Here is a 72,089-nt window from a genome sequence, read left to right as displayed (position 1 = left end):
CCAGTGAAGTGGACGCACCTAGTTGGAAGCACTATTATTGTAGTATCTTGATTAAGCCGTTTTGTCACTCCCCATGAGGATTTCGCATGACTTATTCTAGAAGTTGTTCCTTATGGATTTCGTGCTCCCGAAGTCTGACCTTTCTTGATGGCCATGTTGATGTTTTTTTGAACATGACGGTGGAAGCTAGAACATCAAGGAGAACATTGGAAGCGGAGTGCTAAATGTCTCTCGGTCAATCATCCAGGTCTTGTTCCTTGGCAGTGCTAAGGACACACCTGAGAAAGTGTTATCTTCCTTTGCATATGCTTCCTCCATCATTATTCATCATGGTAGTATGATGTGTTGCCAAGATCCTCGGCACGGATGTTGGTAAAACCTTGATGAGTTTGGAAATGCTCAAGTTCTTGAGAGCATACTCAGACACTAGGTTATATCCTCGGTATCAGTTGGAATGTGCCTCCCGTTTGCCGAGTTGTTCCATAACCATAGTTTTCTTTCCGATCAGAGTATGCCATTCCTTCGAACTCCTTCAAACCAGCATTTGTGATTGCCTTAGGCTGGCATAAAAAGTTTCAATGATCTTGGTATCAAAAGTAATTCTTTTTGCCACTTAAGGGAATAGTTCTACGAGTCACCTTCACTAAGGTGCCCCGTTATGGTATCATGGGAAACTTAACTCCTCACTACTTTGAAACCCCCCTCACCATCTAATTAAGCGCGGAATTGTTGTCAACCAAATCGAGCCATCACCATCTGTTTCCTTTCCCCCCCTGATGTGTGTCTTGTGTCTCAGCTCAAGAGACGTTTTTTTCGTCTCCCTCCATGAGTTGATCTTGAGTGCTCGATCTTCGAGAAGATCGATTCCTATAGAGTTTCTTTCTGTCATCATCATGTTGGACAAAGATCTCAAAGGCAAACACGTCAAGATCAACATGAAGCAACAAATCAACATCTTCGAGAAGGGCAATTGGATCATGAAGATTGTGCTAGCTTTGTGTCCCCTCTGTCTTCTTACCTCACGTCTTGAATCTCGGGACGAGATTCTTGTTTAATGCGGGTGAGTTGTCATAGCCCTAGAATTGTTTGCAGATAGTTGCATCAATGAGCATCATGCATCCTGTTAATTTCAAGAAACTTGAAATGAGGAAAGTGAAAGCCTCAGAAATCAATTTAAAAGAAGGGAAAGAACCCTTTAAATTGCATTCATTGAACCCAAAATGCTTCCATCAATGTTTGATAATTTTTGGCAAGGCTTGAGACCAAACCAACAATAGTGAACATTTTTGTGGAATATTTTGGGCACTGAATTTAAATCACTGATGCATTTGAATTTGGGTATATGTTCTTAATATATGGAATATATCTCCAAATGCCTCTGATATATTTTTGTGTGCTTTTGGAAAGGTCCATAAGCAACATAAAAATGGTCAGAGAATATTTGGCATTGTTTTGAATTCTTTTGAATTTGCAAAATAGTGGCAAATAATAAATAATAGAAAACAGAACAGAAATTAAGAAAGACAGAAAGCTTACCTAGGCTTACCTGGCCTGGCCTGGCTCTGTAGCAGCCCACCAGGCCCATCTGCCAATCGTCCCCACCTCCTGCTAGTGGGCAGGAGGGTGCATGCTCGCCGCGCGCCGGCACACGCGCGGCCACCTCCTGCTTCGCCGTGTCGACGCCCCCTTCCTCCCAACCCCGTGCCCAGGAGACATGGACGAGGCCCGTGCTGACCCCCCTCTCTCCCAGGACCCCCTCTCCCTCTCTGCTCTCTTCCCCGAGCGCGTCATAGGACGGCGCCGCTCGCCGACGCAGCCACCGTCACTGCCTCACCCTGCCGCCATGTCCAAGAGCTCCGCCTCGTTCTCCTGTTCATCCTCACCGAGCCACGCCTCGCCGGAAGCTCTGTGTCTCCTTCATGTCGTCATCTTCGTCCTCGGATCGCCGGAGACCGCCGTCGGCGATGCGTCTTCTCCAGAGTTGCCTCGACCATGCCGATCCTTCCATTGCAAGCACCGTGAGCCACTCTCCCTTCTACCCCTTCTCCCATTTTCATTTGCGTGTTGTAGCGCCGTTCCCGCCATGACCGGAGCTCACCGCCGCCCGACTTTGTCGCCGCCGTGGCCTGAGCTCGAATCACCCACGCCCTTGCATTGCATCATGCTCCTGGTGCCTCCAGGAGGCCGCCTAGCCCTCTACGCGCTCGCCTTCCTGCTCTAGCGCCACGCTTGCATGAAGCCGAGCTCCGGCCGCCACCTCGCTCGTCGCCGGTGCCTCTGCAGGCCACCCCAGCTCCGACCGCCTCCACCATTTCATGCGCCACCCTGCTAGCTCCCCGTAGATGCTTCCTGCGCGCCAAACCGGCCCCCATAGAGAAATCCCGAAGCCCTCCATCGCGTTTTGGTCGCCGCCGGCGGAACTCCGGCGAAGCCAACGTGGCGCTGTCATTAGCCACTAATGACCCCGCTAACCAACCCTTCTCTCACTGACTACTAGGCCCCATGCCCTAACTAACCTTGGGATTTATTCCCTAATTAGCTTAGATTAAACCAGCCAGCCCCACCTGTCAGTTGACCATGCCACGTCAGCGTTGACTTGGACCCACAGGTCAGCCTCTGTTCTTGCCCTGTTACACTGACGTGTGGACCCCACACGTCAGGTTTGACCTGGACCACGCCCTGTTGACCTGCTGACGTCATGATGACGCAGTGCTGATGCAGTAAAGTTTTTTCTGGAATTAAAATAAATCAGAAATGATTTATAAATTTCAGAAAATACTCCAAACTTCTGAAAATCATAGAAATTCAACCGTAACTCCAAATCAAATAATTTATATATGAAAAATTATCAGAAAAATTCAAGGAATCCATCTGTACCATTTTCATGCATGTTTGAGAAAGTTAACCTCATTGTTTAGGATGAAACATGATTAGGGCAAATTTCATAATAGGTTTGGAGTTGGAATTTGATGTAGTTTTGAATTCCACTTCAATTAAAATGACTTTCTGTTGCATTAGCCCAAATCACAGCATATTGCCATGTCATGATCATGCATCATATTGTTGCATTGCATTGATTGTATTCTTTCTTGTTTGCCGGTAATTGCCCCCTCTCAGTAGACGATGTTTCCGATGACGTGATCGATGACACCGATGAAGAGCTATACTATCTTCAGAAGTGCCAGGCAAGCAAACCCCCTTGTTCATTCCGATACAATCCCACTCTCTCGCTCCTGCTCTCTTTTACTACATTAGGACAACAACGTTTCAACTGTTACATGATGCGGTAGCTGAACCCCTTTCCTCTACATGACCTGTCATTGCCACAGTAAATAGATGAAACCCACTAGCATGAGTAGGAGTTGTTTGATCCCTGATGTGCCTACTCATTCATGTTGTTTGTCATGCCTGCTACTGCTTAGAGTTGAGTCAGGTCTGATTCATCGGGGATGAATTGAAATGGTGTTGAACATGTCCTACTGTGTGTGAGCTAAGTGTGTGAACACGATTTGGTAAAGGTAGCGGTGAGAGGCCATGTAGGAGTACATGGTGGGTTGTCTCATTCCAGCCGTCCTCAAGAACTGAGTTCTGTGTTTGTGATCCATGAACAGTTACTACCACACATTGGGTTCCAGTAACTCGGCCCCTTTCGGCTTATTAATCAACTCAATCTCTGTCCAGGAGTTGCAACTAGTTTCTAGTGTTTGTAGGTAGTGTTAGTAGTCTACCAAGTGGCACCTGGTACAGGTGGGCTTGGGACAGACTAGGCACAGTGGCACGGTGTACCAAGTGGCACCCAGATGGTGGGCTTGGGAACCCTGCTCACATCGTTTGGGGCCATGAGCGACACCCCGGCCGGATCTCCTTGCAGATGGAACCCGAATAGGCGATAAACCTGGACTAGAGACTTGTTGGTTAGGCAGGTCGTGGCCGACTCCCTCGCCCGGCTTCCGCTTGAAGGTTGCCGAGGTACATGACGTGTATAGGGCGATAAGTGGCAAGAGCGTGTGTGAAGAAGTACACCCCTGCAGGGTTATCATTATCTATTCGAATAGCCGTATTCCTCGGATATGGAAGCTTGGACCCCTTGCATAGTTCATAGACAAGTGAAAGTGGATACTCTAAAATGCGCAAGATAAGTGTGAGTGCTATGGATGGCGTTCTCGCAGGGAGACGGGAGCGGATCCATAGTGGTGTATTGGTATGGTGAATATGTGGACTCGTGTGCGCCACCTCAAAAGAGTTACTTGCAGTCATAGTTCAGGATAGCCACCGAGTCAAAGCTGGCTTGCTGCAGTTAAACTCCACCACCCCTTTGTTGATACTGATGCATATGTAGATAGTTCTGATGTAAGTCTTGCTGGGTACATTTGTACTCACGTTTGCCTATTTTATGTTTTGCAGAGAGACGTCAGTCTCGCTAGTAGTTCCGTGTGGACTTCGACGGTTAGCTTGTTACCTCAGCTACGATCTTGTACCCTTGGGAGGGTCTTGTAGATAGTCAGGCTCCTCAGCCTTCTTCATTTTTAGTTGTCTATACTCAAACAAGTTAAGCTTCCGCATGTGCTTGTTGCTTGTATGCTCTGTATGTTGGGTCATGAGACCCATGTTTGTAATACTTGGCTCCTCGGAGCCTAATGAATAATACTCTCAGTCGTAGAGTCTTGTTGTGATGCCATGTTGTATTGCACATATAGAGCATATTGTGTGTATGATTGAAATTCTTGGTATGTGTGGGATCCGACAACCTAGTTGTTTATCCTTGGTAGCCTCTCTTATGGGGAAATGTAGTCTTGTGCTTCCATGAGCCATAGTAGTCCGCTACATCCCGGTTCACCGGAGTCCTGCTAGCCCAGCACTACTGCTCCGGAACACTTGACTGGCCGGCATGTGATTCACTTCGTTCCTGTGTCTGTCCCTTCGAAAAAATGTCACACGGTGACATGCAGAGTCCTGCCTAGCCTGCTACAGCCCGGGTTCGCGGAGTCCTGTTAGCCCAGTGCTACAGCCCGGATTCACATGCTGCTGACCGACATGCTCGATGTTGATTCATGTATGCCTGTCCCCGTAAGTTAGTGCCACTTTGGGTTCACGACTAGTCATGTCGGCCCGGATTCTCTGTCATATGGATGCTAGCGACACTATCATATATGTGAGCCAAAAGGCGCAAACGGTCCTGGGCCATGGTAAGGCGACACCCGTGGGAATACCGTGCGTGAGGCCGCAAAGTGATATGAGGTGTTACAGGCTAGATCGGTGTGACTTAGAAACGGGGTCCTGACAATGGACTTAGAGGACTTTACCACTGCTTGCAAACTTCCACAATGGGGTAGTTCTAGTGAACCTCGCAAATTTGAATTTAGAGATTTTCTTGCTAGTATAACTGTGGGGGAATCTAGAGATATAGCACAAGCTACCACAGGGAGCATTCACTTTCCTGCTATACATTATTTTGCTCTCTTCATAGGTAGATGCATTAACGGTAAAGATGAAGCATGTCACATGTGTGTCCCTGACCTCAGTATTCTTAGGAGTGTTGTGTTAGGAGATAAATCTTATAATTTGGGATCCATTGTTGCACGTAGGTTGCATCTTAATAGATTTAATGGAGATTTCTTTGGTGGAATTTATGCAACACGCGTAGCTAATTTTCTGGGTATAACCATACGTGAGGATGATATTGAGTTGCCTCCTGCTTATTTGGATTATGAGGCTATGGTTCGTCATCAGTTTGTTGAGAGGAACAATCAGTTCCTCCAGTACCGACTAATCTTTGACAGACAACACACCTATCACGTTGCCCTCCCTGCTTCTACTTTCTTTGATTTTCAGGCAAAGGGGAGATATTTTATAACGAGAGAGGAGGCGGAAGAGTACAAGAGGAGGGCTGAGATAGCTCGCCTCCAAGCTACAGCCCACGATGCAATGACTCCTGCATCTCAGTACGACCCCAACTACAACTTTGGATATCCGCCAGGCTATCCGTGGCATTAGAACAACTTAGGCCAAAAGCCTAAGCTTGGGGGAGTACATATTTCTCACGGACATTACATTCATGTTCACACACTCGTTGCTAGATGTCGGTGCTCATACTTTTTCATTGTATCATTCATGGTAGTTTATTTTCTCTTTTTTGTGCTTTCTTCTTGTGTGTTTGATAAACCTTAAGAAAAACCAATTTTTTTATTTGTAGCTTTTAGCTAGTTTTAATTTCTATGCTTGTAGTAGTAATTAAAAAGAAAATCCAAAAAGATTTCCTGTTCTTCTTTTGCTTGTTGGGAGCTTTCCCGTGTATATAGTTTTATTTCTTTTCTTTTCTTTGGGTGTCGATAGGAGAAGATCATAATTAAATTATTGAAGTGACTCCTATATGTATTATTGTTGATTTAACCAAGAGCCCATATTGCCTTGTCTTCTCCCGTTTATTGAATGCTTGCAGATTCCAGCTTAGTCTAATGCACGTGCACTATTATTATTATCCACATCGTTTGGCCGTGCAAGTGAAAGGCAATTATGACGGTACATGATGGACTGATTGAGATGAGAGAAGCTGGTATGAACTCGACCTCTCTTGTTTTTGTAAATATGATTAGTTCATCATTCCTGATTCAGCCTATTATGAATAAACATGTTTGCGATGACAATTAGAGATCATAGTTTCTTATGCCATGCTTAATTAGCTAGGAGCTTATAATGGTTTACCTTGCGTGCCAACATGCTATTAAAATGGTTGTGATGTGGTATGATAGGGTGGTACCCTCTTTTGAACGATTCGAGTGGCTTGACTTGGCACATGTTCACATGTAGTTGAAGCAAAATCAACATAGCCTCTACGATATGTATGTTCATGGTGCATTATATCCTACTCATGCTTGCATTCGGTGTTGATTAATTTTAATGCATGTTTATGACTGTTGTCGCTCTCTAGCTGGTCGCTTCCCAGTCTTTTGCTAGCCTTCACCTGTACTAAGCGGGAATACTGCTTGTGCATCCGATCCCATAAACCCCAAAGTTGTTACATATGAGTCCACTATACCTTCCTATATGCGGTATCTACCTGCCGTTCCAAGTAAATTTGTATGTGCCAAACTCTAAACCTTCAAATAAATATCCTGTTCTGTATGCTCAAATAGCTCATGTATCTACTAGGGTTGTCCGTATCTTCCATGTTAGGTGGGTTATTCTCAAGAGGAGTGGACTCCGCTCCTCACTCACGAGAAAAATGGCTGGTCCCCGGGATGCCCAGTCCCATGCTTTATGCAAATCAAATCAAAATAATTGCAAACAAAACTCCCCCTGGACCCCCTGGGACTCTTGTTAGTTGGAGGCACTCATTGTTTCGAGCAAGCCATGGATTGATGCTTGTTGGTGGAGGGGGAGTATAAACTTTACCATTCTATTTGGGAACCGCCTATAATGTGTGTAGCATGGAGGATATCGCCATCTCTTGGTTGTTATGTTGACAATGAAAGTATACCGCTCAAAATATTATTCATCTCTATTTCAAAACCGAGCTCTGGCACCTCTACAAATCCCTGCTTCCCTCTGCGAAGGGCCTATCTATTTACTTTTATGCTGAGTCATCCTCCTCTTATTAAAAAGCACCAGTTGGAGAGCACCGCTGTCATTTGCATTCATTACTATTAGTTTACATTGAGTATGACTTGAGTGGATCTCTTTTACCATGAATTACAATGTCTAGTTAGTCCTTGATCTTTAAAGGTTCTCTGCATTTATGTTTTGCGGTCTTAGAAAGGGCTAGCGAGATGCCATCTTGTTATATCATATTATAATTGTTTCGAGAAAGTGTTGTCATCCGAGATTTATTATTATTGCTCGCTAGTTGATTATGCCATTGATATGAGTAAACATGAGACCTAAGCGTTATTGAGAATATGATTAGTTCATAATCTTTGCTGAAAACTTGAATGCTGGCTTTACATATTTACAACAACAAGAGCAAACAGAGTTCGTAAAAGTTTTTCTTTATCACTTTCAGTTTTTCAACTCAATTGCTTGAGGACAAGCAAAGGTTTAAGATTGGGGGAGTTGATACGTCTCCATCGTATATACTTTTCCAAACACTTTTGCCCTTGTTTTGGACTCTAACTTGCATGATTTGAATGGAACTAACCCGGACTGACGCTGTTTTCAGCAGAATTGCCATGGTGTTATTTATGTGGAGAAACAAAAGTTCTCGGAATGACCTGAAACTTCACAAAGACTATTTTTGGAAATAATAAAAAATACTGGCAAAAGATCAAGACCTGGGCGCGCCCCTACCTCGTGGGCCCCCTGAAGCTCCTCCGACCTCAACTCCAACTCTATATATTCGTTTTCGGAGAGAAAAACATTAGAGAGAAAGATTCATCGTGTTTTACGATACGGAGCCGCCGCCAAGCCCTAAACTCTCTCCGGAGGGCTGATCTGGAGTCCGTTCGGGGCTCCGGAGAGGGGAATCCATCGCCATCATCATCATCAACCATCCTCCATCACCAATTTCATGATGCTCACCGCCGTGCGTGAGTAATTCCATCGTAGGCTTGCTAGATGGTGATGGGTTGGATGAGATTTATCATGTAATCGAGTTAGTTTTGTTAGGGTTTGATCCCTAGTATCCACTATGTTCTGAGATTGATGTTGCTATGACTTTGCTATGCTTAATGCTTGTCACTAGGGCCCGAGTGCCATGATTTCAGATCTGAACCTATTATGTTTTCATGAATATATGTGAGTTCTTGATCCTATCTTGCAAGTCAATAGTCACCTACTATGTGTTATGATCCGGCAACCCCGAAGTGACAATAATCGGGACCACTTCCGGTGATGTCCGTAGTTTGAGGAGTTCATGCATTCACTATGTGTTAATGCTTTGGTCCGGTACTCTATTAAAAAGAGGCCTTAATATCCCTCAGTTTCCGCTAGGACCCCACTGCCACGGGAGGGTAGGACAAAAGATGTCATGCAAGTTCTTTTCCATAAGCATGTATGACTATATTCGGAATACATGCCTACATTACATTGATGAATTGGAGCTAGTTCTGTGTCACCCTATGTTATGACTGTTAAGTGGTGAACCACATCCGAAATAATTCTCCATCATCGATCCATTGCCTACGAGCTTTCCATATATTGTTCTTCGCTTATTTACTTTTCCGTTGCTATTGTTATAATCACTACAAAATACCAAAAACATTACTTTTGCTATCGTTACCTTTTGCCACCATTACCGTTACTATCATATCACTTTGCTACTAAATACCTTGCTGCAGATATTAAGTTTCCAGGTGTGGTTGAATTGACAACTCAGCTGCTAATACTTGAGAATATTCTTTGGCTCCCCTTGTGTCGAATCAATAAATTTGGGTTGAATACTCTACCCTGGAAAACTGTTGCGATCCCCTATACTTGTGGGTTATCAGCGGTTTACCGCTGGACGGGTCATAATGCCCAACATATAACCCGGGTTTATAACCAAAGCTGTACTTAAGAGTACCCAAATATGAAAGATATCATACATGTGATATTTTATCACACTGCTGGATCAACAAGGTAGTATAATAAGGGTGATAACCCATAACTTGAATATTGATATTTTTCAGCTATTGCCGGTTTGTAAACGGGCCCAGACCAAGTTTAAATAGCATAAATAAATTACACTCATAAAACATTATAAACCGAAGAAAAAAAATGAAAAAAGTTTGAAATAGTCATAACTGTGGTGTTACAACGATCAAGAGGGTTAAATCGATGGTTCGAATACGACCAAAGCCCCCAAGTGATTTCCCTGGGGGCCTTATGCCTATCAAGAGGTGTAGCTATGGTTCGAATATGACCAAGCCCCCAAGTGATTTCCATGGTGGCCTTATGCCTATCAAGAGGTGTAGCTATAGTTCGAATACGACCAAGCCCCCAAGTGATTTCCCTGGTGGCCTTATGCCTATCAAGTGAATACTAGTGGGAAATTTTCATTATAGAACTTGGATTGTATATTCCAACAATGGGCCTCCTCAAGTGCCCTAGGTCTTCGTGAGCAAGCAAGTTGGATGCACACCCACTTAGTTTCTTTTGTTGAGCTTTCATACATTTATAGCTCTAGTGCATCCGTTGCATGGCAATCCCTACTCCTTGCATTAACATCAATCGGTGGGCATCTCCATAGCCATTTGATTACCCTCATTGATGTGAGACTTTCTCCTTTTTGTCTTCTCCACATAACCCCCCTCATTATATTCTATTCCACCCATAGTGCTATGTCCATGGCTCGCGCTCATATATTGCGTGAAAGTTTATAGGTTTGAGATTACTAAAGTATGAAACGATTGCTTGGCTTGTCATCGGTGTTGTGCATGATGAGAGCATTCTTGTGTGACAAAAATGGAGCATGACTAAACTATATGATTTTGTAGGGATGAACTTTCTTTGGCCATATTATTTTGAGAAGACATAATTGCTTAGTTAGTATGCTTGAAGTATTATTATTTTTTATGTTAATATGAACTTTTGTCTTGAATCTTTTGGATCGGAATATTCATACCACAATTAAGAAGAATTACATTAAAATTATGCCAAGTAGCACGCCGCATCAAAAATTCTGTTTTTATCATTTACCTACTCGAGGACGAGCAGTAATTAAGCTTGGGGATGCTTGATATGTGTCCAACATATCTATAATTTTTGATTGCTCCATGCTATATTATCTACTATTTTGGACATTATTGGGCTTTATTATCCACTTTTATATTATTTTTGGGACTAACCTATTAACCGGAGGCCCAGCCCAGAATTGATGTTTTTGCCTGTTTTAGGGTTTCGAAGAAAAGGAATATCAAACGGAGTCCAAACGGAATGAAACCTTCGGGAACGTGATTTTCTCAACGAATAAGACCCATGAGACTTGGACCCTACGTCAAGACACAAAAGAGGAGGCCACGAGGTAGGGGGCCGCGCCTACCCCCCAGGCGCGCCCTCCACCCTCGTGGGCCCCCTGTTGCTCCACCGACGTACTCCTTCCTCCTATATATACCTACGTACCCTCAAAGGATCAGATACTGGGCCAAAACCTAATTCCACCGCTGCAACTTTCTGTATCCACGAGATCCCATCTTGGGGCCTGTTTCGGAGCCCCGCCGGAGGGGGCATCGATCACGGAGGGCTTCTACATCAACACCATAGCCCCTCCGATGAAGTGTGAGTAGTTTACCTTAGACCTACGGGTCCATAGTTATTAGCCAGATGGCTTCTTCTCTCTTTTTGGATCTCAATACAATGTTCTCCCCCTCTCTTGTGGAGAACTATTCGATGTAATCTTCTTTTTGCGGTGTGTTTGTTGAGATCGATGAATTGTGGGTTTATGATCAAGTCTATCTATGAACAATATTTGAATCTTCTCTTAATTCTTTTATGTATGATTGGTTATCTTTGCAAGTCTCTTCGAATTATCAGTTTGGTTTGGCCTACTAGATTGATCTTTCTTGCAATGGGAGAAGTGCTTAGCTTTGGGTTCAATCTTGCGGTGTCCTTTCCCAGTGACAGTAGGGGCAGCAAGACATGTATTGTATTGTTGCCATCGAAGATAACAAGATGGGGTTTTCATCATATTGCATGAGTTTATCCCTCTACATCATGTCATCTTGCTTAAGGTGTTACTCAGTTTTTAACTTAATACTCTAGATGCATGCTGGATAGCGGTCGATGAGTGGAGTAATAGTAGTAGATGCAGGCAGGAGTCGGTCTACTTGTCTCGGACGTGATGCCTATATGCATGATCATACCTAGATATTCTCATAACTATGCTCAATTCTGTCAATTGCTCAACAGTAATTTGTTCACCCACCATAGAATACTTATGCTCTCGAGAGAAGCCACTAGTGAAACCTATGGCCCTCGGGTCTATCTTTATCATATTAATCTCCTACTACTTAGTTATTTCCTTTTCTCTTTACTTTGTCTTTATTTTACTTTGCATCTTTATCAGAAAAATACCAAAAATATTATCTTATCATATCTATCAGATCTCACTCTCGTAAGTGGCCATGTAGGGATTGACAACCCCTATTCGTGTTGGTTGCGAGGATTTATTTGTTTTGTGCAGGTATGAGGGACTCGCGCGTAGCCTCCTATTGGATTGATATCTTGGTTCTCAAAAACTGAGGGAAATACTTACGCTACTTTGATGCATCATCCCTTCCTCTTCGGGGAAAACCAACGCAGTGCTCAAGAGGTAGCAAGAAGGATTTCTGGCGCCGTTGCCTGGGAGGTTCGCGCAAGTCAAGATTTGACTCTCGACAACGAGCCATTTCTAGCGCCGTTGTCGGGGAAGTCTACGCAAAAGTCAACATACCAAGTACCCATCACATACCCATACCTCCCGCATTACATTATTTGCCATTTGCCTCTCGTTTTCCTCTCCCCCACTTCACCCTTGTCATTTCATTCGCCCTCTCTCTCTATCCTCCATCTCTTTATCTATTTGCCTCTTTTTCCCCGCTTGATTTTTGTTTGCTTGTGTGTTAGTTTGCTTGCTTGTCACGATGGCTCAAGATAATACTAAATTATGTGACTTCACCAATACCAACAACAATGATTTTATTAGCACTCCGATTACTCCTCTTACCGATGCTGAATCTTGTGAAATTAATACTGCTTTGCTGAATCTTGTCATGAAAGATCCGTTTTCCGGCCTTCCTAGTGAAGATGTCGCTACCCATCTAAATAGCTTCGTTGATTTGTGTGATATTCAAAAGAAGAAATATGTGGATAATGATATTGTTAAATTGAAGCTATTTCCTTTTTCACTTAGAGATCGTGCTAAAGCTTGGTTTTCGTCTTTGCCTAAAAATAGTATTGACTCATGGAATAAGTGCAAAGATGCCTTTATCTCTAAGTATTTTCCTCCCTCTAAGATCATCCCTCTTAGAAATGATATTATGAATTTTAAGCAACTTGATCATGAACATGTTGCACAAGCTTGGGAGAGAATGAAACTAATCATACGTAATTGCCCTACTCATGGTTTGAATTTGTGGATGATTATACAAAAATTTTATGCCGGATTGAATTTTGCTTCTAGAAATATTTTAGTTTCGGCCGCGGGAGGCACTTTTATGGAAATCACTTTAGGAGAAGCTACTAAACTCCTAGATAATATTATGGTTAATTATTCTCAATGGCATACTGAAAGATCTACTAATAAAAAGGTGCATGCGATAGAAGAAATTAATGTTTTGAGTGGAAAGATGGATGAACGTATGAAATTATTTGCTAATAATAGTGTTTCTTTTGATCCTAATGATATGCCCTTGTCTACTTTGACTGAGAATAATAATGAATCTATGGATGTGAATTTTGTTGGTAGGAACAATTTTGGTAACAACGCGTATAGAGGAAATTTTAATCCTAGGCCTTATCCTAGTGATCCCTCTAATAATTATGGTAATTCCTACAACAATTATTATGGAAATTATAATAAGATGCCCTCTTATTTTGAATTAATATTAAAGAATTTATTACTTCGCAAAAGAATTTTAATGGTTTGATTGAAGAAAAATTGCTTAAGATTGATGAGTTGGCTAGGAACGTTGATAGAATTTCTCTTGATGTTCATTCTTTGAAACTTAGATCTATTCCACCTAAGCATGATATCAATGAGTCTCTCAAAGCCATGAGAATTTCCATTGATGAGTGCAAAGAAAGAACCGCTAGGATGCGTGCTAAGAAAGATGCCTTTATAAGAGCGTGTTCTTCTAGTTCCTATGAAAATAATGATGAAGATCTAAAAGTTATTGATGTGTCCCCTATTAAATCTTTGTTTTGCAATATCAATCTTGATAATGATCGGAATGAATATGATCCACCTTTACCTAGAAGGCGTTCCAAGAATTCGGAATTTTTTGATCTTGATGCTAAAATTGATAAAAGTGGGATTGAAGAAATTAAAACCCTAGATGTTGCTAAACCCACTATTATGGATTCAAGGAATTTAATTATGAAAATTGCTCTTTGCTTGATTGTATTTCCTTGTTGCAATCCATGCTAAATTCTCCTCATGCTTATAGTCAAAATAAAGCGTTTACTAAACATATCGTTGATGCCTTGATGCAATCTTATGAAGAAAAACTTGAATTGGAAGTTTCTATCCCTAGAAAACTTTATGATGAGTGGGAACCAACTATTAAAATTAAAATTAAAGATCATGAATGCTATGATTTATGTTATTTGGGTGCTAGTGTTTCCACGATCCCAAAAACTTTGTGTGTTTTGTTAGGTTTCCGTGATTTTGATGATTGCTCTTTAAACTTGCACCTCACGGATTCCACTATTAAGAAACCTATGGGAAGAATTAATGATGTTCTTATTGTTTCAAATAGGAATTATGTGCCCGTATATTTTATTATTCTTGACATAGATTGCAATCCTTCATGTCCTATTATTCTTGGTAGACCTTTCCTTAGAACGATTGGTGCAATTATTGATATGAAGGAAGGAAATATTAGATTCCAATTTCCATTAAGGAAAGGCATGGAATACTTTCCTAGAAATAAAATTAAATTACCTTATGAATCTATTATGAGAGCCACTTATGGATTGCCTACCAAAGATGGCAATACCTAGATCTATCCTTGCAGTTATGCCTAGCTAGGGGCGTTAAACGATAGCGCTTGTTGGGAGGCAACCCAATTTTATTTTTATTACTTGCTTTTTGCTCCTGTTTAGTAATAAATAATTTATCTAGCCTCTGTTTTGGTTGTGTTTTTTGTGTTTAATTAGTGTTTGTGCCAAGTAGAACCGTTGGGAAGACTTGGGGAAAGTCTTGTTACACTTGCTGTAAAAAATAGAAACTTTAGCGCTCACGAGAACTACTGCCATTTTATTTGGAAAGTACTATTTAGTTAATTATTTTTGAAGATGATTAATAGATAAATTCCTCACGTACATAAATTTATTTTAGAATTTTTGGGGTTCCAAATCTTGCGCTAGCTACAGATTACTACGGACTGTTCTGTTTTTGACAGATTCTGTTTTTCGTGTGTTGTTTGCTTATTTTGATGAATATATGGCTAGTAAAATAGTTTATAAACCATAGAGAAGTTGGAATACAGTAGGTATAACACCAATATAAATAAATAATGAGTTCCTTATAGTACCTTGAACTGGTCTTTTGTTTGGTTTCGCTAACGAAGCTCACGAGATTTTCTACTTTGAGTTTTGTGTTGTGAAGTTTTCAAGTTTTGGGTAAAGATTTGATGGATTATGGAACAAGGATTGGAAAGAGCCTAAACTTGGGGATTCCCATGGCACCCCCAAGATAATCTAAGGACACCTAAAGGCCAAAGCTTGGGGATGCCCCGGAAGGCATCCCCTCTTTCGTCTACTTCTATCGGTAACTTTACTTGGAGCTATATTTTTTTTCGCCACATGATATGTGTTTTGCTTGGAGCATCTTGTGTGATTTGAGTCATTACCTTTTAGTTTACCACAATAATCCTTGCTGTACACACCTTTTGAGAGAGCCATACATTATTTGGAATTTTTTAGAATACTCTATGTGCTCAGCTTATATCTTTTCAGTCATATAGTTTTGCTCTAGTACTTCACTTATATCTTTTAGAGCACGGTGGTGGATTTGTTTTATAGAAACTATTGATCTCTCATGCTTCACTTAGATTATTTTGAGAGTCTTAAATAGCATGATAATTTGCTTAAAATCCTAATATGCTAGGTATTCAAGATTAGTAAAAATTTCTTATGAGTGTTTTGAATACTAAGAGAAGTTTGATGCTTGATTATTGTTTTGAGATATGGAAGTAATAATATCAAAGTCGTGCTAGTTGAGTAGTTGTGAAATTGAGAAAAGCTTGTGTTGAAGTTTGCAAGTCCCGTAGCATGTACGTATGGTAAACGTTATGTAACAAATTTGAAACATGAGGTGTTATTTGATTGTCCTCCTTATGAGTGGCGGTCGGGGACGAGCGATGGTCTTTTTCTACCAATCTATCCCCCTAGGAGCATGCGCGTAGTGCCGAGGTTTTTGATGACTTGAAGATGTTTTCAATAAGTATGTGAGTTATTTATGACTCATATTGAGTCCATGGATTATACGCACTCTCACCCTTCCATCCTTGCTAGCCTCTTCGGTACCGTGCATTGCCCTTTCTCACATTGAGAGTTGGCGCAAACTTCGCCGGTGCATCCAAACCCCGTGATATGATACGCTCTTTCACACATAAACCTCCTTATATCTTCCTCAAAACAGCCACCATACCTACCTATTATGGTATTTCCATAGCCATTCCGAGATATATTGTCATGCAACTTTCCACCATTCCGTTTATCATGACATACTCATCATTGTCATATTGCTTAGCATGATCATGTAGTTGACATAGTATTTGTGGCAAAGCCACCGTTCATAATTCTCTCATACATGTCACTCTTGGTCCATTGCATATCCCAGTAGACCGCTGGAGGCATTCATATAGAGTCATCTTTTGTTCTAGTATCGAGTTGTAATCATTGACTTGTAAATAAATAGAAGTGTGATGATCATCATTTTCTAGAGCATTGTCCCAAGTGAGGAATTATAAAAAAAGAGAAAGGCCATAAAAAAAGAGAAGGCCCAAAAAATGAGAGAAAAAGAGAGAAGGGACAATGTTACTATCCTTTGCCACACTTGTGCTTGAAAGTAGCACCATAATCTTCATGATAGAAAGTCTCTTCTTTTGTCACTTTCATATACTAGTGGGGAATTTTCATTATAGAACTTGGCTTGTATATTACAACAATGGGCATCCTCAAGTGCCGTAGATCTTCGCGAGCAAGCAATTTGGATGCACACCCACTTAGTTTCTTTTGTTGAGCTTTCATACATTTATAGCTCTAGTGCATCTTTTGCATGGCAATCCCTACTCCTTGCATTAACATCAATCGGTGGGCATATCCATAGCCCATTGATTAGCCTCGTTGATGTGAGACTTTCTCCTTTTTGTCTTCTCCACATAACCCCCCTCATTATATTCTATTCCACCCATAGTGCTATGTCCATGGCTCGCGCTCATATATTGCGTGAAAGTTTTTAGGTTTGAGATTACTAAACTATGAAACAATTGCTTGGCTTGTCATCGGGGTTGTGCATGATGAGAGCATTCTTGTGTGACGAAAATGGAGCATGACTAAACTATATGATTTTGTAGGGATGAACTTTCTTTGGCCATGTTATTTTGAGAAGACATAATTGCTTAGTTAGTATGCTTGAAGTATTATTATTTTTATGTCAATATGAACTTATGTCTTGAATCTTTTGGATCTGAATATTCATACCACAATTAAGAAGAATTACATTAAAATTATGCCAAGTAGCACTCCGCATCAAAAATTCTGTTTTTATCATTTACCTACTTGAGGACGAGCAGGAATTAAGCTTGGGGATGCTTGATACGTCTCCAACGTATCTATAATTTTTTATTGCTCCATGCTATATTATCTACTGTTTTGGACATTATTGGGCTTTATTATCCACTTTTATATTATTTTTGGGACTAACCTATTAACCGGAGGCCCAGCCCAGAATTGTTGTTTTTTTTGCCTATTTTAGGGTTTCGAAGAAAAGGAATATCAAACGGAGTCCAAACGGAATGAAACCTTTGGGAACGTGATTTTCTCAATGAATAAGACCCAGGAGACTTGGACCCTACGTCAAGACACAAAAGAGGAGGCCATGAGGTAGGGGGCGCGCCTACCCCCCAGGCACGCCCTCCACCCTCGTGGGCCCCTTGTTGCTCCACCGATGTGCTCCTTCCTCCCATATATACCTACGTACCCCCAGACGATAAGATACGGGGCCTGTCGGTGTCAAAACTGGCGGATCTCGGGTAGGGGGTCCCGAACTGTGCGTCTAAGGCAGACGGTAACAGGAGGTAGGGGACACGATGTTTTACCCAGGTTCGGGCCCTCTTGATGGAGGTAAAACCCTACGCCTTGCTTGATTTATTCTTGATAATATGAGTAGTACAAGAGTTGATCTACCACTAGATCGGAGAGGCTAAACCCTAGAAGCTAGCCTATGGTATGTGTCGGCGTTCTGGGAACGGGGGTCCCCAGACTTGCCTGCCTGCGGCCTGCGGCGTGGCTCAAAGGGGGGCCCAGCACGGCCCATCTTCATCAACACAGACCCAAGACCCTCGTGAGGGGCCAAGCCTCGCGGGGCGGACGACACGGAGCTTCCTCAGGCACGGCCTCATCAGGCTGGCTCGCGAGGAGGCAGAGAGATCAAGGCGGGGTACCTCACGAGGTGCCCGTGATGCAAGCCATGACGACCAAGGGCGCCAGGCGGGTGCCAGCACACGCAGCGTCCTCCTTTCCTCTTTGGTGCAAAGGGGGCAAGCGCAGCCGCGGAGTACCGAGGCATCGGGCAAAGGTTGCCATTTCGGTGCAACAAGACCAAGACCGGGAGGACTGCAATACGGAGGTCATCGTGGAGCCCAAGACGGCGTCACCACCAGAGCTTTGTGCGGGTGAAGACCACTTTTTTCAGGGTAGCTAGGACTAGCTGTGCCCCTTCAAATTACCCCGCCATTGTTGGCTCCCTTCCTGCTCGATATTTGGGAAGAGGACCAGGGCCTCTATAAATAGGACCATCCGCCCACAGAGCAAAGGGGGTTCGAGAGAGGAGGTTCTAGAGAGGAGGTTCTTTAGAGAGGGGTTCGATCAGAGAGAGAGAAGGGTGGTTGAACTCCTCCCAGCAATTCATCGCCCCAGCCAAGAACTGACCCTCGTGAATTTGTTCTTCCTTGTACCATTCATCATCATCAGCCCAAGAGGCAATCCACCACGCCACACACTGGAGTAGGGTATTACACCACAACGGTGGCCCGAACCAGTATAAACCCTGTGTCCCTTGTGTTGTTCTTTCCATAGCTTAGATCTTAGCGAGGCGGAGGGGTGCATGTAGGTAGGAAGCGAAATCTCCGCGCGCACCCCAGTGTTCGAACCTCAAGGGTCTGCCGAAACCCGAAATCCGACATTTGGCGCGTCAGGTAGGGGTGCGCCGGAATCCACCTTCTACCGCTTCGTGCCCCGTCGCGCCGTCATCATCATGTCCGGCGACCAGGCGGGCAACCCAGATCCATGGGCGGCGTGGCCCGCCCGCGCAGAACCGCTCGCCTCGGGCGACCCCGTGCCCCAGGAAGCTCGCGGTCCGCAGGGCGCTACGGGCCGCGAGCGACGCGGATAGGCTTCGACAGCTCCCACACCGCGGCAGGAGCGGTCGGCAGCAAGGGCCTCCAATCACACCGCGACCACGACACCGTACACCCGCCGGGAGCAGGCGAACTCGAGGGCCGCGCTCATGGTGGCCCGAGAGCTGCTACAGTGCAGGCTGCTGGAGGGCGGCCGCGACGTGCTGTTGGAGCGGGTGGCGGAGCTCCTGGGCTTCGCCGCCTCGGGGGCTCACCCCTTCTGCACCCAGCTCCCATCTCAATCCCAGGGCGGCCCGCGCGGGGGCTCCACGCGCGCCCGCGGGCTCCAAGGCTACTCCAACGCCAGTGAAGCTGTCAGCACCGGACTGGTGGCGGCGCTGCCCCCGCTCCCGGTCCGCGAAGAAGGACTCGACACGCCCCGTGGCCCCGGTGGACAGCCGCGCTGCCACCCCACGGTGGGCGTGTTAGGCAGGGCCGCGCGGCACGCGAGGCACTACGGCGTGGCCTTCGGGACGACGGCGCCAGAGGAATACGTGCCCCTCATGATGGACCAAGGACACCCTCATAAGAGCGAACAAGGCTCGCTCCTCAGCCCAAGCTGGGGGGATGAGGTGCCAGACGCTGAGCCTTTCCGGGAGCCCTGGGACGGTCCCACTGGCCACGCAGGAGGCAATGCTTATCGGGTACCGCTAATTCTTCAGGAGCAGGCATACACTAACCATGGATCGCAGGAGGTGCAGGTCGCCACAGCAAGCAGCTGCCCCGCTCCCACAGTCTCCTACCCCTCGGGAGGAGGGCGCAGGGGGCTGCAGGAGAGGGGCCGGGATCCGACATCACCACCACGGTGTTCGGAGCAAGGTGTTCTCAGGAGGTAGGCCCTCCGCTGGGGAGGTGCCTCAGGGCCTGCCCCCAGCGGAGGACCCGTGGTCATCGGGGGAACCGCTGGCGACCGCTCTACCCCATCGGCGGCGTCCTGGTTTCCGGTCGTCGTTGATGGCACTAGAGTGTGGCGCAAGGCGGGGCCCTCATCTGGCGATATGAAGCAAGGCCAGTACCTGTGAAGAAGGCCCAGTGCCTGTGAAGCTCGCCGCCCCGTGACACTCTCACATAATAATGAGTGGGGCTGTACACGCCCCGGAGTCTCAGGGGTGCCGGCCTCAGGCCCTGGGGCTCCCTCCCACGCCCAGTGGCAGCACTTAGCTCCGCACTGGTGAGAAGACGTCCAAGACTAGACTAGGATCCGGACGCGGCCTTTTGTCTGCTTTCGTTACTTTTCCATTTGGTTGTCGCTTTCCCCCGCTGGATTCAAGTTGGATTCGAATTTGAGATTTGCGTGTGTTCGGGGAAGGGGTGCTTAGTCTCGTCCGAGCAATTTCTCGCGTTTTGGTTACCACTTCGCCTCAGCTGCCTCCCCTCGCGAGTCAGGTCAGGCCTAGCTTGCGCGCAGCCCAGACTGCCGCCGACGTGTCCTCTCAGGAGGGTGTTTTACTGCAGATCCTACGAACCCAATCAGGGAACACTCGAGACACCACAGCCTCCCACAGGCTACCTCAGGGCCAGCACGGGACAAAGGTAAACTAGCCGACCAGCGCGTCGCTTAGGCCAACCACTTGGCGCGGGCGCATGGGCAATGTAGCATCTACTAATACGATGAACACAAGTTTTACATGAGGGGCCCCCCTCCAAAATGCTCTCACTGCCATTGGGCCAAAACCTGAGTTCTATTCATGCAGGGTAAGGAAGTAGGAACGATGCACAATCAGTCGGACAAATCCCCCAATGCGTTCTCAGGAGCACCACCCGAGCCGTTGCTGGCGTCGCTGAACTCGCCATCGCTGTCCGCATCGCCACCAGCGGCGTCAGGGCCGTTCACCATGCCGTCTTCGTCGGCCGCCACGATCACGCCGTCGTTGTCAGAAGCGAAGGCCCCGATAAGAGCATCCACATTGTCTTCCACCCAGTGCGCCAGATCGCCTCAGACGGCCTAGGGGACTGGGGCGATAGCGGCGTCGAAATCAAAGTGGGGATCCATGTTCCGGAGATGGCTGAAGATGCGGGAAAAGGCGCGCCCGAGCAGGGCGCGGCTCTTCTCCTCCACCAACCTGTCAGCACTGACCAACCGCGCCTCCAGCTGCGTCACCACGTCAGTGAAGAACTGAAGATTGCCAGCATAGTTGACTGCGTGCAGCTCGCCAACAGCCGCCTTGCAGATGTTGCCCAAGGCTGTGTTGGCTCTTTCCCGAAGCGTGGTGAGCATGGGGCCGTGCTCATGCTCCAGGATCCGCCGCTGACGTATCTTGTCCGTGTTCTAGCGCGCGACGACATCAGCCTCCTCCACCCGTTGGCGGAGAAGGAGCACCTCGGCCTGGGAGGTGGTTAACTCACCTTGCGCCACCTCAAGGGTGGCCCGGAAAGCATCGGCCCGCCGCGTCGCCTCCTCCAGTTTGGCCCTCAAGGAAACGGTCCTGCCTTCAGCTTCGGCCCGGATCAATCCTAGCTTCTCTTCGAACTCGTGCTCGAGGTTCAAATGCGCCATCGCCACTCGACGTCCGACCTCCTCCAAGACGCGGGCTTCCTGTGCAGCGACATCATCCTCCGCCTGCGTCACCAAGCGCTCCCTCGTCTCCAGATGCTCGTCCTCACGGGTACGTTCGGCGGCTTCCAGCGTTAGCGCTTCCTCACACTTCTGGAGCTCTGCTGAGTCGCCGGAGGCCACCTTCATCGACGCGAAGGCTGCCTCGCGCAGCTCCACCTGCTCCTCCAGTGATTGGCACCAGGCCAGGAGCTCCCGAGCCCGCTCCTCCGCCGCTGTTCGCCGCTGGTCAGCTTCCCGAGCCTCCTTAGCGGCCCAAGATCGGGCCTCCCAAGAGGCCACCAGCGACGCCTTGGCCTCTGCGTCGTCAAGATCGCGCTGACGACGCGCAAGGGCGATGGCGCCCTCCAGCTCGCGCCTCTCTGCAGCCAGGCACAAGCCCTCGGCCTCAAGGCGCGCGTCTTCATCGACAAGCTCCTCACCAAGCAGGCTTACCGCGTCAGCCGCCCTTTGAAGGAATCCTTGGCGGAGAGCGCGACGCTCGCGAGCGCGCTCGAGCACGTCTTCCACACCATCATCTGCCCCAAGCAAGCGTAGGGGGCCACGAGTCAGCACTCCCCCTCCGGGCTGGGGGCTGGGGGCTGGGGGCTGGCACCCTCGGGACGGCCGGGCGCGCTGCGTCAGAAGCCCGGCCTGGGGCCAGCCCGTCCCCAGGTGAAGAGCGCAGGAAGCGCCTCAGCCAATCGCAGTCCACGACCAGGCGAGAAGCCCACGGCAGGCTGGCTATGCCACGAGAAGGCCCGCAAAGGATCGCGAGGTGCGCAGGGCCACGATACGCCTCGGAACGGTTCGCCTCGTCGATCGCCCTCACCACAAGGGTTCCACTGCTTGGAGCGCTTGAGGACGGTGGAGGGGGCGAAGCCAAGGGGGACAGCTCCTCAGCCGTCTCCGCAAGCTCGGCTGGAAGGGTCCTGCGGAGCAAGGGTCAGTAAGAACAATAGAAGGATCAGGAGCTGGGAAAGGAGAAGGCTTACTCATCAGTGGCGAAGTACTTCCTACGCTTCAGCAGGCGACAAGGGTAATCGTCGCCTAGGGCCTCCCTACTCTTCCGGAGGGCCTCAAAGTCCACGCGGAAGCGGCCTAAGAGTTGGGCCCAGGGATCAACCTGCGACGAAGATGGAGCGTCAAGGCGATCTGCGTCGAGGGCGCCTGCCTGATGTGCCCTGCCAATCAGGGGCCTCAGCTGCAGGCGCGGAGGGCAGCTGCTTGTCACCCTTAGCCTTAGCGGCACGGGCCCCAGTAACTGCTTCCGCATAAGCATCGCCCGGTGCTATCATCCCGCCGGGAGCGCCCTAGGTTTCTGACGCCTCATGCCTCCCTGCTCCGCCACTTGAGGAAGAGTCGCCTTGGCTGACTGGAAGGGCAGTCACCACCACTGGGTTCTCGTGAGGCCCCTGGAGGCCGGCGGGGCGCGGCCCCCCCTCATCGAAGATAGGCATCTTCCTCACAAAATCGCCCCTGCTCTGGCAGAGGTACAGCAAGGCCCCTCCCTGCTGGATGCTGCCAGGTTTGGGGTCGCCAGTCAGGGTCAAGAGCGCCGTCCTCAGCACCTCAGGCATCAGGTCCTCTTCCTGGAGCCTCATACGATCATCGCGCCCGCTTAAGGCCCACATCCGGCGGGAGTGGCATTGGAGAGGAGCAACGCGGCGTAGCAGGAACTCCTTCACCACCTTGGGCGCTGTCGTGCCAAGCGACCTCAAGAACGCGAAGCGGTGCCAGACGAAGACGAGCCGGGGGCTCTCAAGTGTCTCCTGGCCCCAGCCCGAATTGGGGACAGCAGGCGAAGTTGGCTCCGACAGCAGGGGGCTGGGCACCCCAGCATCCACATACAGCCACCGCTCGCGGAACCCAGCCGCGGGCGGAGGGAGCTTGAAGTCAATCCCAGAGGCCGCTGTCTCAGACGCGGCAACAAAGCTCACACACGCCCAGCATTGCGTAGGGTCAACAAGGCGCAGCGAGAAGAAGTGGCGCAGCAAGGCAACCGAAGGAAGGATGCCCATCATAGCCTCGCAAACAAAGGCGAAGACCGAAAGGAGAGTGATGGATTCAGGACTCAGATGCATCATGTGGATCTGATAGTGGGAAAGCACGGCATTGAAGAAATCAGAAAAGGGAGGAAACAAACCCGCCCACAAGGCGTCGGCAAAATACGGGACCTCGATGACTATCCTGTCGATGGAGAAGTGGGACGCGGGCCAGGCCGTCGTCCTCCCGCATTCGTTGAAGATGGTGGCCAGAGCCGAGCTGACCTTGCCCAAGCCCTCGGCGGGGGCCGCCAACAGCGGCGGGCAAGGCGGAGACATGGGTTTCTTCCCTCTTCCCTTCTTCGTCGGAGCCATGGCGATGGGAAGGGGGGAAGGTTCAAGATTGGGTTGAAAACAGAAACCGGAGTTCAAGCGGAGGAAGGACAGAGGGCGCTCGAGCAACAGAAAGGGGAACAGCTGTGTACGACTACGAGTCCGCCTAGCATGGGGCAAAATAAGGAGGGCGTGGGGGAACAGTGCCTCCCATGTCCAATCAACCGCCACGCGGCGCCCAAGGCCGCAGGCTGTTAGGGCCCGCGGAACTTCGCCCTTGCCCTTCCGCCTCCCTGCACGGCGAAGTCCGGGCGCGCCTTGGGCCCGGGGGCTACTGTCGGCGTTCTGGGAATGGGGGTCCCCAGACTTGCTTGCCTGTGGCCTGCGGCGTGGCTCAAAGGGGGGCCTAGCACGGCCCATCTTCATCAACACAGACCCAAGACCCTCGCGAGGGGCCAAGCCTCGCGGGGCGGACGACACGGAGCTTCCTCAGGCACGGCCTCATCAGGCTGGCTCGCGAGGAGGTGGAGAGATCAAGGCGGGGTACCTCACGAGGTGCCCGTGACGCAAGCCATGACGACCAAGGGCGCCAGGCAGGTGCCAGCCCGCGCAGCGTCCTCCTTTCCTCTTTGGTGCAAAGGGGGCAAGCGCAGCCGTGGAGTACCGAGGCATCGGGCAAAGGTTTCCATTTCGGTTCAACAAGACCAAGACCGGGAGGACTGCAATACGGAGGTCATCGTGGAGCCCAGGACGGCGTCACCACAAGAGCTTTGTGCAGGCGAAGACCACTTTTGTCAGGGTAGCTAGGACTAGCTGTCCCCCTTCAAATTAGCCCGCCATTGTTGGCTCCCTTCCCGCTCGATATTTGGGAAGAGGACCAGGGCCTCTATAAATAGGACCAGCCGCCCACAGAGCAAAGGGGGTTCGAGAGAGGAGGTTCTAGAGAGGAGGTTCTTTAGAGAGGGGTTCGATCAGAGAGAGAGAGAAGGGTGGTTGAACTCCTCCCAGCAGTTCATCGCCCCAGCCAAGAACTGACCCTCGCGAGGCTGTTCTTCCTTGTACCATTCATCATCATCAGCCCAAGAGGCAATCCACCACGCCACACACTGGAGTAGGGTATTACACCACAACGGTGGCCCGAACCAGTATAAACCCTGTGTCCCTTGTGTTGTTCTTTCCATAGCTTAGATCTTAGCAAGGCGGAGGGGTGCAGGTAGGTAGGAAGCAAAATCTTCGCGCGCACCCCAGTGTTCAAACCTCGAGGGTCTGCCGGAACCCGAAATCCGACAGTATGATTATCTATTGTCCTACGGACTAAAACCCTCCGGTTTATATAGACACCGGAAGGGGCTAGGGTTACACAAGGTCGGTTACAAAGGAGGAGATATACATATCCGTATTGCCTAGCTTGCCTTCCACGCCAAGTAGAGTCCCATCTGGACACGGGACGAAGTCTTCAATCTCGTGTCTTCATAGTCCCAAGTCCGGCCAAAGGATATAGTCTGGCTGTCCGGAGACCCCCTAATCCAGGACTCCTTCAGTAGCCCCCGAACCAGGCTTCAATGATGATGAGTCCCGCGCGCAGTGTTGTCTTCGGCATTGCAAGGCAGGTTCTTCTCCAAATTTCGAACATTTGTTAAGCAGTGTCTGGTCCCATAAATGTTGAACCTCTTGGCTTCTGCGCCCAATAAGGGCTATCTTCCACGCGTCGAATGAATGCGAGGCGCTAGGGCGTTTTTACATTCGCCCCCCTAGCTAGATAAATAAATTGTCTATTAAAGGGATGGGGATTCTTAGATCCAATCCATACCATCCTCCCCCAGCGAGAATCCATCGGAGCGCGCTTCGAAAAGATCCACTCCAGCATGGCCGACCTTTGCAGCTGCTCCTCCCGCCCTCGTAGCCCTAAGCCCGGTGATTGGGAGAGGTGTTCAGTCCCACACAGTCGATTAGTCAAACTGCAGACTAAGGGATTTCTCCCTCCAGCGTATATGGTGCCCGTCTGAGCCGGGTTGGCCACCTACAATGGCGGGGAGCAAGCGAAGAGCTTCCCCACCGCCTCTACGGGGGAGCGGGTATGCCTTGTTCCTTATTTATTGAGGGGACTCGGATTTCCGATTCATCCGTTCCTCCATGGGCTCCTGGAGTTTTACGGCATCCAACTGCATAATTTCACCCTGCTTCCATTTTACACATCGCCGGCTATGTTGCCCTCTGTGAGTTATTCCTGGGCTGCGAGGCTCATTTCGAGCTGTGGAAAAGGTTATTTTGCCTCGTCCCTCACACACAGAAGGGGTCACATTATCAAGTGGGCGGAGCCGAAATATGGCGCATCACCGAAACTGGATACCTGTCCGGTACTCCAAAGAAGACGTCCGAAGACTGGCCTTCGGAATGGTTTTATATGGAGGACGTCCCCCTTCCGGACCCTGTTCGGTGGGGTCCTCCTGAGTTCAGCAATGCTCCTGTGAAGAAACGCCGAAGTTGGTGCCCACGGAGCCCCCAGGAGGAAGACAACGGAGAAGTCCTTTACCTGATGAACCGGATTAAAGCGCTGGCTCAATCAGGATTGACAGTAATCGAAGTTATGTCGATTTGCATAATGGGGGGAGTGCAACCATTTCAATATCGTGGGCACCCCTTGTGGTGTTTTAACGGGGCGGATGATGCTACCCGCTGTGGGCGTAAGGGTCCGGACAATGCTGCCGCTTTAGCAAAGATTGTGTCCGAATTGTTCAAGGGAGAGGAAGAGGAGTTCATCTGCATCAAGTCACGGGACGAATTCTCCATGTACAACCCTCCAAGCTGGGTGAGTTATATTTCCTTACTCCCTTTCTTCCCGCATTCTTTGTCGTAGGTACTTACCTTGCCATTTTGCGGCAGGAACTGCGAAAATCCATAAGGGAGGTCAGCATCCCATCTCCACAACCAGAGGATCCTGACTGGGCCCTCGGTCCTGGACTCGAAGAAGATTCGGACACATTCGTAGAGCTGATAGACCGGCGGTTCTATCAATTAAGCTGTGATGATGCCATGGTTGCCATTATGGTCGACTATCCCGGACTGCTTCCTGCGTCGCACGTAAGAAAAACCAAAAATCTCAACTGCAAAAACTAGGATCCCCTTTTAGACACTTCACCTACCATATACATATGGTGTTTTTTCAGGGAAGGCATTCGGGATGCCATGCCGAACCCGCAGCAACTCGCCAACAAGAGGCACCGAGGCCGGGCAGGCCAAGAAGGAAGGCGGTCAGGACGGAGACGCCGGCGTAGAGGTATGACAGAAACCCCGCTCCGTGGTTGTCATCTTTCTTGAAATGTAATGACGTCCATGTTTCTTTAACAGAAAAAACGCTCACTGGAATATGTCCGGTGAGGTTGCCGATCACGCTTCCACCAGTCGGGCTCCAGGACCGAACATAGAGGCGGAAGCCAACATGGGGCGGACGCCGGATACTCCCCCTACAGAGGATGCGGATAGACTATCCGCTACAAATTCAGAAGTGGAAAGCGCCATGAATCATAGGCGTCGCCGGGCCGTACTCCGCGATGCTTGCTTCTCACCAGAGGCATTTGATGCCTTCAATTCTGGAGAGGCGTACATCCGTGCTTCTCAAAATGGTCTAGCCAGAGCCACGGACCAGTACGTAAAGGATGTACGAGTATGCAAATCTGACGATTATATGTATCAGTAGCTGAGGGAGTCCTATACTAGGGGGTCTCCGGACAGCCGGACTATCTCCATTGGCCGAACTGTTAGACTATGAAGATACAAGATTGAAAACTTCGTCTCGTGTCTGTATGGGACTCTACTTGGCGTGGAAGGCAAGCTAGGCAATACGTATATGGATATCTCCTCCTTTGTAACCGACCTTGTGTAACCCTAACCCTCCCCGATGTCCATATAAACCGGAGGGTTTTTAGTCCGTAGGACAACAATCACAACATACAATCATACCATAGGCTAGCTTCTAGGGTTTAGCCTCTCTGATCTCGTGGTAGATCTACTCTTGTAACACCCATATCATCAATATCAATCGAGCAGGACGTACGGTTTTACCTCCATCAAGAGGGCCCGAACCTGGGTAAAACTTCGTGTCCCTTGCCTCCTGTTACCATCCGGCCTAGACGCACAGCTCGGGATCCCCTACCCGAGATCCGCCGGTTTTGACACCGACATTGGTGGTTTCATTGAGAGTTCCTTTGTGTCGTCACCGTTAGGCTTGATGGCTCCTACTATCATCGGTAGCGATGCGGTCCAGGGTGAGACTTTTCTCCCCGGATAGATCTTCGTATTTGGTGGCTTTGCACTGCGGGCTAATTCGCATGGCCATCTGGAGCAGATTGAAAGCTACGCCCCTAGCCATCAGGTCAAATTTGGAAGTTTGAACTACACGGCCGACATCCGCGGAGACTTGATCTTCGACGGATTCAAGCCACAGCCGGGCGTGCCGCACTGTCTCGATGGGCATGACCTAGCTCTGCGACCGGACGGTACTCCAGAGGCCGCGCCCACACCAGCTCCGACCCTTAGCTCGGAGCCAATTGCGCCAATCGAGGACGGGTGGCTAGACACCACCTTAGGGGCTGAAGTCTCGACGGTGATCGAGCCAAACACCAGCATAATCCTCTACGCAGCTCGTGACTCCAAGGTGCCGGACTCTCTTCTGGACCCCGAACCATCCGCGCCCTGCCAATCGAATCCGAGTGGGCGCCGATCATGGAATTCACCGCCGCGGATATCTTTCAGCACTCGCCCTTCGGCGATATTCTGAATTCACTAAGGTCTCTCTCTTTGTCAGGAGAGCCCTGGCCGGATTATGGCCAACAGGACTGGGATGCGGTCGACGATGAAATTCGACGTCCACCCACCACCCACTTTGTAGCCACTATCGACGATTTAACCGACATGCTTGACTTCGACTCCGAAGACATCGACGGTATGGACGACGATGTAGGAGATGAACATGAACCAGCACCTATAGGGCACTGGAAAGCCACCTCGTCGTATGACATATACATGGTGGATACACCCAATGAAGGCAAGGGCGACGAGATAGCGGAGGATGACCCCTCCAAGAAGCAACCCAAGCGCCGACGACAGCGGCGCCGCTCTAAGTCGCGCCAAAGCAAAAGTGGTGATACCGGCGCAGGAGATAATAACACTCCGGATAGCGCCGAAAACAACAAAAACCCCCTCCAGCAAGAGTTAGATCAGGAGGATAAAGGTGCCAGCTCTCCGGAGAAAGCGGCTGGCGGAGAGGAGGAGGATGACAATTACATGCCCCCCTCCGAAGACGAGGCAAGCCTCGGCGACGATGAATTCGCCGTACCAGAGGATCCCATCAAACAAGAGCGCTTCAAGAGCAGGCTTATGGCCACGGCAAATAGCCTGAAGAAAAAGCAGCAGCAGCTTCAAGCTGATCAAGATCTGCTAGCTGACAAATGGACTGAAGTCCTCGCAGCCGAGGAATATAAACTCGAGCGTCCCTCCAAGAGTTACCCAAGGCACATGTTACTACCCCGACTGGAGGAAGAAGCGTATGATACGGCTGACCGGAAAACTCGTGGCCGCGACAGAGAGGCATTCCTGCCGAAAGCTCAGCCTCCACCCCAACGCCATCCAAATAAAAAGGCATGGGGAGATATGCCAGACCTGCGAGACATATTGGAGGACAAAGCAAAGCACTCAAGATCGATCTACGGATCACGAGGGCGCACCACTCTACGAGACGGTAAACGTCATGCCAGATACAGTAAAAGCAAATCTGGCCGGGCCTAACACAGCGGGCAGGACCCATACGAGCTGCGTCATGATATAGCCCAATACAGAGGCGCCGCACACCCCTTATGCTTCACAGACGAAGTAATGGAACATCAATTCTCAGAAGGTTTCAAACCTGTAAACATTGAATCATACGACAGCACAACAGATCCCGCGGTATGGATTGAGGACTTCCTCCTCCACATCCACATGGCCCGCGGTGATGACTTACATGCCATCAAGTACCTCCCACTAAAACTCAAAGGACCAGCACGGCATTGGCTTAATAGCTTGCCAGCAGACTCCGTTAGTTGTTGGGAAGATCTGCAAGCCGCATTCCTCGACAACTTTCAGGGCACTTATGTGCGACCACTAGAAGCCGATGACTAGAGCCACATAATTCAGCAGCTAGAAGAGTCGGCCAGGCAATTCTGGACTCGGTTCCTTACAAAGAAAAACCAAATCGTCGACTGTCCGGATGCGGAGGCCTTAGAAGCTTTCAAGCACAACATCCGAGACGAGTGGCTAGCCCGACACCTTGGTCAGGAAAAGCCGAAATCTATGGCAGCCCTCACAACGCTTGAGGGAGTCCTAGATTAGGGGGTGTTCGGATAGCCGAATTATACCTTCAGCCGGACTCCTGGACTATGAAGATACAAGATTGAAGACTCCGTCCCGTGTCCGGAAGGGATTTTCCTTGGCGTGGAAGGCAAGCTTGGCGATACAGATGTTCAGATCTCTTACCATTGTAACCGACTCTATGTAACCCTAACCCTATCCGGTGTCTATATAAACCGGAGGGTTTTAGTCCGTAGGACAACATACACATCAACAATCATACCATAGGCTAGCTTCTAGGGTTTAGCCTCTCTGATCTCATGGTAGATCAACTCTTGTAATACCCATATCATCAATATTAATCAAGCAGGACGTGGGGTTTTACCTCCATCGAGAGGGCCCGAACCTGGGTAAAACTTCGTGTCCCCTGCCTCCTGTTACCATCCGGCCTAGACGCACAGTTCGGGACCCCCTACCCGAGATCCGCCGGTTTTGACACCGATATTGGTGCTTTCATTGAGAGTTCCTCTGTGCCATCGCCGTCAGGCCTGATGGCTCCTACGATCATCAATGGCGATGCAGTCCAGGGTGAGACCTTCCTACCCGGGAAAATCTTCGTCTTTGGCGGCTTCGCACTGCGGGCCGATTCACTTGGCCATCTAGAGCAGATCGAAAGCTACGCCCCTGGCCGTCAGGTCAGATTCGGAAGTTTAAACTACACGGCCGACATCCGCGGGGACTTGATCTTCGACGGATTCGAACCACTGCCGAGCTCGCTGCATTGTCACGCCGAGCACGATCTAGCTCTGCCGCCGAACAGTGCCCTGGAGGCCGCACCCGCATCGGCTCCGACCCCTAGTTCGGAGCCGACCACGCCGATCGAGGATGGGCGGTTGGACGCCACCTTGGGGGCTGCGATCCCAACGGCGGTTGAGCCGAACACCAGCCCCGTACTCTGCAAGACTCATGACTCCATGGAGCCGGATTCTTCTTCGGACTCCGAACCCTACGCGCCCCTGCCGAGCGAAACCGATTGGGCGCCGATCATGGAGTTCAGGGCCGCGGACGTCTTTCAGCACACGCCTTTTGGCGATATCCTGAAATCACTGAAGTCTCTCTCTTTGTCAGGAGAGCCCTGGCCGGATAACGGTCAGCAAGGTTGGGGTACGGACGATGAAGAAATTCAAAACCCACCCACCACCCACTTGGTAGCCACTGTCGACGATTTAACCGACATGCTCGACTTCGACTCCGAAGACATCGACGGTATGGACGCCGATGAAGGAGGTGATGAAGAACCAGCGCCTACTAGGCCCTGGAAAGCCACCTCTTCATATGACATATACATGGTGGACATCCCAAAAGAGGGAGATGGCGATGGAACAGCGGAGGATGACCCCTCCAAGAAACAGCAAAAGCGCCGGCGTCAGCGGCGCCGCTCAAAATCCCGCCAACACAAAAACGGCGATTCCAGCACGGGAGATAATAATACCCCGGAAAGCGCCGAAGAACATCCCCCCGAGCAAGATTTAGCACAGGAGGATGGAGAAACCGGCCCTCATGAGAGAACGGCCAATAGAGAGGTCGAGGATGATAATTGTATGCCTCCCTCCGAAGATGAGGCAAGCCTCGACGACGACGAATTCGCCGTGCCGGTGGATCCCGTCGAACAAGAGCGTTTTCAACGCAGGCTTATGGCCACGGCAAGAAGCCTCGAGAAAAAACAGCAACAGCTTAAAGCTGATCAAGATCGGCTAGTCGATAGATGGACCGAAGTCCTTGCGGTCGAAGAGCATAGACCCGTACGCTCCTCCAAGTGCTACCCGAAGCGCAGGTTGCTACCCCGATTAGAGGAGGAAGCACTTGACGCGGCCGATAGGCCACCTCGTGGCCGCGACAGAGAGGCCTCATGGCCCTCCACCCAAGCCGCACCCCGTACCAAGGCACAGGAATATGCGCCGGACTTACGAGACATGTTGGAGGACAAGGCAAGGCAAACAAGATCGATCTACGGATCGCGTAGGCGCCCCACGGCTCGAGACGATAACCGTCACGCCGGCCACAAATTCGGCAGGGCCGAACACAGTAGACAAAGATCATTGGAGCTACGTCATGATATCGCCCAGTACAGAGGCGCCGCACACCCATTGTGCTTCACAGACGAAATAATGGATCATCAAATCCCCAAGGGTTTCAAACCCGTAAACATCGAATCATATGATGGCTCAACAGATCCCGCGGTATGGATCGAGGATTATCTCCTTCATATCCACATGGCCCACGATGATGATTTCCACGCCATCAAATACCTCCAACTCAAGCTTAAAGGACCAGCCTGGCAGTGGCTTAATAGCATGCCAACAGGGTCAATCAGCTGTTAGGAGGACCTGGAAGCCGCATTCCTCGACAATTTCCAGGGCACTTATGTGCGACCCGCAGACGCTGATGACCTAAGCCACGTAATTCAACAGCCGGATGAATCGGCTAGGCAATTTTGGACACGGTTCCTAACAAAGAAAAATCAAATACTCGACTGTCCGGACGCAGAGGCCTTAGCAGCCTTCAAGCATAATATCCGTGACGAGTGGCTTGCCCGGCACCTAGGACAGGAGAAGCCGAAATCTATGGCAGCACTCACGGCACTCATGACCCGCTTTTGCGCGGGAGAAGACAGCTGGCTTGCTCGTAGCAACAGTATGACCAAGAACCCTGGTCGTTCGGACACCAGGGACATTAGTGGAAGGTCGCGTCGCAACTAGCAGAAGCGCCACATCAACGGCGACAATGCTAAGGATACAGCAGTTAATGCCGGATTCAGAGGCTCTAAATCCGGTCAGCAGAAAAAGTCATTCAAAAGGAATCCTAGGGGCCCGTACAGCTTGGACCGAATACTCGACCGCTTGTGCGAAATACATGGCACACCCGAAAAGCCGGCCAATCACACCAACAGGGACTGTTGAGTGTTCAAGCAGGCACGCAGATTAAGCGCCGACAATGAAGACAAGGGATTGCATAGCGATGAGGACGAGGAGCCCCAGCCGCCGAACAACAATGGACAGAAGGCCCCACAAGTGCGGACGGTGAACATGATATACGCCACCCACGTCCCCAAAAGGGAGCGGAAGCGCGCGTTAAGGGACGTATACGCGGTAGAGCCAGTCGCCCCAAAGTTCAACCCATGGTCCTCCTGCCCGATCACCTTTGATCGAAGAGACCATCCCACTAGCATCCGTCATGGAGGATTCGCCGCATTGGTTCTCGACCCAATTATTGACGGATTTCATCTCACTAGAGTCCTTATGGACGGCGCAGTAGCCTGAACCTGCTTTACCAGGATACAGTGCGGAAAATGGGCATAGATCCCGAGGATTAAGCCCACCAAAACGACCTTTAAAGGCGTAATACCAGGTGTTGAGGCCAGCTGTACAGGCTCAGTCACACTTTAAGTGGTCTTGGGATCTCCGGATAATTTCCGAAGCGAGGAGTTAATCTTCGACATAGTCCCGTTCCGCAGTGGCTACCATGCACTGCTCGGGCGAACCGCATTCACCAAGTTCAATGCGGTCCGGCACTACGCATACCTTAAGCTCAAGATGCCAGGCCCTCGAGGAGTAATTACGGTCAATGGAGACACCGAACGCTCTCTCCGAATGGAGGAGCACACGGCGGCCCTTGCAGCAGAAGTACAGAGCAGCCTCTCCTACCAGTTCTCTAGTCCGGCCATTAAACGTCCGGACACAGTCAAGCGCGCCCGGAGTAACCTACAACAAGACCGCCTGGCATGTTCCGAGCAGGCGTAGCAATGCGGCCCCAACACCAACACCCGCAAAAATGACTCTACTCTTCGGAAGGCTTGTTCGGCAGTTCAATTGCCGCACAAACGATGCAAGGACCAGGGAAGCAGACAAGCCATGCCGCATTACGAGAATCCCAGGTGGTCTCTATCACGAGCAGTATACCTGTTTCGCATACTATTCCGCAGCTTGCCCCTGGAGCAGACATGTTAAATAGTCCAACTTTTTCGTTTATCGCATTACTTGTATCGTTCTGCTTTGATCACAGTTATTTTAATGAACAATGCATAGCTTTTGTCTATTTTTTCCATTAACTTTTTTTACATATATGTTCCTTAATGACATGTTAAACCCGTACACTTTGGTACGGCAAAAATACGCCGGGGGCTTCAGTACCCCTCAATATGGTGTGAGAAGTCCGAACACTTTAACAAGTGCGGCACCCCGAACTTATAGCATTATATGCATCGGCTCCGAATCATGTCTTGGGTCAATAGTTGGGTTTGCCCAGCTCCTATGTTTTGGTGCCTTACGTTCCACTATATCGGCTAAGGTAGCACTAGGAGAACCACTACGATTGTGCCCCGGTTGAGCTGGGTCGAGCACCTCAGTGGAGTAAGCTAAAACTGACCGTCATGATGAGGCGAGAGCTGGTCGCTGTTCGAGAGGTCTTTTCGAGTCCTTAAAGACTTATGCCGCTTAGGGCGAGGAGTCGGCTCTGTCCGGCCAAGGCGTGGATAGCGCCCCGAACTCGGTCTTCCGAATACTAGGGGCTTCACCGAAATTTAAAATTATAGAATTCTATGGCTAAGTGAGAGTGTTCACGCATTATAGTCCAATTGCCTCATTCGTTGGGCTGAGCGCCTCCCTCGAAGGACCCAAATATGGGAAAAAGAGCGCCCAGGTTTATCCCCGAACACCCCAGCACTAGCGGCAAGGGGGCAGAAGCCGATGACTTGCCATCTCTCAGCATTGATAAACAGCCGCACAGAAGGTAATATTTTAAATTCAAGCAGCATTTCTTAGCGCATATGAACAAGTTTTCAGCGCACAGGATAACATGAGCGGGTTCTACTCAAAAAATACATCCTTGGTACATTCATCCGCAATAAGGCGGGCACCCTTCAGAACATCCTTATAATAATTCTAGGGCTTGCGATGCTCTTTCCCCGGCGGTGGCCCATCCCTCACAAGCTTCTCCGCATCCAGCTGGCCCCAGTGCACCTTAGCACGGGCAAGGGCCCTACGGGCACGTTCAATGCAGACGGAGCGCTTGATGTCTTCAAGCCTTGGACAGGCCTCCACCAGCCGCCGCACCAGCCCGAAATAGCTCCCAGGTAGAGCCTCTCTAGGCCACAGCCGAACTAGGAGGCCCTTCATGGCCTGTTCGGCCGCCTTGTGGAGCTCGACCAGTTGCTTCAGCTGGTCGCTCAGGGGCGCGGGGTGTCTGGCCTCAGCGTACTGAGACCAAAACACCTTCTCCATCGAGCTGCCCTCCTCGGCTCGATAGAATGCAGCGGCATCGGATACACTCCGGGGAAGATCTGCAAATGCCCCTGGAGAGCTCCAGATTCGGGTAAGTATCAAGTAACTCACGTTTATATGTTTACTTTGCATAAAAAATGCCTTACCCGCAGCTATCTTCTTCACCTCATCCAACTCCTAGAGGGTCTTCTGGGACTCGGTCTTGGCAGACTTGGCATTTTCTATAGCTGCCGCGAGCTCGGACGCTCGTGTCTTCGAGTCAAGCTCCAACCTCTCGTGTTTCTTCATGAGAACCTGGAGCTCTTGCCGCACCTTGCTAACCTCAGCCTCATACCTCTCCCGCTCGGTGCGCTCCGCGGCCGCACTCTTCTCGGCCTCGAGCAGCGCTTGCTTAAGGGTCGCCACCTCAGACGTGACCCCTACAATAGCCATGTCAATCCTGTCATTTTTTGCAATTGCGCCTTTTTATATACATATTCAAACAGGGCACGCCCGAGCTGCTTCTTGGCACGCCCGAGCTCTTGCTCGGACTTGTCGAGGCTCTGCTTCAGCACGTCCACTTCCGCAGTCAGTGCGGAGGACGCTAGCAGAGAAGCCTGCATACACATATTGACTCATTTTTGTTAGACTCCTGCGAATTCTATTTGATCCTCTATTCGGGTTTTCTTCCCGAACGCCAAACAGAGCATTAGGGGCCACTGTCTATGCGATACTATTATTTACACATTCTTTACTTACCTCAAAGCCTGTTAAAAGGCTTGTACAAGCTTAAGTCAGTCCACTTTTGGCGGACTGAACCTTCTGGATCACCGCACTCATAATAGTGCGGTGCCCCTCGTCGATGGAGGCACCTTGGAGCGCCTCCAACATATTGTCCGGCGCCTCCGGTTGGACGGAGATCACCGGCACGGTAGGCTTGCTCCTCTTGGAAGGAGGTCGCCCGCCAGACTCTGGAACCTTTGAAGATTCCGGAGCTGTGTCCGGCCTTAAGCCAGACTTGGAGCCCTGGGGGGTTTCCTCCCCTTTACTCCTGGAGTCCGGGAGGTCGCCTTGCGGTGCCTCTAGGACCACCTCCTCCCTGCTTGGAACCTGTTGGGACAACACTTCGGTGTTGTCCGCAGGGCGGGGGGATGAAGCCGTCGGAAGCGAGTTCACATTCGACGGGTCTAGTGAGCCGCTCGACGATGCGTCGAGCCGGTCTTTGGGTGGGCTGCATAAACACAGTCGACATAAGGGAAAGCTGTGCAATAAACAAATACTATGAGTCACTCCAGTATCCGGATACTTACGATTTCGCCAGGGGCTTGACCCTGGGCTGCCAGTCCTCTTCGTCGTCCGTGGAGCAGTCCGGAGGAAGGGTTTTCCCCTTCTTGGACCCTCCGGCCTCCTCAGAGAGGGCGGCCATCCTTTTCTTCTCTCCTCCCACTGGAGGGGGAGAGGTCTCTTCATCTTCCTCCTCGTCTTCACGAGAGGAAGGCGCTTCGGGACCGTCGGATGACGAATCCGACACCTCCTGGCGCCGGGCACTCTTTCGAGTCCCCGTGGCCCTTTTCGTGGCCTTCTTGTCCGGCACCACATAGGGCGCTGGAACCAGCAGCTTCACCAAGCGAGCGTCCACTGGGCCTTCGGGCAGAGGAGCCGGACAGTTGATCTGTCCAGACGTCACCACCCAATCCTATCAAAGATAAGGGAACTCAGATCCCGCATAGAGTCAAACTATGAAAAACTGATACCCTGTAAAAGGACAAAAACAGCTTACTGCATGAGCGTGATGCTGAGTACTGAATTCGCGATCCTCGGCAGCGGATGCGGGAGCCTCGACGCCCTTGAAAAGCATCCTCCAGGCATCTTCGTACGTCGTGTCGAAGAGCCTGTTAAGAGTTTGATGCTGCGCCGGGTCGAACTCCCAAAGGTTGCAGGCCCGTCGTTGACACGGGAGGATTAGGTGGACGAGCATAACCTGGACTACGATGACAAGTTTGAGCTTCTTGTCCACCAGGGTTTGGATGCATGTTTGGAGTCCGGTCAGCTCTCCCTTTTTTACCCCTGATAGGCATGTCTCCTTCCAGGAGGTGAGCCGCGTGGGGGGCCGGATAGGAACTCGGGGGGTGCGACCCATTCGGCGTCACGCGGCTCGGTGATGTAAAACCACCCTGATTGCCACCCCTTCAGGGTCTCCACAAAGGAGCCCTCGAGACACAGGACATTGGCCATCTTGCCAACCATGGCGCCGCCGCACTCCGCCTGGCTGCCGCGCACCACCTTCGGCTTGACGTTGAAGGTCTTTAGCCATAAGCTGAAATGGGGGCGGATGCGGAGGAAAGCCTCGCACACGATGATAAACGCCGAGATGTTGAGGACGAAGTTCGGCGCCAGATCATGGAAATCCAGGCCGTAGTAGAACATGAACCCCCGGACAAATGGATGCAGAGGGAAGCCCAGTCCGCGGAGGAAATGGGGGAGAAATACCACCCTCTCATGGGTCCTAGGAGTGGGGATGAGCTGCCCCTTTTCGGGGAGCCGGTGCGCGATGTCGCTGGCCAGATACCCGGCCTTCCTCAGCTTTTTTATGTGTCCCTCCGTGATGGAGGAGACCATCCACTTGCCTCCCGCTCCGGACATGACTGGAGAAGGTTGAGGTGGTAGTGCAGACTTGAGCGCTAGAGCTTGAGTGCGCAAGAATGGATAGGCAGAGGAGGAAGAAGGCGTGGGTGAAAAGGTGGATCCTTATCCCCTTATATGGGTGGACGCGGTTATGTGTCCCCACCAGCCTGGTAAAACTTGCTTATCTCCAAGCGCCGTAATCAAAGGCGCGGTTGGGTTACCCACGCCCGTATTGATAAGAATCCCGAAATGAGGGGACACGATCTCTGCTTCAACAAGACGCGCCAAGGAAACCGCCTCGCACAACGCGCTGAGGTTGGATAATTAAATGGATAAAGGCTTGGCCATGGCGTGTCGCACCATAGAATACGTCAGCAGATTAGATTTGTGTTAATATTATTATTCTCTCTATGGCGATATGTGGAAACTTATTTTGCAGAGCCGGACACTACCTTTCTGTTCAAAATCTTCTATGAAGTACTTGGAGGAGGAACCCGCCTTGAAATGCCGAAGACAATTTCGCGCCGGACTCGTCGTCATTGAAGCCTGGTTCAGGGGCTACTGAGGGAGTCCTGGATTAGGGGGTGTTCGGATAGCCGAATTATACCTTCAGCCGGACTCCTGGACTATGAAGATACGAGATTGAAGACTCCGTCCCGTGTCCGGAAGGGATTTTCCTTGGCGTGGAAGGCAAGCTTGGCGAAATGGATGTTCAGATCTCCTACCATTGTAACCGACTGTATGTAACCCTAACCCTATCCGGTGTCTATATAAACCGGAGGGTTTTAGTCCGTAGGACAACATACACATCAACAATCATACCATAGGCTAGCTTCTAGGGTTTAGCCTCTCTGATCTCGTGGTAGATCAACTCTTGTAATACCCATATCATCAATATTAATCAAGCAGGACGTAGGGTTTTACCTCCATCGAGAGGGCCCGAACCTGGGTAAAACTTCATGTCCCCTACCTCCTGTTACCATCCGGCCTAGACGCACAGTTCGGGACCCCCTACCCGAGATCCACCGGTTTTGACACCGACAACGCTCATGACCCGCTTCTGTGTGGGAGAAGACAGTTGGTTGGCTCGAAGTAACAACATATCAAGGAACCATGGTACCTCAGATACCAAGGACGGCAATAGCAGGTTGCGTCGCAACAAGCATAAGCGCCGCATTAACGGTGAAAGTACTAAGGATACGACAGTCAATGCCGGATTCAAAGGATCTAAACCCGGTCAGCGGAAAAAGCCATTCAAACAAAGTACGCCGGGTCCGTCCAGCTTGGACCGTATACTCGATCGCTCGTGCCAAAAACACGGCACCCCAAACAAGCCAGCCAATCACACCAACAGGGATTGTTGGGTGTTCAAGCAGGCTGGCAAGTTAATCGCCGAAAACAAGGACAAGGGGCCGCATAGCGATGACGAGGAAGAACCCCGGCAGCCGCACACTGGAGGACAGAAAAGGTTCCCCCGCAAGTGCGGATGGTGAACATGATATAGGCAACCCACATCCCCAAGAGGGAGCGGAAGCGTGCGCTCAGGGACGTATATGCGTTGGAGCCAGTCGCCCCAAAGTTCAACCCTTGGTCCTCCTGTCCGATCACCTTCGATCGCAGGGACCACCCCACTAGTATTCGTCATGGCGGATTCGCCGCACTGGTCCTAGACCCAATCATCGATGGATTTCACCTCACTCGAGTCCTTATGGATGGCGGCAGCAGCCTGGACCTGCTTTATCAGGACACAATGCGCAAAATGGATACAGACCCTTCAAGGATCAAACCCACAAAGACGACCTTTAAAGGCGTCATTCCAGGCGTAGAGGCCCACTGCACAGGCTCAATTACACTGGAAGTGGTCTTCGGATCCCCGGATAACTTCCGAAGCAAAGAGTTAATCTTTGATATAGTCCTGTTCCACAGTGGTTATCACGCACTGCTTGGACGAACCGCATTCGCTAGATTCAATGCGGTACCACATTATACATACCTCAAGCTCAAGATGCCAGGACCTCGCGGAGTTATTACAGGCAATGGAAACACAGAGCACTCTCTCCGAACAGAGGAGCACACCGCGGCCCTCGCAGCAGAAGCGCAAAGCAGCCTCTCAAGGCAATCTACCAGTTTGGCGTTTCAAAGCCCGGACACTTTCAAGCGCGCTCGGGGCAATCGGCAAATAGACCGCCTGGCGCGATCTGAGCTCGCGTAGCAATACGACGGCCACCCCAATCCCAATGACGTTGTTCGTGCCGCGTGTACATCATTATGCATTAAAAATACCATGGGCACAGATGGGGAGGGGGAGGCACAACTACGGCACGTCCCAAAACGCGGCCTAAACCGCACCAGGGGCTTCCCGTTTGGTTATTTTTCTTTTTCTTTCAGGACTTCAATCTCTGGAAACACTGTCCGGCAGCTCTATTGCCGAACACATGATACAGCAACCAAGGAGGCCGACGACTATGGAATTCCCAGGTGGATTACAGATTTCACATAATTCCTCAGCTCGCCCTTGGAAGGGACATAGTCCTATTCTTTTGCTCATTACACTATCTGTATCACTCTGCTTTAATGCAATTTTTTAATATACAATGCATGATGTTACGATTATTATCGCACTTTTGTTATATGTATACATATCTATGTGTTCATTAATGACGCCTAGCAACCGTACACTCTGGTACGGCCAATGCACCAGGGGCTTACGTACCCACAATATGGTGTAAAAAGTCCGAACACTTTCACAAGTGCGGCACCCCGAACTTATAGCATTATATGCATCAGCTCCGAATCATGTCTTTGGTCAAATGTTGGGTTTGCCCGCCTCCTATGTTTTGGTACCTTACGTTCCGCTCTATCGGCTAAGGTAGTGCTAGGAGAACTACTGCGATTGTGCCCCGGTTCTGCCGGGCCGAGCACCTCAATAGAGAAAGCTAAAACTGACTGTCACGATAAGGCGAGAGACTGGTCGCTGTTCGGGGAGCTTTTTCGAGTCCCTAAAGACTTATGCCGCTTAGGGCGAGGGGCCGGATCCGTCTGGCTTACAGGCATGTATCGCGCTTTGAATTCGGCCTTCCGAATACCAGGGGCTTCACCGAAATTTAAAATTATAGAATTCTATGGCTAAGTGAGAGTGATAAAGGATTATTAGTCCGGTTGCCTTGTTCGTTGTGCTGAGCACCTCCCTTGAAGGACCCAAACATGGGAACAAGAGTGCTCGGGTTTATCCCGAACACCCCAGCACTCGTGGCATGGGGGCAGAAGCCGAGGACTAGCCATCTCTCAGATTGGATAAACAGCCAAACAGAAGGTAATATTTTAAATTCACACAAGCGTTGCATACCGCATATGAAACAAGTTTTCATTACACAGGATAAAAAACGAGCAAGTCTCATTCAAATATTACATTTTGTGAACACTCATCTACGATAAGACGGGCGCCCTGCAGAACACCCTCATAGTACATCTCGGGGTGGCGGTGCTCCTTGCCCTCCGGCGGCCCCTCCTTGATAAGCTTCACGGCGTCTAGCTTGACCCACTGCGTTTTCACATGAGCGAAGGCCCAGCATGCACCTTCAATGCAGACGGATCGCTTGACAACTTCCAGCCATGAGCAGGCATCCACAAGCCGCCTCACCAGGCCGAAGAAGCTGTTCGGAAGGGCGTCGCCAGGCCACAACCGGACTATGAAGCCCTTCATGGCCTGATCGGCCACCTTGTGTAGCTCGGCCATCTACTTTAGCTGGTCGCTCATTGGCACCGGCTGTTCGGCCTCAACATACTGAGACCAGAACAGCTTCTCCATCGAGCTTCCATCCTCTGCCTGGTAGAATAGTGTGCCATTGAACACACTGCGGGGCAAATCTGCGAATGCTCCTGAAGAGCTCCGGATTCGGGTAAGTAATCGGTAATTCACCCTTGCATGCTTGCTTTACATATAGAAAGCCTTACCCGCCGCTATCTTCTTCATCACGTCGATCTCCTGAAGGGCCTTCTGGGCCTCGGCCTCGGCACTCTTCGCGTTCTCATAGGCCGCGGCAAGCTCAGACTCTCTAGTCTTCAAGTCAAGCTCCAACGCCTCGTGCTTCGTCACGAGAGCTTGGAGCTCTTGCTGCACCTCGCCCACTCGAGCCTTGTGCCTCTCTCGCTCGGTGCGCTCCTGGGCCGCCTTTTCTTCGGCCTGGGATAGCGCTTGCTTCAGGGTCACCACCTCGGTCGTGGCCCCTGGCAAACATACAATGATCCTGTCATTTACCAATTGCGTCCTTTTTTCTCATCTACAGATGGGGTATTACTTACCCTTGTTCTCCTCGAGCTGCCTATTAGCAAGGCCGAGCTCTTTCTGGGACCCCTCGAGGGCCTCCTTCAGCACGGCGACCTCCGCAGTTAGTGCGGCGGAAGCCAGCAGCGAAGCCTGCATATGCATATTGACATACTTATATTAGACTCCTGCGATATTATTTGATCCTCTATTCGGCTTTTCTTTGTGAACACCGAACACAGCATCAGGGGCTACTGTCTATGCGGTAACACTTCTACTACATTTTAAAATACTTACCTCGAAGCCTGTTAGAAGGCTAGTACAGGCTTCAGTCAATCCGCTCTTCGCGGACTGAACCTTCTGGATCACCGCACTCATGATAGTGCGGTGCTCCTCCTCGATGGAAGCGCTGCGAAGTGCTTCCAACATAGTGTCTGGCACCTCTGGGTGGACATAGGTCACCGGCACTGGTGTATCACCCTCCTTAGAAGGGGACCACCTGCCTGAGCTCGGATCCGTTGGAGGGTCCGGCACGGTGTTCGGCTGAGCGCCGAACTCGGAGCTTCCGGGGACCCCGTCCCCTCAGCTCCCGGAGTCTGGAAGGTCGCCTTGAGGCGCCGCCGGGCCTGTCCCCCCCGATCCGGTGCCTCTTGAGACAGCACCTCGGTGTCGTCGGCCGGATGAGGGGAGGTGGCTGTCAGGACTGGATCGCTATCCATGTCCGACGCGCCTAGGGAGCCGTCCGAGGATACCTCGACATTGTCTCAGGGCGGCCTGCACAATTGAGTTCGGCATTAGGTAAAGCAATGCGACAAAGGAATCCTATGGGTTACTTTGGTATCCGAATACTTATGATCTCCCCTGGGGCTTGCCCCTGGGCAACCACTCATCTTCACTTTCATCGGCGGCGGTGGAGCTGTCCAGAAGGAGCGTCCTTCCCTTCTTGGACCCTTCGGCCTCCCCAGTTGGGGCGGCCTTCCTTTTATTGTCTCCCCCAGTCGGTGAGGGAGCCTCCTCTTCCTCTTCCTTGTCTTCGGGGAAGAGTGCACCGTAGAGTCATCGGACGGTGAGTCCGACGACGCATGGCGTCGAGAACTCTTTCGATCTCCCTTGGCCTTCTTGGTCTTCTCCGGCACCTTATAAGGGGCTGGAGTCAGCATCTTCTTCAGAAGAGCGTCTGCGGGGCCTTCGGGCAAGGGAGCCGGACAGTCGATCTGTCCGGCCATCTTCTGCCAGTCCTGTCAAAATTACTGGAGTTTAGATCCCGCATAGAGCCAATCTATATATATAAAACAAATATCCTGTAAGAGGTCAAACAACTTACCACACTGGCGTGGCGCTTCGCGCTGAATCTGCGATCCTCAGTTATGGGGGGAGGGACCACGGTGCCCTTGAATAGCACCCTCCAGGCATCTTCATGAGTCGTGTCGAAGAGCCTGTTCAGAGTTCGGTGCTGCGCTGGATTGAACTCCCACAAGGTAAACTCCCGTTGTTGGCACGGGAGTATCCGGCGAACGAGCATAACTTGGACTATGTTGACAAGCTTGAGCTTCTTATCCACCATGTTCTGAATACATGACTGGAGTCCGGTCAGCTGTTTTGAATTACCCCAGGACAGGCCCTTCTCTTTCCAGGAGGTGAGCCACATGGGGATGCCAGATCGGAACTCGGGGGCCGCTACCCATGCGGGGTCGCACGGCTCGATGATATAGAACCACCCCGATTGCCACCCCTTTATGGTATCCATGAAGGTGCCCTCGAGCCATGTGATGTTGGGCATCATGCCCACCATGGCGCCTCCGCGCTCCGCCTGGCAGCCGCTCACTACCTTCGACTTGACATTGAAGGTCTTCAGCCATAAGCCGAAGTGGGGCTTGATGCGGAGGAAGGCCTCGCACACGACGATAAACGCCAAGATGTTGAGGATGAAGTTCGGGGCCAGATCGTGGAAATCCAGGCCATAATAAAACATGAGCCCCCGGACGAAGGGATGGAGAGGAAATCCCAGTCCGCGGAGGAAATGAGTGAGGAATACCACCCTCTCATGGGGCTCGGGGGTGGGCATGAGTTGTCCCTCATCTGGGAGCCGGTGCGCGATGTCGTCGTGCAGGTATCCGGCTCTCCTCAGTTTCTTGACGTCTCCCTCCGTGACGGAGGAGACCATCCACTTGCCTCCCGCTCCGGACATGGTTGGAGAAGGTTGAGGTGGAAGTGAGAGCTTGGGCGCTAGAGCTCAAGTATGCGGGAGCAGATGAGCAGAGGAGGAAGAAGGCATGGATATAAAGGTGAATCCTTATCTCTTTATATGGGCGGACAAAATTAAACGTCCCCACTTGCCTAGTAAAACTCGCTTATCCCCCAAGCGCCGCAATTGATGGAGCGGTTCGGTTACCCACGCCCATATTGATGAGAATCCCGTAATAGGGGGACACGATCTCTGCTTTGACAAGACATGTCGAAAAACTGCCTCGCGTTATGTGCGGGGCTGGTTAAAAGAAACGGTTCGAATAATCACCGGGCCATGATGTAACGTCATGTTGCCAAAGCAAGCTAGCAGATTAGATCCGCGAAAGCATTATTCTCTCTATGGTGGAATGTGGAACTTAATTTGCAGGGTCGGACACTATCCTCGTATTCAAATTCTTCTGTGATGTATTCGGAGAAGGAACCCGCCTTGCAATGCCGAAGACAACTATGAGCCGGACTCATCGTCATTGAAGCCTGGTTTAGGGGCTACTGAGGGAGTCCTGTACAAGGGGGTCTCCGGACAGCTGGACTATCTCCATTGGCCGGACTGTTAGACTATGAAGATACAAGATTGAAAACTTCGTCTCGTGTCTGGATGGGACTCTACTTGGCGTGGAAGGCAAGCTAGGAAATACGTATATGGATATCTCCTCCTTTGTAACCGACCTTGTGTAACCCTAACCCTCTCCGGTGTCTATATAAACCAGAGGGTTTTTAGTCCGTAGGACAAGAATCACAACATACAATCATACCATAGGCTAGCTTCTAGGGTTTAGCCTCTCTGATCTCGTGGTAGGTCTACTCTTGTAACACCCATATCATCAATATCAATCGAGCAGGACGTAGGGTTTTACCTCCATCAAGAGGGCCCGAACCTGTGTAAAACTTCATGTACCTTGCCTCCTGTTACCATCCAGCCTAGTCGCACAGTTCGGGACCCCCTACCCGAGATCCGCCGGTTTTGACACCGACAGTAGCCCCTGAGACTTGAAATAGTTAGCAGAACTGATTTAAGGATCATCTTATTGTGCAGGTTCTTACAGAGAAGAATAGTCTACTGTCACAGGAGCTGGAGGAATGCAAGACCCAATTTCGGGCCACTGTTGCCACATTGAAGGAACCTAAAAAGTCCCCAGTGGGTAACATTTATTTGAAAGAATGATAGGTACCATATAGCATGCGGCATGGCTGCAGATCTAATAATAGATGTTGTAGATGAATCTGGAGAGAATCCGGAGGAGCAGCACGCCGTACGACAGCTAAAGGCTGGCGAACGCGTGCTGACTGAGGTCAGGCGGGAGAAAAACCATCTCCAAGACGCCAATACCAAGCTGAGCGTGGAACTGAAAGATGTTCGAGCCCAGCTTGCGGACTCCGAGAAGGAGAATAAGCGGCTTCGACGCAGCATATTCAGTAAGTGCTTGAACGAACCCTTAATAAAGGGGACGGCAGAGAAGCCGGCTAACAGAGTTATGTCTGCAGGTATGCTGACAGGTTGTCCCACGGAGGAGATGCCCGGGTCTGGGTGATCTTCTATCCGAGCTCTCACAACTGCACGAACAAGTTCGGCAGGTGATGCAAGGTATTGCCCAGGCCTTGTGGCCATCCGTCTCCCTACTAGAAGGCGTTGGAGAGCTTGTCGAGAAGCTCAAGGGAGCACGGCGGCGCTTCCGATTATGGAAGATATCTGCCTGCTGTCAAGGTGCCAGGGAAGGCTGGGCCATGGTGAAGACACGGTATACCAAGGCTGACCCAAATCACATGGCCGAGGTCGGACTTGTGGGGCCCGATGGGAAAGAGATCCCTGTTAGCTCAGTCTATGGGCAAGTAGAATTAGCCGCAAAGTATTCCCAACAGGATTGTAGGCTAGACCGCCTGTTGGATGGTATAGACGAGGAATTTAATCAGTCTACATGACTATGTAATTAAAGTGACATGTATAATGCCTTCTAGCCGGATTGTAGATCATTTGTCATGGCTGACCTTTTCGCTTCAACCTCGAGACCCGATAGTCCGGAGTGTATCCGAGTACCCGCTCAGTTATATAAGAACCGGGGTATGCTTGGAGACCAGGCGTAGGGGTCATTAGTGCTTGAACAGACAAGTGCCCAACTAGTTATGTTATATTACATGGGTAGTAAGAAACATCTTCCAGGGAGAATAGTTCCGTTAAGGGTTCCTTTCCCTGGGTACGCATGCCCTAAAGTGCATGTCCGGACTGCGAGAGGAAACACAGGAAAAAACATCCGGGGGCACATATGGAAAATAAATAAAAATCATCTTTTGTTCACCGACCGAATATTCCCTTAAGAACGCTAGCTTTCGGCTTCACCCAGTCTGAGGTACACATCCGGCTGACCCGGCAGTAACAACCGCAGAGGTGCTCCCCTTATGCCCTAGACGAATTAACGGGAACGTAGGGCATAAATACAAGAGTCGGGCAACCCAACTTGGCCAAAACTTAAGTCATATCGATGCATATAATGGTGAAGAAAAGGTACATGCGGAAGAATAACACATGTGCTGGGCATGAAGCCCAGATAGTTAATTAAGCTTCTATGTAAGAAGCCCCCGGGTATAATAAGCGTGGTTAGCGCAACTATAGTGTGCAAGCGAGGCACAAGTTGGCCCTTGAAGGCCTTGAGAAAGAATAAAAGAAAGAAAGAGAAAAAAGACAGATAATATATATTCAAAAAATGAACAGAGGAAGGAGACGAACATAGAGTCCGGCGCTAGGCTTAGAATCTTCGGAGCCTGGCTGCGTCCCATGGGTTCGGCTCAAGTCGATTATTCGATGCATCCCGCAGACGGTACGCTCCAACGGTCAGAACTTGGTCAATAATGAAGGGACCTTCCCATTTGGGCTCAAGCTTGGTCTTTTTCTTCTCCGGCAGGCGTAGAACTAACTCACCAACGTTATAAGTTTTGGCCCGTACTTCTCTGCTTTGGTATCTGCGAGCCTGTTGCTGATAGAATGCGAAACGGGCTTTTGCCACATCGCGCTCCTCCTCTAGGGTGTCCAGACTGTCCTGCCGATCGAGCTCGTCTTCTCTTTCTTCGTACATGCACACTCGAGGTGAGTCATGAATTATGTCGCAGGGCAGAACTGCCTCTACGCTGTACACCATAAAGAAGGGTGTATATCCGGTACTACGATTCGGCGTGGTCCGCAGCCCCCAGAGTACGGAGTTGAGCTCCTCTACCCAGTGCGTGTTAGACTCCGTTAAGGACCGCACTAATTTGGGTTTAATGCCGCTCATGATAAGACTATTTGCTCGCTCAACTTGGCCTTTGGTTTGTGGGTGATAGACGGAAGCATAATCGAGCTTGATGCCCATGTTGCTGCACCAGAGTTTTACCTCGCCGGCCATGAAGTACGTGCCGTTGTCAGTGATGATGCTGTGGGGGACGCCATAACGGTGTACAACCCCGGATATGAAGTCTATCACCGGTCCGGATTCAGCTGTTTTAACAGGTTTGGCTTCTATCCATTTGGTGAATTTATCCACCATGACCAGTAAGTATTTTTTCTTACGGGTTCCCCCTTAAGGGGTCCGACCATGTCAAGCCCCCAGACCGTGAAGGGCCAAGTGATGGGGATTGTTTGGAGGGTGGTGGGTGGCATGTGGCTTTGGTTTGCAAAAAGCTGGCAACCGGCGCAGCATTGGACCAAGTCCTATGTGTCTGCCCGGGCCGTCGGCCAATAAAACCCTGTACGGAAGGCCTTGCTTACGAGGGCCCGGGCTGCGGCGTGGTGGCCGCCGAGTCCGGCGTGAATTTCTGCCAAAAGCTTCCGCCCTTCCTCTTCGGAGATGCACCTTTGAAGGACTCCGGTAGTGCTTTTTTTATACATCTCTCCCTCGTGGACCTTGTAGGCTTTAGATCGCCGCACTATGCAGCGTGCCTCATTTTGGTCCTCGGGGAGTTCCTGCCTAGTTAGGTAGGCCAGGAATGGTTCTGTCCATCAGGCAATGATGGCCATTATTACATGGGCTGAAGGTGTTATTTCGGTGGCGGAGCCTCCGATTATGTCAGAGTGTTCGGTATTGGGCATTTTGGCCGGGTCCGGACTATTGTTACCAGTGTCCCCTTCCCATACTACGGATGGCTTAAACAACCTCTCCAAAAAGATGTTGGGGGGACTGCATCGCGTTTTGCGCCGATGCGGGTGAGGATATCCGCCGCCTGATTGTTTTCCCAAGCCACATGGTGAAATTCGAGCCCCTCGAACCGAGCTGACATCTTTAGGACGACGTTTCGATAGGCCACCATCTTCGGATCCTTGGCATCAAAGTCTCCATTTATTTGGGATATTGCGAGGTTCGAATCCCCACACACCTCCAGTCGTTGAATGCCCATGGAAACTGCCATCCGAAGACCATGTAGCAGGGCTTCGTATCCGGCTGCGTTGTTGGAGTCTGTATACAGTATCTGCAGTACATATTGAACTGTATCTCCGATTGGGGATGTCAGGACGACGCCAGCCCCTAGACCAGCCAGCATTTTAGAGCCGTCGAAGTGCATGATCCAATTGGAGTATGCGCCGTACTCTTTAGGGAGTTCGGCTTCCGTCCATTCGGCGACAAAGTCGGCCAATACTTGCGATTTAATGGCTCGCCGAGGTTTGTATGTTATGTCGAACGGGGGGAGCTCAATGGCCCATTTGGCAATCCGGCCCGTAGCGTCGCAGTTGTTTGTAATATCATTAAGTGGCACTTCCGAGGCTACTGTAATCGAACACTCTTGAAAGTAGTGTCGCAACTTCCGGGATGCCATGAATACCGCATAGGCTATCTTTTGATAATGTGGGTACCGTGATTTGCATGGAGTGAGGACAGTGGATACATAGTATACCGGCTTTTGAAGAGGGAATTTATGTCCGTCAGCTTCTCGTTCGACGACGAGCACTGCGCTTACAACTTGATGAGTTGCCGCAATGTACAACATCATTGGTTCACCGATGTTTAGCGCGGCCACGATTGGGTTGTTGCCAGTATGGCTTTTATTTCTTCCAATCCGGCTGTGGCAGCGTCCGTCCACTCGAAGTGTTCGGTGCACCTAAGGAGGCGATAAAGGGGTAATGCCTTTTCTCCTAAGAGGGAGATAAAGCGGCTTAGAGCCGCCACACATCCAGTTACTTTCTGGATTTGTTCGAGGTATGTTGGGATAGCCAACTGTGATAGAGCTCGGATTTTGGCTGGATTAGCTTCAATTCCTCTACTGGAGACAATGAAGCCCAGGAGCTTTCTGGCTGGTACGCCGAAAACGCATTTTTCCGGATTGAGCTTGATGTCGTATGTTCAGAGGTTGTCGAATGTGAGCCTCAAGTTGTCTATTAGAGAGTTGACGTGTTTGGTTTTAACGACCACATCATCCACGTATGCCTCTACTGTTTTGCCGATCTGTTTCTCCAGACATGTCTGGATCATGCGCTGATATGTTGCCCCGGCATTTTTGAGCCCAAAAGGCATTGTGTTGAAACAGAAGGGGTCGTATGGTGTGATAAATGCCGTTGCGGCTTGGTCGAACTCCGCCATCTTGATTTGGTGGTAGCCGGAGTATGCGTCGAGGAAACACAATGACTCGTGTCCTGCGGTAGCATCGATGATTTGATCAATGCGGGGGAGGGGGAAGGGATACTTTGGGCAAGCCTTGTTGAGGTCCTTGAAATCGACACATAGGCACCAGGATTTGTCCTTCCTTGGTACCATCACCAGGTTTGCTAGCCAGTCCGGGTGATTTATTTCTCTAATGAATCCGGCCTCTAGTAGCTTGGCTAGTTCCTCTCCCATAGCTTGTCTCTTAGGTTCAGAGAAACGCCGAAGAGCCTGCTTGACCGGCTTGAATCCCTTTAGAATATTGAGGTTATGCTCGGCCAGCCTGCGTGGGATTCCCGGCATGTCTGAGGGGTTCCAGGCGAATATATCCCAATTCTCGCGCAGGAACTCTCGTAGTGCAGCATCCACGGCGGGGTTTAACTATGCCCCGATGGAAGCTGTTTTTGTAGGGTCCATTGGGTGGACTTGGAATTTGACTATTTCATCCGCTGGTTTAAAAGAGGTGGACTTGGATCTCTTGTCAAGTATCACGTCATCCCTGTCCACTTTGGAGCGTAGCACAGTTAATTCCTCAGCCGAAAGGGCTTCGGATAATGCCTCGAGGGCCAATGCGGCTGTTTTGTTTTTGGCGCGGAGTGCTGTGTCCGGATCACTAACGAGAGTGATGATTCCGTTGGGCCCGGGCATTTTGAGCTTCATGTACCCATAATGGGGTATGGCTTGGAAGATCGTGAATACCTCCCGTCCCAAGAGGGTGTGGTATCCACTACTGAATGGGGCCACTTGGAATGTAATTTCTTCGGACCTATAGTTCTCCAGCGTGCCGAATACCACATCTAGTGTGATTTTCCTAGCACAGCGTGCTTCCCGACTGGGGATGATTCCTCTGAAGGTTGTGCTTCTTTGCTCAATGCGGTACCAGTCTATTTTCATTTTTTGAAGAGTTTCCTCGTAGATGAGGTTTAATCCACTGCCACCGTCCATGAGTACTTTGGTGAGTCGAAATCCGTCCACAATTGGACTGAGGACCAGTGCAGCTGGTGCTCGGGCTGTTCGGAATTTAGGTTCGTCACTGGCATTGAAGGTAATAGCCGTGTCGCTCCATGGATTTATTGCTGCTACGTGGCAGATTTCGGCAATGTTGCGGAGTGTTCGCTTGCGCCTATTATTTGATGCGGAGGTCTCAAAGACTGTTAATACCGTATTGTTATCCCTGGGAGGCTATGTGTTGGCATGGTATCCGCTGTACTATGAATTTTGCAGGGTCCGTTGAGCCATCCCTCCAATACGGTTCCACGCCCTATAGAGGGTTTTTGCTTCTTTGTAATTGACTCGGGTGCCTTATGATAGTGCACCCTTTTACTTCGGACTGGGTGTATATTCAGAGCCGGATTATCCCAAAATTTCTTTTCGGTTTTCCAGGCACTTTCCATCACGCAGTACTTTCGTACTATGGACGCCAAGTCGGTGAAGCGTGATATGTCACGGCAACTTATGGTGTTAAGGATTCCCTTGTCCGTGCAGTTATTGCAAAAAAGTGAGACTGCGTCTTCCTCGCGGCAGTCCTTAACCTTGTTCATCACAAGGAGGAATCTGGCCCAATAATGATGTACTGTTTCATGGGGCTCTTGCCTGATGTGGGAAAGATCATTTATGTATGGGTGGGTGGGTGGGTTTGAGTCCGAATCCCTACCCGATTTGAGACCCAGGGGCCGAGGGGTTTCCGATCTTGGAAGTTCGGATTCCAGGATGTTGCCCGATGAGTCTGGCCCGCTGCCTGACTCTAGGTTCAGGGCTTTGTTGATGTCCTCCCGTAAATCGGTATCCGGATCGGAGAGCTCAGGAATCCGGACATAGTTAGTCCTCAAGATAGAGGAAGAATCGCCGCATTGTTCCTCCACCACCGCAACATGATGGGTGACCGGTGGAGAGTTAATCTCCCTTTGATCGGGTTTAAGCCCAATCCGATCATAGTCCGTAGCGACTCCGAAGGCGGCGATGCGATCCAAGAGCTCGTTTAGGGAATAGAGCTCCATTGGATCCATCTGCTCGGCGAATTCCGAGCTGACGTGGAGGTTGCTTTCGATGACCCGAGAAGTCATCGTCGGTGCAGCAGCCGAACAGGCGGTCATGATGAAACTGCCTAGCCTGAGAGTTTGGCCGACAACCAGGGCTCCCCCGGCGATAATGTTGTTTTTAACAACGAGATGAGGCATCCTTCCTTGCGGCGAAGGCACAGAGGAACTCTCCATGAAAGCACCAATGTCGGTGTCAAAACCGGCGGATCTCGGGTAGGGGGTCCCGAACTATGCGTCTAAGGCAGATGGTAACAGGAGGCAGGGGACACGATGTTTTACCCAGGTTCAGGCCCTCTTGATGGAGGTAAAACCCTACGTCCTGCTTGATTTATTCTTGATAATATGAGTAGTACAAGAGTTGATCTACCACGAGATCGGAGAGGCTAAACCCTAGAAGCTAGCCTATGGTATGATTATCTGTTGTCCTATGGACTAAAACCCTCCGGTTTATATAGACACCGGAAGGGGCTAGGGTTACATAAGGTCGATTACAAAGTAGGTGATATACATATCCGTATTGCCTAACTTGCCTTCCACGCCAAGTAGAGTCCCATCCGGACACGGGACGAAGTCTTCAATCTCGTATCTTCATAGTCCAACAGTCCGGCCAAAGGATATAGTACGGCTGTCCGGAGACCCCCTAATCCAGGACTCCTTCAAGGCCAAAAAACTAATTCCACCGCCACAACTTTCTGTATCCACGAGATCCCATCTTGGGGCCTGTTCCGGAGCGCCGCCGGAGAGGGCATCAATCACGGAGGGCTTCTACATCAACACCATAGCCCCTCCGATGAAGTGTGAGTAGTTTACCTCAGACCTACGGGTCCATATTATTAGCTAGATGGCTTTTTCTCTCTTTTTGGATCTCAATACAATGTTCTCCCCCTCTCTTGTGGAGAACTATTCGATGTAATCTTCTTTTTGCGGTGTGTTTGTTGAGACCGATCAATTGTGGGTTTATGATCAAGTCTATCTATGAACAATATTTGAATCTTCTCTGAATTCTTTTATGTATGATTGGTTATATTTGCAAGTCTCTTCGAATTATCAGTTTGGTTTGGCCTACTAGATTGATCTTTCTTGCAATGGGAGAAGTGCTTAGCTTTGGGTTCAATCTTGCGGTGTCCTTTCCAAGTGACAGTAGGGGCAGCAAGGCATGTATTGTATTTTTGCCATCAAGGATAACAAGATGGGGTTTTCATCATATTGCATGAGTTTATCCCTCTACATCATGTCATCTTGCTTAAGGTGTTACTCTGTTTTTAACTTAATACTCTAGATGCATGCTGGATAGCGGTTGATGAGTGGAGTAATAGTAGTAGATGCAGGCAGGAGTCAGTCTACTTGCCTCGGACGTGATGCCTATATACATGATCATACCTAGATATTCTCATAACTATGCTCAATTCTGTCAATTGCTCAACAGTAATTTGTTCACCCACCATAGAATACTTATGCTCTCGAGAGAAGCCACTAGTGAAACCTATGGCCCTCGGGTCTATCTTTATCATATTAATCTCCTACTACTTAGTTATTTCCTTTTCTCTTTACTTTGCCTTTATTTTACTTTGCATATTTATCACAAAAATACCAAAAATATTATCTTATCATATCTATCAGATCTCACTCTCATAAGTGGTCGTGTAGGGATTGACAACCCCTATTCGCGTTGGTTGCGAGGATTTATTTGTTTTGTGCAAGTACGAGGGACTCGCGCATAGGCTCCTACTAGATTGATACCTTGGTTCTCAAAAACTGAGGGAAATACTTACGCTACTTTGCTGCATCATCCCTTCCTCTTCGGGGAAAACCAACACAGTGCTCAAGAGGTAGCAGGTCTCCTCCTCTGACGTGCGTGAGTCCTTGTGGTCTCGAACATCGATAAGGTAATATGACCCATTATTTAGATTCTTGCTGACCACAAAGGGTCCTTCCCAAGGCGGGGATAGCTTGTGCATATCAGTCTGATCCTGGATGAGTCGGAGCACCAGATCACCTTCTTGAAAAGTTCTGGTTTTAACCCGGCGGCTGTGGTAATGGCGCAGGTCTTGCTGGTAAATCGCCGAACGAGCTGCTGCGATATCACGCTCTTCATCTAACAGGTCAAGTGCTTCTTGACGTGCCTTTTCATTATCAGCTTCAACATAAGCCGCCACACAGGGCGAGTCATGACGGATGTCACTAGGGAGAACTGCTTCTGCTCCATAAACCATGAAAAAGGGCGTATAACCTGTAGACCTGTTGGGGTGGTATTAATGCTCCATAATACGGAAGGTAACTCCTCGACCCAAAAACCTGGCGTCCTCTGCAAGGGAACCATAAGCCGGGGTTTAATACCTCTTAAGATCTCTTGATTGGCTCTCTTAGCTTGACCATTAGACTGGGGGTGAGCTATTGATGATATATCAAGCTGGATATGCTCACGTTGACAAAAATCTTCCATAGCTCCCTTGGAAAGGTTAGTGCCATTGTCAGTGATAATGCTATGTGGAAAGCCAAAGCGGAAGATCACTTTCTTCATGAAGTGAACCGCCGTCGCCGCATCACATTTGCTCACTGGCTCGGCCTCTACCCACTTAGTAAACTTGTCAACTGCCACCAGGAGGTGGGTCTTCTTATCCTTGGATATCTTAAAGGGCCCCACCATATCAAGCCCCCAGACTGCAAATGGCCAAGTGATTGGAATCATCCTTAACTCCTGAGCCGAAACATGAGCTCAACAGGCAAATTTCTAACAACCGTCACACCTTCTGACCAAGTCCTCAGCATCAGCATGAGCCTCAGCCAATAAAAACCATGACGGAAAGCTTTGGCTACCAGAGAATTTGAACCGGCATGATGCCCATAGTCCCCTTCATGGATCTCATGGAGGATCTCACAACCTTCTTCTGGAGACACACAACGCTAAAACCCCCTTGTAACGCTGCAATGATGCAACTCTCCGTTGATAATAGTCATTGACTTGGACCGCCGGATTATCTGTCGGGCCAAAACCTCATCCACAGGTAACTTGCCCCAGGTCATATATTCCAAATAGGGAACCGTCCAATCCAGGATAACATGAAGAGCCGCCACCAATTGAGCCTCCGGGTCAGGAATAGCCAAATCCTCCTCTGTGGGTAACTTGACCTACGGGTTATGAAGGACATCAAGAAAAACATTGGGCGGCACCGTTTTACGTTGAGAACCCAACCGGCTTAAAGCGTCTGCCGCTTCATTCTTCCTCCAGTCCACATGTTCAACCCGGTAACCCTTGAAATGACCAGCGATAATATCCTCCTCCCGTCGATAAGCCGCCATGAGTGGATCCTTAGAGTCCCAAGTGCTTGATACTTTTTGAGCTACCAAATTTGAGTCACCAAAGCACCTAACCCGGCTTAAGTTCATCTCCTTAGCCACTCGAAGACCGTGGAGTAAAGCCTCATATTCCGCTACATCGTTAGTGCAAGGAAATATTAAACAGAGGACAGAACAAAATTTATCACCTCGAGGGGAAGATAGCACAACTCCAGCCCCCGAGCCCTCCAATTGCCTGGACCCATCAAAGTGAAGAGTCCAATATGTGTTATCCGACTTCTCCTCTAGTGTCTGCAATTCTGTCAAGTCACTGATGAAATCCACAAGTGCCTGGGACTTGATTGCTGTTTGAGGCATATACTTTAACCCGTGAGGTCCAAGCTCAATGGCCCACTTGGCAACCCGGCCAGTTGCTTCCCTGTTTTGGATTATATCCCCCAAAGGAGCAGAGCTGATCACAGTGATGGGATGACCCTGAAAGTACTGTTTAAGCTTCTGGCTTGCCATAAAAACTCCATACACCAGGTTCTGCCAATGTGGGTATCTTTGTTTGGACTCAATGAGTATCTCACTGATATAATAAAACGGTCGTTGAACCAGATATTCCTTACCTGCCTCCTTCCGCTCTACCACAATAGCCACACTGACAGCTCGGGCATTAGAAGCCACATATAACAACAGTGGCTCTTTATCAACGGGTGCAGCATGCACGGGAGGCTCGGCTAATTGTTTCTTCATGTCCTCAAATGCCGCATCAGCCGCATCACTCTAGACAAAATTATCTGTCTTTTTCATCATCTGATACAGAGGGATAGCCTTCTCCCCCAACCGGCTGGTAAACCGGCTCAATGCTGCAATACAACCTGCCAGACATTGAACATCATTAATGCACGCCGGTTTAGCCAGAGGAGTGATTGCTTTGGTCTTGTCTGGGTTAGCCTCAATACCCCTGTTAGACACTAGAAAACCCAAGAGCTTGCCTGCCGGTACACCAAAGGTACACTTGGCCGGATTAAGCATCATCTTATAAACTCAGAGATTATCAAAAGTTTCCTTCAAATCATCTATCAATGTTTCCTCCTTCCTGGACTTGACAACTATATCATCCACATAAGCATGAACATTGCGCCCAATATGATTATGAAGACAATTCTGCATGCAGCGCTGATAAGTCGCCTCGGCACTTTTGAGCCCAAAAGGCATAGATACATAGCAGAAGGCTCCAAAGGGAGTTATAAAAGCCGTCTTCTCCTGGTCCTTAACTACCATTTTGATCTGATGATAACCAGAGTAAGCATCCAAAAAACTCAAATGCTCGCAACCCGCCGTAGCATCAATGATTTGATCAATATGAGGAAGAGCAAAGGGATCAGTCGGACAAGCTTTGTTCAAATATGTGTAGTCCACACACATACGCCTAGTGCCGTTCTTCTTAAGTACTAGCACCGGGTTAGCTAACCACTCAGGGTGAAAAACTTCCACAATAAAACCTGCTGCCAAGAGCCGGGCTACCTCTTCACCAATAGCCTTACGCCTTTCCTCATTGAAGCGGTGGAGAAACTGCCTGACTGGTTTAAACTTAGGATCGATATTAAGAGTGTGCTCAGCGAGTTCCCTCGGTACACCTGGCATGTCAGAAGGTTTCCATGCAAAGATGTCCCGGCTCTCACGGATGAACTCGATGAGCGTGCTTTCCTATTTCGGATCCAGATTAGCACTGATGCTAAACTGCTTGGATGAATCGCTAGGAACAAAATCAACTGACTTGGTTTCCTTAGCCGATTTAAACTTCAATGCCGGATCATGCTCTGTAGTTGAATTTTTCAAAGAGGTCATATCCGCCGGATCAACATTGTCCTTATAAAATTTCAACTCCTTTGTTGCACAAACCGACTCAGCAGAAGCCGCATCACCTTCCTCACATTCCAAGGCTATCTTTCGGCTCCCATGTACCGTGATGGTCCCTTTATGACCTGGCATCTTGAGCTGCAGATAATCATTACAAGGTCTTGCCATAAACTTAGCATAAGCCGACCGTCCAAACAGAGCATGATAAGGGCTTTTGATTTTCACCACCTCAAAGGTCAATGTCTCGGATCGGGAGTCATACTCATCTCCAAACGCAACTTCTAGAGCTATCTTACCAACCGGATAAGCTAACTTACCAGGCACCACACCATGAAAAACATTGTTGGACGGTTTAAGGTTTTTATCCGTCAACCCCATACGATGGAAGGTTTCATAATAGAGGATGTTGATGCTGCTCCCTCCATCCATGAGCACCTTGGTGAACTTATACCATCCAACCTGAGGTGCAACCACCAACGCCAGATGACCCGGATTATCAACCCGGGGCGGATGATCCTCCCGACTCCACACAATGGGCTGCTCAGACCAGCGCAAGTAATGGGGTACGGCCGGTTCAACGGAGTTTACTGCCCTTTTATGAAGCTTCTGATCCCGCTTACACAAACTTGTGGTGAACACGTGGTATTGCCCGCTATTCAACTGTTTCGGGTTACTCTGATATCTAGACTACTGCTGCTGATTCCCCTGACCGGACTGTTGATGACAGCCCCCCTAATTGCTCTGACAGCCTTGATGACTTTGATGGCCTTGATGACCTTGAAATCCAGAGCTTGAACCGCTACCACCGTAACCCGGCCCCTGTGAACCGGATCCTGGACCGCCTCCCTGTCCATGGTTACCTTGAAAAAGATTTGAATTCTTGAACTCCTTCATGATATAACAATCCTTCCAGAGATGAGTAGATGGTCTCTGACGTGTACCATGCTTCGGACATGGCTGATTCAACAGATACTCAAGGTTCATGCTTGATCCTCTGGTTTGCGGGGGCGGTCTACCCTTGCGGCCCTGGCCATCATTCTACATATTGGTATTCTCTATAAAGTCTAGGTTGTTATCAGCCTTGCGCTTACCATTACCTCCTTTATTCGCCGTCGGGTTATGTTGCTGCCCTTTGGTGCTGCTGCTCTTCTCTCCCTTTCCCGGTTTGTCTTCATCAGATTCGGAGTCCTTGGTACTGTCAGAGTCAGCGTACTTAACCAGAGCTGCCATAAGTGTCCCCATGTCATTGCAATGACGTTTGAGCCTTCCTAATTTCTGCTTGAGGGGCGTAAAATGGCAGTTTTTATCTAACGACAGGACTGCTGAATCGGCATTGATACGGTCTGAAGAATGCAATATCGTTGAAACCCGGCGCACCCAATGGGTTGTTGATTCACCTTCTTCCTGGACACAGGAGGCCAAATCCAAAATCGGCATGGGTTGCTTGCATGTGTCCTTGAAATTCTGGATAAACCAGGCTTTTAACTCGGCCCACGACCCAATGGAGTTAGCTGGTAGTCCCTTCAACCACGTATGAGCCGTTCCTTCTAACATCATGGTAAAATACTTAGCACATGCAGCCTCGTCAACATCCAAAAGCTCCATCGCCATCTCATAACTCTCGACCCACGCATCCGGAGGTCAATTGGCCGTATAATTGGGTACCTTATGGGGGGGCTTAAAATCCTTGGGCAACCGTATGTTCCGCAAAGCCGGGGCCAAACACGGCACACCCAAAGATCTGAAAGTTACTCCTGTTTCAACCGAAGCCGCTGGATGGAATGGAGAAGGTTGACGGGCCGCATATTGTGCTGCTAACTCGGCCTCTCGACATGCTCCACCTTGGTCCCCCACATTCTGAACATCAGCACCATCGCCCGCTGGGTTATGACCACGAGGCGGATTACGATTCCGCGCACTGCTTGACACAGCTGCTTCATCGATATGTCTGTTGTAACTCCGGCTTGGGCAAGGGGTGGAATGGATCCTCTCACGACTGTACGAATAAGCCTGCTGCGGAGTCAAAGCTATCTGAAGGAGCTCCCTAGCCTGCCGCATCTCAACCACTATGGGGGACTCGCCATCCACCGGGAGGCCTGCTAATCTTGAAGCGGCGGCGACTATGTTATCCAAGGGGTTGGAGAAATGACCCGGAGGCGTTGACACATGCTACGACGGGATATTCGGACGAGGCAGATCCATTGTGCACGGCTGAACCGGCACCCCTGTTTCAGGTGCTTCGACCTGGTTTACCACTGGCTGGTTACTGGTTCCTGCTCGTGTGTTAAAGAGATTCCTTGGCTCATAAACCGGAGGCAGGTGAGACCGGTACCTTCTCCTTATTACATCATTTGATGCGTTCTGATCCAACATAAGCTGATAAGCCTGCGCATCCAACTCGGCCTGCTCCGCAGCCATCCTGGTGTTTTCGGCTGCCAGGTCTGCCTTGGCTTGAGCTATCTGATCCTTCACCTTCGCGACTTCTGTGTTATGTTGATCCTGATTCATCGAGTTAACTTCAACCGCCAGCAGTGTTGCCAGAGCGTCAAATAAATCGGACAAAACCTGAGCCGGCGGTTGCACAGGGCCTCCTGCCCCAGCTGCTGTCGCTGCTGCTGAACCGGAGATCATTGCTGCTGCGGTTGATGAATGATGTGTTGACTGTGTACCGGCCATGAAGATCGCAACTCGGCTCGGCGGATCAAAGGGGTCCGGAATACTATCGCCATCGGAACAGCCCCCAAACCGGCCATCTTGCAGTTGGTATAATGACTCGGTCTCTCCGGTAGATGACTCGTCATTAGAGTAAACGACGGTTTCACCACCAGATACTGATCTATCCTCAAACTCCACTCCGTGGACAACTCCCACGAAGGTACGCTTTATGGCAGGCTGAACCCGGGCAAATCTCGCACGCTGAGCCGTTTCGACGATGTCGGTGCAGATGCCCGGCTCAGGGCCTGGTCCGCCAATCTTGCTAATGAAAACATGAATACCACTGAAGGGGACCCGATATCCATACTCAATTGAGCTGGCCTCGGGGCCCCAACCTGCATCGTCGATGTAAAGCTTGCCGTGACGACTCCTGGTCATCCGGCCCACAACGTATCCCCCTGAGCCCTTTGAAGCTGCCCTCTAGGAACTTGAAACCATCGTGCGAAAGCCCCACTGTCGGGGGTTGGGTGCGACATATGCCAATGGATGGCTTATCATGGTGGGGGCGAGTAGAACGTCGCCGGTGCCCGAAAGCGGGATGAGGCGTAGACACGAACGCCGACGTGCTTTACCCAGCTTCGGGGCTCTCCTAGGAGATAACACCCCTAGTCCTGCTCTACAGGGTCTCCGTATGATCACTATGGCTAAGTGAATACAAGGGCGCTCCTCGAGCTGTATGCTGAAGGTAGGAGAAGGCAGGGCTAGCTCTCTCCTCCCTCTATGATCTGGTCTAATTCTAATGGGTCCAACCCTTTGCATGGCTGCCCTGGGGGGTTTATATAGGCCTACCCCCCAGGGGTACAAAGGTAAAGTGACTGGGCGCAGGGCCCAACCGTTAGTCTCTTCGCCTGTCGGCCCTTCCGCCGACTGGTCTGGTACGGAGCCGACAGGCCGTACCCGCCGCTTGCGGGTCTTGCCGGCTGCTGATTACTGTAGTCGTGCTTCTAATGACGCAGGCTTGGTCATGGGGTCGTGGCTACAGCCCTGTCATCTGGCGGGTGATCACTGTAGCCACTCCCTGTCTCGTCTGGTTAATGGCGCGGGGAACCTGTGGGAGGGGCAGGCCGACTCCCAGGGGCCGGCTCCCTATGGGTCCGACTGGTGGCACCCTTGCCGTCTTCTGGACTCTCGCTGACCGGTAGGGCCCGTCGTCCTTGGTCCGTACTGACAAGCCGTCGTGGGCACAGGACTCCGCCCACTGTTACTGATGTCAGGGATGGCATGGAAACAGTGCCGCGCTATACGGAGATCTCCGTTGGTACAACGCTCTGTGGCCTAGCCATCTCCTGGAAAAGGGGAGGGAGTGGGCTTCACTGTTGCCACTCCCCTCCCATCCCCCCTGATGAAGGCATGGGCTTTGTTGGTGCCGTGGGCCGACTCCCCGTGGCCGGCTTCTCTGGAAGCCGCCAGGCGGGAGTCGGCCGGTCTTGACCTCGCCTCTAGGACTCGGCTGCATGCGGGCAGCCGACTGTTCCTTCAGCCATCCTCCAGAAGGCGGATCTTCATCGGCGTCTCAAGGGGTGCAGTCAGCCCCGATGTCTTGAAAGGTTTTGGGCCTTGGGTTAGCCTACCCGTGGCTCATTACTCCGACACCCACGGTGGGCGCCAACTGTCCTGGGTTTGTCACGGCAGATGTCCTAGTGTGAGGACTTAGTCGTGGAGCCATCGCGACGGGTTAGCTTAAAGGGGTTAAAGAGGGACAAAGGACGCAAGGAGTTTATACTGGTTCGGCCCCTTGCTGTGAAGGTAAAAGCCTAATCCAGTTGTGGTGGAATTGCTAGGGTTTCGATGACCAGGGAGCGAATCCGCTTTGCCTGGCTCTCGATCTGTTGTCTCCTGTCCTTGAACCGCCGTCGGTCGTCCCTTTATACACATAGGTTGACGCCCGGCGGTTTACAGAATCCCAGCCGGCTCATAAATGTGTCCGGCTCAGTTTCTCCCCTTTCCTATCTTACAACACAAGTTACACACCATATGGCGGTTTACCTCTACGGGCCCTAATCCACCTTTGGGCTTTAGGCCTTCTTGTTAATCTCCACCGTGAAGCGCCATATTCCTTGTCTTCATGGGCTTCAATAAGAGTAAACCACTATGAGTATAACCCGGCCCCTCCTGGGCGGTTTATACTCAATAGTTATATCCCCAACATGCATCTTATGGATCTCGAACCAAAGATGACAAAACTTAAATCCTTGCCTTATGCCTAGCTAAGGGCATAAAACTATAGCGCTTGTTGGGAGGCAACCCAATGAATAAATTTTGTTTTGTCTTTTTGTTTCCTGTTTTTGTGTGTTAACACAATTATGTTATTGTTATGATTGTGTTTTTTATGTTTTAATTAGTGTTTGTTCCAAGTAAAGCCTTTAGGATCTTCTTGGGTGATAGTTGTTTGATCTTGCTAAAAAAACAGAAACTTTTACGCTCACGAAATTAATTTTCACTTTCTACCAAAGAGAGATAAAATACCCATTACACTTGCAGTAGATCAATATACAAATTGCTCAGGTCTTCCTAATTTTTTGGAATTTTTGGAGTTATAGAAGTATTCGAAATAGTCATATTGCTACAGAGTGTTCTCTTTTGATAGATTCTGTTTTCTTTGTGTTGTGTGCTTATTTTGATGGCTCTATGGTTTTCTTTGATGAGTTTTTGCCATAGAAAAGTTGGATACAATTGATATAGTACAAAAACAAAATATGAATTGGTTTGATACATCACTTATAGTAGTGGTTTATTATTCTTATACTAACGGATCTCACGAAGGTTTTGTTGAGTTTTATGTGATTGAAGTTTTCAAGTTTTGGATTATCTTACGATGGATGAAGGAAGGATGGAAGAGCCTAAGCTTGAGGATGCCCCGGCATCCCAAAAATATTATCCAAAAATGAGCAACCAACTAAGCCTGGGGATGCCCCTGAGTGACATCCACGCTTTCTTCCAACGAGCATCGGCATTTTACTTGAAACTATATTGTTATTCGTCACATGATATGTGTTTTGCTTGGAGCGTCTTGTATCATATGAGTCTTTGCTTGTTTTATTTTGTGTTTTAAGTCATCAATCCTTGCTGGACACACCTATTTGAGAGAGCCAAAATTATGTCATGACTTGTTATAATTGCTCTCTATGCTTCACTTAAATTTTTATGAGCAATGGACTTGCTCTAGTGCTTCACTTATATCTTTTTGAGCACAGTGTGCTTTAGTATTTTTGAAGAAATTCTCTCTTGCTTCACTTAGATTTATTTGAGAGTTAGTAAAATTTTCAAGAAATTCTCTCTGGCTTCACTTAAATTAATTTGAGAGAAAGAAAAATATATTATGCTCATGATCTTCACTTATATTTGTTGGAGCTTGTCAAAAGCAATACATAAAAATTAGTCCCAAAGTGATAGATATCCAAGAAGAATATAATAAAAACTTTCATGAAGATCAATGGGCAAAATAAACTTGATTCTTAGTAATAGTTTTGAGATATGAGATGTGATATGTGAGTCATCTTGATGAGTAATTATGCTTTAGTAAGAATATTGGTGTTAAGGTTTGCGATTCCCTATGCAAGTACAAAAGTCAATAGTCATGCAATGAAATTATATCCTACTTGTGATGCATTATTCAGTGTTATTTACGCTTAATGCTTGCTTATGAGATTATTTGTTTCTTAGTTGGTCGCTTCTCAATCTTTTGCTAGCCTTCATTTTGCACTAAGTATGGTCACTACTTGTGCATCCAAAGCCTTTAACCAACTTTTACCACATGAGTCCACTATATCTACCTATATGCGGTATTATTTTGCCGTTCTAAGCAAATTTGCATGTGCCATCTCTAGTTTTCAAAATAAACTTCTATTTTGTGTGTTTGTTTCACTCGCAGAGCAGTGAGGGGTGGCTAATATTTTCCATGCTAGATGTGTTATTCTTAAGATGAGTGTTTATCCACTTGTCATTGCACGAGAATAAGGCAAAGGTATTAGGGATGCCTAGTCCCAAAATGCAAAAAAAATGAATTTACTTTATGTTGTCAAATGATAAATTCCTTGGAAAGTGTTAGTATGGAGGGCACCCATGGATACGGTTAGCCATGGTAAGTGAAAGTTATGGTGGAAAAAAGAATAATCTTTATTTTTAGTTTGGGAACCGCCTATGATATATCTATGCATGGAAAGTATTGGGACCTCTAAGTCGTTCCGTTGGTGGGATGGATACACCTCTCAAAATGTTTTTATCTCTAACTTTTTCACTTTGAGCTCTGGCACCTCTACAAATCCCTACTTCCCTCCGCGAAGGGCCTTTTTTTACTTTATGCAATTTTTATTTTTGACTTTGAGTCTCCATCTTATCTTATAATAGCACCACCTAGGAGGCAATATGGTCATACTTAAGTATTGGGTGTAGCTAATATTCGAGTGTGTTTGATAAATGGATCAATGTTTGAGCATGATGGGCTAGGGATAGCTTATTTTAGCACTGATATTTTGGAAGACATGGTTGCTTGTTGATATGCTGGAGTATCTAAATTATCATGTCAAAACTAGACTATTGCTTTGAACAACTAAAAGTCCAATTTTCCATGCTATAAAGAAAGAAATATGATATGACATGATAGGCAACATTCCACATCAAAAATTCTATTTTTATCACTTACCTACTCGACGACGAGTAGGAGTTAAGCTCGGGTATGCTGATACAACTCCAACGTATCTATAATTTTGGATTGTTCCATGCTGTTATATAATCAATCTTGGATGTTTTATAATCATTTTATATCATTTTTTGGTACTAACCTATTGACATAGTGCCAAGTGCGAGTTCCTGTTTTTTCCGTGTTTTTTACATCGCAGAAAATCATTATCAAACGGAGTCCAAATGCCATGAAACTTTACAAAGATTTTTTCGTGGACCAGAAGGAACATGTTGGGCCTTGGTTGCACCTGGGGGAGTCCCGAGGAGGGGACAACCCACGAGGGCACGCCAGGAGGCCCAGGCGCGCCCTGGTGGGTTGTGCCCACCTCGGGTTGCCCCCGGACCGCCTCTTTGCTCTATAAATACCCCAATTTTTCCAGAACCCTAGGGGAGTTGACGAAATATTCATCCAGCCGCTGCAGAGTCCAGAACCACCAGATCCAATCTAGACACCATCTCGGATGGGGTTCACCACCTCCATTGGTGCCTCTCTGATGATGCGTGAGTAGTTCTTTGTAGACCTTTGGGTCCATAGTTAGTATCTAGATGGCTTCATCTCTCTCTCTCTTGATTCTCAATACAATGGTCTCTTGGAGATCCATATGATGTAACTTCTTTGTGGTGTGTTTGTTGGGATCCGATGAACTTCGAGTTTATGATCAGATCTATCTTTTTATATCCATGAAAGTTATTTGAGTTTCTTTGATCTCTTATATGCATGATTTCTTATAGCTTCATATTTCTTCTCCAATATTTGGGTTTTGTTTGCCCAATTTGATCTATTTATCTTGCAATGGGAAGAGGTGCTCCGTAGTGGGTTCGATCTTACGGTGCTTGATCCTAGTGATAGAAGGGGAAGCGACACATATGTACCGTTGCTACTAAGGATAAAACGATGGCGTCTATCTCTACATAGATAGATCTTCTCTACATCATGTCATCATTCTTATTGCATTACTCTGTTTCTCCATGAACTTAATACACTAGATGCATGCTGGATAGCGGTCGATGTGTGGAGTAATAGTAGTAGATGCAGGCATGAGTCGGTCTACTAATCTTGGACGTGATGCCTATATAATGATCATTGCCTGGATATCGTTATAATTATTTGAAGTTCTATCACAACAGTAATTTGTTCACCCACCGCTTTGCTATTTTTCTCGAGAGAAGCCACTGGTGAAACATACGGCCCCCGGGTCTCTTTCTCATATTATTTGCCTTTTTGATCTATTTTATTTGCTTTTATTTTTAGATCTATTAAACCAAAAATACAAAAATACCTTGCTGCAATTTATTTTATTTGGGGTTCGATCTATCAATATTTACAACTTTCTCCCGTCCATGTGCCATTTCTAGCGTCGTTACCCGAAAGGGATTGACAACCCCTTTAACACACTGTGTTGCGAGTGGTTGTTATTTGTGTGCAGGGTATGTCTACATTGTGTTTCTTGGTTCTCCTACTGGTTCGATAACCTTGGTTTCATATCTACGGGAAATACCTACCGCTGATGTGCTGCATCGTCCCTTCCTCGTTGGGGAAATAACGAGGTAGCTTCAAGCGACATCATCCATCACTAATCCAATGCCTATGCTTTTCATAAATTGATCTTTATTAAGTTACTAAGACGTCTCCAACGTATCTATAATTTTTTATTGTTCCATGCTGTTATATTATCAATCTTGGATGTTTTATAATCATTTTATATCTTTTTCGGTACTAACCTTTGACATAGTGCCAAGTGCCAGTTCCTATTTTTTCTGTGTTTTTACATCACAGAAAATCAATATCAGACGGAGTCCAAATTCCACTAAACTATAGGGAGAATTTTTATGGGCGAAAAGGAACACATCGGGCCCTGACTGCACCTGGGGGTGACCCGAGGGGGGCACAACCCACCAGGGCATGCCAGGAGGCCCAGGCATGCCCTGGTGGGTTGTGCCCACCTCGGGTGCCACCCGGACCGCCTCTTTGGACTATAAATACCACAATATTTCCATAACCCTAGGGGAGTCGATGAAATATTCATCCAGCCGCCGCCGAATCCAGAACCACCAGATTCAATCTAGACACCATCTCGGATGGGGTTCACGACCTCCATTGGTGCCTCTCCGATGATGCGTGAGTATTTCTTTGTAGACCTTTAGGTCCGTAGTTAGTAGCTAGATGGCTTTATCTCTCCCTCTTGATTCTCAATACAATGGTCTCTTGGAGATCCATATGATGTAACTCTTTTGCGGTGTGTTTGTTGGGATCCAATGAACTTTGAGTTTATGATCGGATCTATCTTTTTATATCCATGAAAGTATTTGAGTTTCTTTGATATCTTTTATGCATGATTTCTTATAGCCTCATATTTAGTCTCCGATATTTGGGTTTTGTTTGGCCAACTTGATCTATTTATATTGCAATGGGAAGAGGTGCTTTGTAGTGGGTTCGATCTTACGGTGCTTGATCCCAGTGACAGAAGGGGAACCGACACGTATGTATCATTGCTACTAAGGATAAAACGATGGGGTCTATCTCTAAATAGATAGATCTTGTCTACATAATGTCATCGTTCTTATTGCATTACTCCGTTTCTCCATTAACTTAATACACTAGATGCATGCTGGATAGCGGTTGATGTGTGGAGTAATAGTAGTAGATGCAGGCAGGAGTCGGTCTACTAATCTTGGACGTGATGCCTATATAATGATCATTGCCTGGATATCGTCATAATTATTTGAAGTTCTATCAATTTCCCAACAGTAATTTGTTCACCCACCGCTTTGCTATTTTTCTCGAGAGAAGCCACTAGTGAAACCTACGGCCCCTAGGTCTTCTTTCTCATATTATTTGCCTTTGCGATCTATTTTTATTTGCTTTTATTTTCAGATCTATTAAACCAAAAACCCAAAAATACTTTGCTGCACTTTATTTTATTTGTGATCTATTTATCCAATTTATTACAACTTTCTCCTGTCACGCACCAATTTCTGGCACCGTTACCCGAAAGGGATTGACAACCCCTTTAACACGTCGGGTTGCGAGGATTTGTTATCTGTGTGCAGGGGCTGTTTACATTGTGTTGCTTGGTTCTCCTACTGGTTCGATAACCTTGGTTTCATATATGAGGGAAATACCTACCGCCGCTGTGCTGCATCATCCCTTCCCCTTTGGGGAAAATCCGACGTGGCTTCAAGCGACATCAAAAGGAATTTCTGGCGCCGTTGCCGGGGAGGATCAAGTCAAGATAGTCTCCTAGCCACGTGCCATTTCTGGCGCCGTTGCCGGGGAGGATCTTCAACATATACCAGATTCCTAATCACAAATCTCATGTAACATCCCCAAATTCTAAATTTTGGAATGTTATATTAAATAAATTATTTTTTTTGTTTGATTGTTGTGTGATTGATTGTGTGAAAATGACTAGAAATTGAAAGCTTTTTGAAAGTTGAATGAGAGGGAATAAAAGGACTTTCCCGAAACTTTCATCTTGCATTTTGATCACCATGGATTCAAATTCATTTCATCACAAAACCCTAGAGTGAAGATGATATGACTTCTTCCATTTGAAGAAATAAAAAAGGGGGTTGAAAATGATTTGAATTCCACTAGCAAAAATGCCCGTGCGTTGCCACGGGAAAAGAGATATAGCTCAAACGGCATATATGTAGAAATAATTCATTTACCTCACCCCAACCCTCGGTTCATGTGTAAGTTCAACTCTGAGTTGTCGCACATGAAAAGTCATGTTGTCTCTTCTCCATCTATCGTTCGATTTTTGGCTCATCACAAATGAAATCTCCGTCATCAATCCTTCTCCCCGGTTTTAATCCACAAATATTGTACCAAATATTATTCTTCCTAACTTAGCCAGGAAGAATGTTATTGGTGATGCACAAGCATGGCTTCATCGTATTCTTTTCTTATATTAATTAGTTAAACCAGCCTTTCATTTATCAACAGATAATCCTTATACTTGACACACCAAGCAAATACATAACACACTGATAGACCAAATAATAAACTTTAATGAAGAAAACAGTGGATAGTGTCGTTGGTTAGTCATGAGAAGAAGAGGTCAAGGATATGACATACCAAACCTAATGATGGTGAATCGCCAACCCCCTTTAATACCAAATTGTTCTCATTTCATATGCAACAAAATGGCCTTGATAAAATCCTGCACAAGGTGAAGGAAGTATGGATGAGAATCAGATAAGTTGGTCTCTTAACCATAATTAGCATTAAGTAAACATTTTCAGTAGCCAAACTGTTGATGGGAAATATATCATAATGTGTGGTTCATGCCTTGCAATACAAAAATACCACTGTCAGATCCCTCTGGCTCATATTGTCTGAATCTCCAATCAGATTACCTGCTCCATGTTGCCCCGTCTTTCCCTTGAAACAGGAGCAGCAGCTACTGTCGTCGTTTGCGATGGACATCAGCGTCGCAAGACATTGAAAGTAGTACTGCACGGAAGAACGTGTGACCGTGGTGGATGCGTGGAGCAGATGTGCTGGTGTTCCATCGTTGGGGCGGCAAGGATCTCAAGGCCCCAGGTACATCAAGATGGCCTCCTCATCAGTAGCCTCAATGGCGTCGAGGTGGGTCGAAGCATGGCAGACGAGACCAAAGGCGAGGGGGCGGTGGGGGAGAAGCCGAGGCGGTGCAGGGCCTTGAGGGGCGACGATGTGTGTGGGTGCTCGGCCCCAGCGGCGTCATCAACGGTCGCGGGCGGGCGCTCGGTCCCAGCGGCGTCGTGAACGGTCGAGGGCGGGCGGCGGAACCTGCAGCACATGACACCAAGCATGGAGTTGGCCTCTCTGGAGATGATGCAAGCGAGGTCAAGCCTGTTTCCGGGGAGGGTGCGCCTAGGGTTAGGAGATGCACGGGACAGGGAGTGGCCGTCGTGGATTGTTGACCGCGGTCACAGGTGGCGGAGAGGAGCAGATCCGGGGCTGGGAGAAGCAGCATGTGTTGCTGCGTGCGTATGCCCGTGATAGTGCCATGGTAAGAGCATTACTAGTAGAGCCCTCAAACGCTCAAACCCCTAAAAATAACTGCTTTTTTACAGTTTTCGTCGAAAAAAGCCATAGACTAGAACCCCTTAACCCTTAAACCCTCAAATTTTTTTAAAGGTCCAACCCTCAAACCCTCTTCCAATCCTCAAAAGTAAGGGTTGGGGAGCAAAACCTACCCCAACCCTCATTTGGCGGTTATACTCGCGCGGGAGGGAAAAATCCTCCCAACTCCCGCGCTCACGCCCGCGACCGCCGCTGCTAGTCGCCCCCGTTGCCGGCGGCCGCCCCGTCGACCTCCCGCGCGCAACGACAACGTCGTTCATGGGGAATATTCCGTTATAAGGGTTGGGTTTGAGGGTTCTAATCTTTGCCTCTGTTTTTCAACCCGTAAAAGTGCACAAAAAGATCATTTTTGGACCCTTAAAACGCTAGTGAGGGTTTGAGGGTTTGAGGGTTCTACTAGTAATGCTCTAAGAACTCAGTGGTGGAAAAAGGAATGACCACGGGTTGCTCCTCCTCGTGCGGCAGCATCTTTGAATCGAAGCTAATCTGTCGATGGATCCCCATCTCTGCTATGCTCCGAGTTGAAGACCTATGGGTCTCTTTTTTCAAGTAAAAAAGGGCAACTGAAGGTGTGGACAGACGGGTCGGGGTATGAGCACCGCTGGGGTAGGCAGTGCGCGGCGGCGGGGCGGGGACCGGCGGCGCGCGGTCGAGTAGTAGGAGTGGCGGTGTGCTGGAGGTGGAAGATGGCGAGTTAGGGTTCTGGGTAGTGCGCACGGATAGGTTCTTTTTTTTCTTTTCTATCGGTCGTATCAGTTCAGGATCATTAGGACTGCGGGTTCAATTGTCAGAAAATACATGGACCTTTGTGTAAAAACGCCGCGACGGTGAACCCGGAGACTCAATCCGTGCTTTATTATTAGGGAGAGATTTGAAATTTTCAAATTTAGAAACTTTAAGCAACTCAATGAGTTCATGAGGGAAGATAAAATGACTTCTTCAAATTCTAAGAAACGGAGTTGGAAGTTTCAAAGGAATAATTTGAAGTCACTTTGAAGTTATTTGAATTTCCAAGTTTCAAATCCCCTTGGAAATTATTTAGTTTTAATTCAAATTATTTTTCTCTTAAAAATAAATAAATGGAAATAAGGGTAAAATGATTCCCTTCAATAGAAAATTAGGAGAAAATAAATTTGAAATTATTTTGCTATTTTAAAAATGATTTTTATTGATTTTAAATGCAACAGTAGCACTGTTTAACTTTTATGAATTTTTATGGAATTTAGTTGAACTTGAAAAATAGTTCATCTTATTGCTGCTATTTTTCTGAACATTTTGGTATATAATGTGCCTATGTAGATTTTTTTTTAATTTATTTTCACTCGGTTGGAGTTTTCTTTCTGAAAAAAAGCGCCGCCTCGACCGAAATAGTGTTCGGCCAAGGGGCGAACCAGCCGGCCATTCGGCCCAATCCCGTGCCCGAGCGAGACCCCAGTGCCCGTAGGCCTCCGCCTCGTTCGCCCGCCCTCTCTCTTCCGTCGCTCACTCTCTCCCCTATCGCTGACCCACGGGGCCCACTCCCCAGGTCATCCGTAACCTCCCGCAGACCCCGTTGGATGAGCACGCACGCGCACACGCCGAACCCGCCGGCCGAAGCTCTAGGGATAGAGCTTATCCCTAGCTCCCGAGCCCTCTCTCTGCGCCTATAAGAAGCCCTGGACCCCCTCTCTCCATTCTGCCACTCCACGTCGTCCCTAGCTCCTCGCAACCGTCGCACTGCCGTGTTGGATCTCGCTAGAGTTGGAGCTACTCGTCGTCGTTTTCGTCGCCGGTAGCACATCCGAACCCTCGTATTCCCTGTCAATCAACTTGCCTCGCCATCCCGCGTCATTTTGACATGTTTTTGCCACCCAGGTCTCGCCGGAGGCGCCGTCCCGACGACCTGCGTCCTTGCCGGAGCACAGAGACGCCCGCCCCACGCAGCACGACCCCCGACCACCCCGCTGCCCGCCGACCCCACCAGTGGATCACCCGTGCCGTGCTGGACCCCGCTGCCTCCTTCCCCGTCGCCGAGGAGCGCCGGAGTCGCCGCCCC

The sequence above is a fragment of the Triticum urartu genome, chromosome 5A (assembly GCF_056163025.1).
Source record: "Triticum urartu cultivar PI428250 chromosome 5A, HENAU_Tu73, whole genome shotgun sequence".
Classification (NCBI taxonomy): domain Eukaryota; kingdom Viridiplantae; phylum Streptophyta; class Magnoliopsida; order Poales; family Poaceae; genus Triticum; species Triticum urartu.
Note: the sequence above shows the minus strand (reverse complement) of the source record.